Source organism: Andrographis paniculata, unplaced genomic scaffold (assembly GCF_009805555.1).
Source record: "Andrographis paniculata isolate CXL003 unplaced genomic scaffold, ASM980555v1 Contig59END, whole genome shotgun sequence".
NCBI lineage: Eukaryota > Viridiplantae > Streptophyta > Magnoliopsida > Lamiales > Acanthaceae > Andrographis > Andrographis paniculata.
In genome coordinates this window covers 3964391-4025338 of record NW_026137594.1, presented here as the reverse complement: position 1 = coordinate 4025338, position 60948 = coordinate 3964391, and the positions used below count along the sequence as shown (strand labels likewise).

General features: G+C 29.2%; 7 protein-coding genes and 1 long non-coding RNA gene across 12 annotated transcripts in view; 5 read left to right on the top strand and 3 right to left on the bottom strand.

Moving 5' to 3' along the window:
• The first annotated feature begins 3536 nt into the window (after positions 1 to 3536).
• LOC127258364 (alpha-dioxygenase PIOX) lies at positions 3537 to 6363 on the top strand. Its single transcript, XM_051285172.1, has 9 exons — positions 3537 to 3675; positions 3794 to 4000; positions 4155 to 4310; positions 4394 to 4542; positions 4675 to 4888; positions 5009 to 5154; positions 5238 to 5465; positions 5549 to 5751; positions 5842 to 6363. Exons 1-9 carry the CDS (start codon positions 3556 to 3558, stop codon positions 6309 to 6311), a joined length of 1893 nt encoding a protein of 630 aa, XP_051141129.1. The 5' UTR covers positions 3537 to 3555; the 3' UTR covers positions 6312 to 6363.
• A 5179-nt stretch (positions 6364 to 11542) lies between these two features.
• LOC127258080 (uncharacterized) lies at positions 11543 to 12460 on the top strand. Its single transcript, XM_051284721.1, has 2 exons — positions 11543 to 11647; positions 12056 to 12460. Exons 1-2 carry the CDS (start codon positions 11585 to 11587, stop codon positions 12458 to 12460), a joined length of 468 nt encoding a protein of 155 aa, XP_051140678.1. The 5' UTR covers positions 11543 to 11584.
• An 836-nt stretch (positions 12461 to 13296) lies between these two features.
• LOC127257822 (alpha-dioxygenase 1-like) lies at positions 13297 to 18285 on the bottom strand. Its single transcript, XM_051284302.1, has 9 exons — positions 18068 to 18285; positions 17773 to 17982; positions 15501 to 15656; positions 15235 to 15380; positions 14889 to 15102; positions 14642 to 14787; positions 14339 to 14566; positions 14052 to 14254; positions 13297 to 13951 (listed from the first exon to the last, which is right to left on the bottom strand). Exons 1-9 carry the CDS (start codon positions 18179 to 18181, stop codon positions 13482 to 13484), a joined length of 1887 nt encoding a protein of 628 aa, XP_051140259.1. The 5' UTR covers positions 18182 to 18285; the 3' UTR covers positions 13297 to 13481.
• Positions 18286 to 25229: 6944 nt separating this feature from the next.
• Positions 25230 to 28433, top strand: LOC127258387 (uncharacterized). Of its 4 annotated transcripts, XR_007840304.1 has the most exons (4): positions 25236 to 25524; positions 26253 to 26683; positions 26789 to 26883; positions 27571 to 28433. It is a non-coding gene; the product is annotated as an uncharacterized LOC127258387 (long non-coding RNA). The 4 variants fall into 4 exon arrangements; XR_007840302.1 differs by lacking the exon at positions 27571 to 28433 and having other exon boundaries at positions 25239 to 25524; positions 26789 to 27543; XR_007840301.1 differs by lacking the exons at positions 26789 to 26883; positions 27571 to 28433 and having other exon boundaries at positions 25230 to 25524; positions 26253 to 26740.
• Positions 28434 to 36582: 8149 nt separating this feature from the next.
• LOC127258386 (peroxidase 31) lies at positions 36583 to 37800 on the top strand. The gene has a single exon (XM_051285203.1). It carries the CDS (start codon positions 36689 to 36691, stop codon positions 37670 to 37672), a length of 984 nt encoding a protein of 327 aa, XP_051141160.1. The 5' UTR covers positions 36583 to 36688; the 3' UTR covers positions 37673 to 37800.
• Positions 37801 to 39502: 1702 nt separating this feature from the next.
• Positions 39503 to 41219, bottom strand: LOC127258635 (U-box domain-containing protein 40-like). The gene has a single exon (XM_051285569.1). It carries the CDS (start codon positions 41029 to 41031, stop codon positions 39649 to 39651), a length of 1383 nt encoding a protein of 460 aa, XP_051141526.1. The 5' UTR covers positions 41032 to 41219; the 3' UTR covers positions 39503 to 39648.
• Positions 41220 to 48768: 7549 nt separating this feature from the next.
• LOC127258602 (zinc finger AN1 domain-containing stress-associated protein 12) lies at positions 48769 to 50490 on the top strand. Of its 2 annotated transcripts, XM_051285512.1 has the most exons (3): positions 48770 to 49269; positions 49618 to 49770; positions 49914 to 50490. In XM_051285512.1, exons 2-3 carry the CDS (start codon positions 49666 to 49668, stop codon positions 50361 to 50363), a joined length of 555 nt encoding a protein of 184 aa, XP_051141469.1. In that variant the 5' UTR covers positions 48770 to 49269; positions 49618 to 49665; the 3' UTR covers positions 50364 to 50490. The 2 variants fall into 2 exon arrangements, with proteins under 2 accessions (XP_051141468.1, XP_051141469.1); XM_051285511.1 differs by having other exon boundaries at positions 48769 to 49770.
• Positions 50491 to 60092: 9602 nt separating this feature from the next.
• The window catches only part of LOC127258621 (uncharacterized), a 2322-nt gene continuing 1466 nt past the window's right edge, over positions 60093 to 60948 (bottom strand). Inside the window, exons 3-6 of the mRNA XM_051285545.1 lie at positions 60736 to 60937; positions 60571 to 60649; positions 60358 to 60475; positions 60093 to 60223 (exon numbers count right to left, since the gene is read on the bottom strand). Of these exons, the coding sequence (XP_051141502.1) occupies positions 60199 to 60223; positions 60358 to 60475; positions 60571 to 60649; positions 60736 to 60937 (424 nt within the window). The 3' untranslated portion in view covers positions 60093 to 60198. The remainder of the gene's footprint in view (positions 60224 to 60357; positions 60476 to 60570; positions 60650 to 60735; positions 60938 to 60948) is intronic.

Genomic DNA, 60948 nt, shown 5'->3' with positions numbered 1-60948 from the left:
AACCATTTTATTAGGATACGGTTTTTTAAATTATGTAGATTAGTAAGTTATTAATAATAAATTATGATATTAATTTATTATTCCCTTCGTCTCACATAATTTGTCCTTATTTTCTATTTACGTCCGTCCCACGTAATTTGTCATTTCCTTTTTTGGAAAATTAATTATACACTTTAATCATATTTTAAATTTTAAAATTTAAATTTTTTTAATCTTAATTAAACTATTTAGTTATCTTTATCTTAATCTATAATTATTTTTACTAAATAATAATTATTTTTATTAATACATTTCTTAATTACTTACTAATTATACTTTACCTAAATTCTCGTATCTACGGTAATACACCAATATTACATGGGACGAAGGGAGTATTTTTTATATGAATAATATTATTGGTATTTTAAAATTTTTTAAGATTATATCTCAAAAAATATATGCAATATGAATATCATTTTGTAGATAATAAAATTTTATATAATATTTTTATTTATTTATTATTAGCATAAATTAGTTTTATAAAAAAATGATGAGTTTTAAATATAGATAAAAAAAATTATGTTAATTGAAAAAAGAATAGAAATAAAAAATTTTGAATGAGTTCTAAGCGTAAGATTTTAAAAGTATAATTAAATTTATTTATATTTATTAAATATATTTAAAATTGATGCGCAACAGAAGGAGTAATAAAAAAAAAGACATGTCATTTTTTTTAATATTATTTAATAGATTTTTTTTTCTTTAAAAATATTATATTAATTTAAAATTTACATCTAATACCTATTTTATTTGAAAAAAATAAGCAAACTGAAAAAAAGACAAAAAATAAATAAATAAATAAATAAAAGAGACACGCAAGTAAACAAAGAATCCTCAGATATATTTTCTACTTGCTTCGTCTCACTTATCATATTTATCTTTTCATTTTCGTCCGTCTCATTTGTTTTGTCATTTTTTATTTTTGGAATATAATTATACACTTTAATCTTATTTTAAAATTTTTATTTATAATTTTTAAAATTTTAATTAGATTAATTAGTTATCTTAATTTTAATATATAATTATTTGTATTATATGATAATTACTTTTACTAATATATTCTTAATTATTTACCAGTTATTCTCCTCATAAATTTCTGTATCTACAGTAAAATTGACATGATATTCAGGATGAGGCAGTATTACGATTGTTGGAAAATATGACTATATGTTTGTGTTTTGTTTTACATTTAACTATGTAGTATTGAAATAGGGTTGTGACATTAATATGATATGTATTAGGCGTGGGAACGGTTTGGGTATTTGCAATTACATATATATTTGATATCCGAATCGAATAAATATCCGAAATCGCGAATCGTATTCAAATTGAAAATTCGATTGATCGGCTAACCGAACATATTTGCAATATTTGTAAATAATTCGAATCGAATCGAATCGAAATTAAAAAATATATATTAAAAAATAATTTAAATTCTAATTAAATAAATATATTTGTAAATATTTCAAATATCCGAACCGAAAATAATTATTAATATAAATTTTAAAATATAATAATAATAATATATATAAATATATCCGGTTCGGTTAACAGAACCGAACAAATATAAAATATGCAGTATTTGTATTCAAACTGAATTTGCTCGGTTAACTGAAAATTCGGTTCGATTCAATTCAGTTCGGTGGTTCGGTTCTGTTCCGTTTTCTTGCCCACCCCTAATATACATTTATATATATTTTTTTCAAATACATACACGCAACACGTATATACACATATTCACATACATAGATACATCCTTATATATTGATTTATGTATCTATATTATATAATTAGTTGTCTACCTATTTATCTATATATTATATTATTGTGTTATATTACATAAGAAATAGGACACTAATATACCGTTATTAGAGTTATAATTTTTTTTTTTTTTTATTATTTTTGAAAAATATACTTTTTAAATGTACGAATGCAATGCATAAAAAGTAAATTCTAAATATATGATTTTTTATTTTTATTTTTAATAATCTTTTATGTAATAAATAAAAAGTAAATTCTCGTGCTAAATGATAGAAATAATGATTCGAGGCAAAATCTTATTTTCAAAAACTTTAAAAATTAAAATTTCTTATGAAATTTAAAATTGCAATTTGATCAAATATATATATATATATATATTAATGAGATGCCGATTTGATATGAAAATGTTCGGTATGTCATATTGAACCATCCTTAGGTATAAGAGTCTGTCTTCGACAAGAATGGTAAGAATATCCGTTCGGGACGTATATATGTTTATAATTTTATTTTTACAACTATTTAAAAAATAAAAAATAATTATTGGAGTAAAATAAATAAATTATATATTAATTATATGTTTTTATATTAGTTTATTATTATTTGTTTTGAAATCCTTTTTCACAAATAATTTTATTAGTGATATATTTATTTATTTCTTATTTTTTTAATATTCAAATTATTATTTTTTCGAAAATAACATGAAAAAATATTCAAAATATTATATCCAATAATTATATGACTCAAAAATATTAAAATAAATATATAAATACACACTACCAGAATTTATTAAAATAACGTCGGAAAAATTGTTTCGAAATTTAAATCGGTTTCGAAACAAATTAATTTTAGCCTCGAATTTTGTCTCGGAATCATACCAAGAGAAAAAAACTTGTACTAAGTAAATTTTTTAATAAAATAAATTAATATTAAATACATTTTAATATATATGATAGTCTATTAAAAGATTGAATATTTAATGATATTAACATCATTATTATTAAATATAAAATTATAAAAATATTTAGGGAGGAGATGAAAGTCAACATCATATAAGGTTATTGTGGGCAATTCTTCTATTTTTTGTATTTTGGCTTGAAAATTCCAAAATTTCTAGAAAATTTCAAAATTTTTGAAAATATGATTTTATACTGGAAATTGGTCACGTGGCGAACATGTTTCTGATTGGTGACAAGTCATTAACAATAGGTCACATCAGCTCACATTCCATGTCACGTTAAATTTTCCGACGTCGGACGATAAAAATAGTGATTTGTTTGAAGATAAAATCATATTTTCAAAAAATTGAAAAATTAATGTTCTGAAATTATAATGAATACAAAAATGACTATTTTTCCCCCAATTATATTATTATTATTATTACATTATGGTAAGCTAATTCGACATTTGATAATACTGAAATAATATTAAATTTATTTGTTTTTTTTTTAATTTTAATTTTAATCTTTTGTTTAAATTGTAATTTATATATGACGAGTATGCCTATTTAATAAGTATATTATTTTTATACAATTATTAAAAATATGAATTTAATTTTTTTTATTAGTTATTAAAAACTATAAAATGTAATTAAAATATTTATTTTTATGAGCAAAACTGTGTAGATTAGAATGATATTAATTAATAGAAAGTAAAGGACAGTTCGACGGGGAGCCTATATATATAAATTTAGTAATTGAATTTGCATTGCACTTTATTACTATTCCAACAAAATTAAATCATAACTAATTAGCCGCCATGACCATGTTGTCCAAACTCAATTACATATTTTTCATCAAACCCTTTCACCTCTTCGTCCTCAAAGACTTCTATCCAATCCTCCCAACCTTGTCTTTTCTCGATCGATTTCGCTTCCTCGTAAGAAACTTCAATAGTAATTAATTTCTATATCATCAATTATTTGATTTATTTGAGAATTTCATGTGTAATTGTAATAAACATTGATGATCTATGTTTAATTTAACAATTGATGCAGATAGTTCATTTGATCGATAGGTTGGGGATATGGCACAGGCTCCCGGTGTTCTTGGGCTTGCTGTACCTGGTGCTCCGCCGTGGCCTCCACAGCCGCTACAACCTCTTCAACGTCGGAGACCGACCGCCGGTAAGAGAGCCCGGCGGCGACGGCGGCGCCAGCGCCTTCTTTGGGAGGAACCTCCTTCCTGTTGATCAGAAAGCCACTGTACGATATGTTATTAATTTTTCTATGCATTTATTAATTGTGTGTTTCATTTGTTTAGCTAATTAAAGGAGCTGTTATAGAACGATAATGACCTAAACGATCAATTTAAAGAAATTTATCCAAAATTAATTTTTGTGTTTTGGTGTGGTGTTAGCTAACAAGGCCAGATCCAATGGTGGTGGCATCAAAGCTTCTGTCGAGAAGGAAGTTCATCGACACAGGGAAGCAGTTTAACCTAATAGCAGCCTCCTGGATTCAGTTCATGGTCCACGATTGGATCGACCATTTGGAGGACACTGATCACCCCCAGGTCAATACTAAATCTGCCTGTGATGATGATGATCGATGGGGAATAACTGTCGTGTTGTTGTTAATGGCGAATTGAATGTACAGATCGAACTGAAGGCACCTGAAGAAGTTGCCAGCCAGTGCCCTTTGAAGTCCTTTAAGTTCTACAGTTCGAAAGAGATTCAAATTGATAACAGCCATGGCGGCGAGAGAGCTATCAAAACTGGGTTTCTGAACCGCCGGACGCCCTGGTGGTAAGATTGATGGATAGATTAATGTCAAATTTGATTAATTTGGTGGTGGAGGAGCAAAAATCTGAAACCCTAATTAAAATTGAGAAAAGTCAGAAAACTGTGTAAAACGACGTCGTTTCCTGGTGGGTTTAGGGATGGGAGTGCAATTTACGGCAGCGACGCAGCGACGACGGAGAAAGTTAGAACTTTTAAAGACGGAAAACTGAAAATCTCCGACGACGGGCTGATCACCGTCGATCAGAATGGAATTCCGATCTCCGGCGACGTCCGTAACACATGGGCAGGCCTCTTGGCTTTGCATTCTCTCTTTGTTCAGGAGCACAACACTGTCTGCGATGCACTCAAAGTATATATACATACATACATATATATATATATATGTAATTGGCTGGGGAATTTCCGAATTTGAAGTTTAGGGTTTCCAATTTGACGAAGAAAGAACAAATTTATGGTCTGAATGTTGCAGAAGGAGTACCCAGACCTGAACGACGAGCAGCTGTACCGCCACGCACGGCGGGTGACGGCGGCGGTGATAGCCAAAATCCACACCATCGATTGGACGGTGGAGCTTCTCAAAACCGACATGCTGCGCGCCGGAATGCGCGCCGATTGGTAATTAATTACCACAATTTGTCGATTCGATTCTTTCATGTTAATTGATTAATGAATTAAGATTTCGAAACTCATGTAATTAGGTATGGATTGCTGGGGAAGAAGTTTAAGGACAGATTCGGACATCTTGGATCGTACATTCTGAGCGGCAACGTGGGTTTACGCAAGCCCAACGACCATGGAGTTCCATACTCGTTGACTGAGGATTTCGTCACTGTTTATCGCCTACACTCGCTCTTACCCGACACCTTCCTCCTCAGGAGTACCGACGCTGCTCCGGGACCAAACAAATCCCCTGCCATGGCGGAAGAGTGCGTACTCTATAATACAAATTTGGGCAATTTTTTAAATAGTGATAATCTGGTTCAGAATATGGTAACAAATAAATTTGCAGAATTGGTATGGAGGAGATGATCGGAAGGGAAGGAACAGATAAGTTGACGAAAATTGGGTTAACGAAGCAGATAGTGTCGATGGGTCACCAATCTTGCGGCGCACTCGAGCTCTGGAATTACCCCGTCTCGCTCAGGCGTCTGATTCCCCAAAACGCCGACGGCTCCGACCGCCCGGCGCCGGTGGACCTCGCCGCCCTGGAAGGTAAATTAGGGTTTGGAATTCGATTTGAGTACGTGATTGTATTAATTAATTGAAATTGATGGAGGAATTGGGGGGTGCTGGCGCGTGCAGTTTACAGGGACAGGGAAAGGAGCGTTGCGAGGTACAACGAGTTCCGACGATCTCTGATGCTGATTCCGATCAGGAAGTGGGAGGATCTGACAGACGACGCGGAGGCGGTGGAGAGTCTCCGGCAGGTGTACGGCGAGGAGGTGGAGGAGCTGGACGCTCTGGTGGGGATGATGGCGGAGAAGAAGATCAAGGGGTTCGCGATCAGCGAGACGGCGTTCATCATCTTCCTGCTGATGGCTCCTCGGCGGCTGGAGTCGGATCCGTACTTCACCGGCGAGTTCAACGAGGCGACGTACACGAAGAAAGGGCTGGAATGGGTTAACACGACGGAGAGCCTCAAGGATGTGCTGGACCGCCACTTCCCGGAGATGGCGGCCAAGTGGATGAACTCCGGCAGCGCATTCTCCGTCTGGGACGCGCCGCCGGAGCCGTACAACCCCGTCCCGCTCTACCTTCGCCTTCCCAAATAATTCTGATTGATTGTTTTTTTAAGTTCGTATGCATTTTGTTCTTTGTGTGAATAATAATTAATTAATGCATCGTATCGTATTTATGTGAATGTATGGATGTCAGGATGTATAGTAACAAATTGTTGTTATTCTGAAAATTTAATTTGGACTCGAAAAATTTCAAAGAAATAGGTGTTTCACTTTTGATTTTCGTTTTTACTATATTAATTAATTAATTAATTTAATTTTAATTTAAAATTATTTTTATTAAATTATAATTATTTTTACAATGCATTATTAATTATACACTTATTATTATATTACTAAATTTTTGTATCTACATTTAAAAATAAATAAATAAATGAGATACCTATAGATACCCAAGTAGGCACTGGCACTAGCACCAGCATTATTTAATCAGATGGACCGGGTGCACCGTTGATAAATAAAAATAAATTATGTATAATTATATTAATTATCCTATATTTTGAGGGTAAAATGATTCTGTTTTAGTTAAGCGTCTCATTTTTTGTTAATGTAATTTAATAGGTTAAATTATAATAATTATAATATTATTTTGTTATTTTTTATAAAAATGATTTTATTTTTTTTATTTTTTTAAAAATTAATATATATGACTAAAAAATTTAAAATAGATATTTATATATTTAAAACTCTATATAAATAAAATATACTTCTCGGTCCACTTAATAAGTTTACATTTGTTTTTAGCTGCATTATGCTTAACATTAAAAATATCATTATATTCGTATATATTTTTATGCAAATATTATTATATTTGTATTATAAGATACTAATAAAAATATTTTTATTTTTTTCTATGACTTGTATACATTTATGATATAATAATTAATATTTAAGAATTAACACGCAAAAAGTAAATAAAAATTTATATAAAATAAATAAATAAAATTATTTATTTATCTATAATTAACATCAACTAATTTTTTAAACATAAAATTTTCTAAATATAAATAAAAATATTTATTTATTGAAGAGAAATAAAAATAAATAAATTTTGAATGGGTTCATGAGTAAAATATTTAAAATTTAATTAAATTGATTTATATTTATTAAATATATGTAAATTGTTAAATTTACCAAAAAAAAATAAAAAAAAAATCATTTTACATTGGACCAACTAAAAAGAAAAATAGGTGGAGAGACGAAAAGATTATTATTTAATTATAATAATTAGAATAATTATTTTTACCTTTCCTTCAGTTGGGATGGTAAATTAGTTAAATAGTTTTTGTCCGATTTGATATTCGATTTTAAATTTTAATATTCGTTTTCAAAATTTTATGATTAGAATTCGAATAAAGATATTTGATTCAATTCGATTTGAATATTACTCAAAATATATAACTTTAGTATTCGTTTCGATAATAAAAAATATATACATAGTATAAAATATAGTATCTATAAATATATATGTATTTTCCAAAATAAATAAATCAAACTAAATTTAAAAATAATACTAATATTTTTAAAATTTTATAGAAGTAAATATATAATATAATTAAAAGTAAAATCATACAATGATGTTTCTATTTATGTTAAAAGAAAAAAATTCTTTTTAATGTCAAACTTTTTTTTTTTTAAAATGATAAATAATAATTATATGCATTTTAAATCAAGTTATTTTAATACTATTGTTAAAATTTGTAATTAATTTTTTTTTTTTTTTTTTGAATTTAGTAACTTTTAATCAATAAGTAAAAAATCAATCAAATATTTGAATAATATTATTATCGAAAATTGAATATTTTGAAAATTATTTGAAATTGAATAAAAAATATTATTTTAAAATTCAAAACCAATTGAATATTGAATCAAATAATCAAATATTTTCAAATCGAATAATGCAATATTCAATTTAATTTCATTCCATTACAATTCTATCTTTACAAGTGGTGAAATAATTAATTCAGCGCCTCATCTACTCTCTTATTTAATAATTCCAATACAATAGTTCTTTTTATCATTTTTGTCCATTTTAAAATAATAGTTTCATTTTCATAAATAATGATACAACTATAAAATTACTCTAACTTTTTTATTATTATTATACAATTACCACTACTTTTTACATTGATACACTCATAAGGGCAAAAAAAATTTTATCCGTACATTTTACTCACTACCAATATAATATTAATATTTTTTAAATCTCGTGTCAAAGACAACCAGACTATTATTTTAGAACGGGGGAGTAATATACTCTCTCCGTCCAGTTAGAAAGTATATATATTTCTATTTTGGGACGTTCAATTACAAAGTAATCATTTCATTAAATATTCTATTTTTTCCACAAATAATCTTACTTTACATCACATTATTAATTTTATACAAAAAAAAATGGCAAAAATGTCATTACATTACTTTTATCTATCTATTATAATTAAAATACTATTATTTTTTAAATTTTGTGTTAAAAGTAAATGTATATTTTTTGCTTTCACGGAGGAGTATAATTAAAGAGGAATGACATTGACATTGCTGGCGTACGAATAAGACTATGCAATAATGATCAATGAATATAGACAAAGACTAGTCCTGTTTTGATATAAAATTCCAACTGGAGATTATAGTGTGTAGAAGCTGCCTTTTGTTACGTAGGTAAATATAATAGTAGTAAAAAAAGCGCTAAAGTAATTACCGCGCCTCAATAGCTTATCATTATTTCTAATATCGGACGGTGCCGTCATCCAGTGGATTTACCTCTAAGGTCAAATAAATAGCATGCCTACTATTCTATTTTTACTATTCACCTTATAATTTTACTTGATATTCATCTTTAAATTTTACTTAGAAACTAAGGTTGCGTTTGGGTGGAAGTTTTTGAAATATTTCTATCATTTATCTAAGTATTTTTTATTTTTTTTAAAAAAATATCGAATTAAATATTTATTTTTATATTTTTATTATATTAAAAATAAATTATATTCAAAACTTATAAATTTATAATCTTTATTGTTCGATTGAGTTGAGTATGAAGTTTTTTGAGCTTTTAATTTGCTGGGATTGGAATTATAAAGGGTTTGTTTGTTTAATGTTTAGTTTGATGTATATATATATTTTTTTATTTGAGATATAAGAAATTACGTTGATAATATAGAAATGATATTTTAAGTTAAATATTGATTTTTCTGAAATGATAATATATAATATTATATATATTGATAATTATGTTGAAAGAATAAAATTAAAATATAAAAGAGATTTTTATGTTTTGATCACTTTCAATTAGGGAATTGGTAAAAAATATTGTTTAATACTCCCTCCGTCCCACATAGTTTGTCCCTATTTTTTATTTTCGTTCCTCCCATATAACTTGTCCTTTCTATTTTTGGAAATATAATTATGCACTTTAATCGCATTTTAAATTTTAAATTTTATAATTTTCTTAATTTTAATTAAACTATTTACTTATCTTAATCTTAATCTATAATTATTTTTACTAAATAATAATTATTTTTAATAATACACTTCTTAATTACTTACTAATTATACTTTATATAAATTCTCGTGTCTACATTAATACATTCATATTACGTGGGACGGAGGGAGGGATTAATATTATAAAGACTATATTCAATACATGTATATATATATATTATAAAAATATAAGAATAAATATAATATAATACATATTAAAATTCTTAAAATTTACTCTGGTCGTCCAAGTAAAATAAATATACTTGGATCTAGTAAGAAAATAAAAAAATAAATATTCTATTAAAAAATGATAAAAATAACATTATAATTAGGAGTATTATTTTATTTAAAAATTAAATAAAATAAAAAGATAATATAATAAAGATAATACTACCCCACTTTCAAAAGAAGAATACTATTGGTTTTTTGCGCGTAAATATTTTAATATTAATTATTATATTAACATGCAGTTTAAATCAAAAGAAAATGATAAAAAAATTTCTATTATTATTTATAATATAATATTGTTGTGACCGATTATGATTAGTTATTAAAGAAAATACGTGATTCATCAACAACGTGTTGACTACACGCACGATTGGAAATGAAGAACAAATTTATTGAGGACGACTGCGCTACAAATTACCGTCTATTCAAATAAACTAAGAGAATACATAGACAAGTTTAGTCTAATACCAACTCCAAAGTCTAATACTGCATACTAGCGAGACCCCATGAAAACTCAAAGAAGTGGCAAATTAGATTCAAGCGTATGTCAACAAATGCAAATACAATAACATTTGTAAAATAAATTATAAAAAATATAAAAATAATTTTAATATTAAATATAATAATGACAAATATAAACTATATTTTTCTTATGGGGCATTAATAGTAGTATTTGTTATAAATAAAAATAATAATTAAATATTGATTTGAAGACTTTTTGCAAAATTAGTGGTGAGTAAATTTAACAGATAGAACTAAAAAAGACATAAAAATAAAATTGGTGGACGAATAAATAACATTTATGATCTATCTTTATCAATTACCATTATTATAATAACCTAAATTAAAATAATTTTTTATCATTAAATATAATATTTAGAAATAAAAAATAAAATTCACGTACTCGCTCGGGTTTCATAAATTCATATGCGAAACCTAACCGATTTTTTGATTGGAAACCCAAAATCTATTTTTTTTTTATAATATAATAATCATATGTTATTTAATTCTTTTTTTATTTTTTTTTTATTGTCATCAAAATTTATTTTTATTTTTTTAAAGTAAAAAAATACAATTTTTTTAAAACAAATTATATTTTTACCTATTTTTTTAAAAAATATATCTCCGATCAAATGATCACATAAACGATCAAAGAGTATATTTCTACAAAGAGAAACAAAATAATGATTAACCCGAAGCGGATTGGGTCGGTTCGACCCGAACTACTAGATCTGAACACCCACCAGTAATTGGGGCATAACTTATTTCATAGATGGGCTGGAACTGGTCCTATTACTTTGTACAGTACATATATAGAAACGACGTCGTCTTCCCGTCCACATACATGCACTATCTTTTGCGGACAAAATTAATTAAAACGGCGGAACAACGTTTGTCGTCTTCCCTAACCGCAACCGTACGTGGCAGTGAATAGTAATAATTATTATTACTGTGAGTGAGGTAACATTCTTCTGCATATATTATTATTCATGTCTCCCTCTATATATATTTGATTATTTAGGCATAGAAAAGATAGCAGTAACAACAATACATCAGAGTAAAAAATTTAGGAGAGTAACAAAAGATAATAATAATATATCAACATGGCTCTCAAACCTCTGCTCTTTCTCGTCTTACCATTCACAACTCTCTTGCTTACACAACTTGTAAGTTCATTTCATTTATATATCTCTCTATTTTTATGCATTTACGCTTTTTTTTTTTTTTTTTTAATTATGATACTTCCTCGGTCCCATATCTATCTATCAGTTTGTTATTTGTACGGAGTTTTAGGAATATTAGTATTATATTGGGATATAATAGAAATAAAAGTAAAAGAACTAGAATAACCTTATTAGTATTGTATGTTATAAAAGTAATGATATTTGTGTAATATATTGTATATTGAAAAGGTATTTGTAAGGTTAGATTACTAAAAAAATAAAAAAAAATATTTTGTTATGGGACGGATCGAAATGAAAAAATGAATAGATTGTTAAGGGACGAAGGGAGTATTATCTATTAGCAGTACTCTTTTTTTACTGAGCCTAATGTGTTGCATAATTGATACCTAGAACGCCGATGCCGATGGGGATAGTAGCATGCCGACTAGTAATGTGGAAGGATCTTCTAGCGCGACAACAAATGGCATTTATGTCCCACGACGTCCGCCAAGGATGCCGATTAATATTCTCAAAGAATCTTCTAATTTTGTCCCGTGTTTTCCAGGGAAGATGTCTGGTAGTTTCAAGGGATATTCTAACCCGTGCTCGCCAACTAATAGTTATTTTAAGGGACATTTTAGCGTTCCCATCATTCCGGTCCCGAATACGCAAATGATGTCGTCTAGTAGTTTTAAGGGATATTCTTCGACTTTATTTCCGGCCCCCACCATCAGGAGTTCGCCGATCATTCCGTCTGATAGCTTCAAGGGATATTCGAGCATTCCGGCCCCCCGGAAAGTACTTACTTGTCCATAATTGTAGGAGTTTTTATTCACTAGTGACTAATTCCAATATATGCATCCATGTTATGTTATGCATTGCTTATTAATGAATTAAATCAAACAATGCCTATTTGTTAAGAATTTATTATGTTGGTATGGTAAAAATCAATGTTTTCACTTTATTATTTTTGTCTCTCAATGTGTTAAATTATATTTAGTAAAAAAATATATAATTATTTTAGACTTAATATTTTCGTATTTAGTTATACAAATATCTAAATAATGTCATATCTTTTATATATTCATTCTACTCTAATCCAAATATCACATTACCATATTCTTGTGAAAAGTATAAAAATAATGTTAAAATATTTCTTTTAATCTTAATGTCCAAGAGTTTTAAATTTACATTTATAGAATAAAGGGAAGGGTTAATAGATTTGTAAATTTCTTATTACATGGGCCAAACTAATACTTCATCCGGTGTTTATTCATTTATTTATTTTCTATTCCATATAATTTATTTTTTTATTTTTTATAAATACTATTATATATTTTAAATTTTATAATTTATAATTTTTTAATTAAATGATTTACTTATTTTAATTTATTTTATAATTATTTTTATTAATACATTTATCAATTACCTATTAAGGGTGTGTTTGTTTGGGGGTTTGGATTTTGAGTTGGGATTTGAATAGTAAAAATTTTGAATTTGAATAGTTGTATGATGTGATATAAATAGGGTTTGATGTGATGTTTTGAATGTAAAATTGATTTTTAGTATAATATAAAAAATGAAAAATAGGTGTTTGATTTGATATTTTTGGGGGGAAAAAATTGGATGAATAGTGAAAATCTACCAAAATCCTTCAAACAAACACACCCTAATTATATTTTATCTCAATTATAATTTTAGTGAGATTGAAAGAGTAATAGACACGTCTTACAACAATACATGTAAATTATGTAATTAATTCTATAGAAAAGATTAACAAACAACATAAATTAATTATGTATAAATACAAATTAAATAATATTGAGACTTTAGAGTTTCATTTGGGAAGGCGAAGGTAGAGCGGGACGGGGTTGTACGGCTCCGGCGGCGCGTCCCAGACGGAGAATGCGCTGCCGGAGTTCATCCACTTGGCCGCCATCTCCGGGAAGTGGCGGTCCAGCACATCCTTGAGGCTCTCCGTCGTGTTCACCCATTCCAGCCCTTTCTTCGTGTACGTCGCCTCGTTGAATTCGCCGGTGAAGTACGGATCCGACTCCAGCCGCCGGGGAGCCATCAGCAGGAAGATGATGAACGCCGTCTCGCTGATCGCGAACCCCTTGATCTTCTTCTCCGCCATCATCCCCACCAGAGCGTCCAGCTCCTCCACCTCCTCGCCGTACACCTGCCGGAGAGTCTCCACCGCCTCCGCGTCGTCCGTCAGATCCTCCCACTTCCTGATCGGAATCAGCATCAGAGATCGCCGGAACTCGTTGTACCTCGCAACGCTCCTCTCCCTGTCCCTGTAAACTGCACGCGCCACCGCCACCACCCCCACCCCCAATTCCTCCATTAATTTCAATTAATTAATACAATCACTCAAATCAAATTATTCCAAACCCTAATTTACCTTCCAGGGCGGCGAGGTCCACCGGCGCCGGGCGGTCTGAGCCGTCGGTGTTTTGGGGAATCAGACGCCTGAGCCAGACGGGGTAGTTCCAGAGCTCGAGTGCGCCGCAAGATTGGTGACCCATCGACACTATCTGCTTCGTTAACCCAATTCTCGACAAGTTATCTGTTCCTTCCCTTCCGATCATCTCCTCCATACCAATTCTGCAAATTTATTTATTACAATATTCTTAACCAGATTCATTATTAAAAAAAATTGCCCAAATACGAATCATATAGAGTCTGTACTCTTTCGCCATGGCAAGGGATTTGTTTGGTCCCGGAGCAGCGTCGGTATTTCTGAGCTGGAAGGTGTCGGGTAAGAGCGAGTGTAGGCGATAAACAGTGACGAATTCCTCAGTCAACGAGTATGGAACTCCATGGTCGTTCGTCTGACCTATACCTACGTATCCACTTAGGAAGAACGATCCGAGATGTCCGAATCTGTCCTTGATCGTCTTCCCCAGCAATCCATACCTGTTTAGGAAATCCATATTGATTTAATCAATTAGTACGAAGGAATCAAATCGACAAATTGTGGTAAGTAATTACCAATTGGCTCGCATTCCGGCGCGCAGCATGTCGGTTTTGAGAAGCTCCACCGTCCAATCGATAGTGTGGATTTTGGCTATCACCGCCGCCGTCACCCGCCGTGCGTGGCGGTAGAGCTGCTCGTCTTTCAGGTCTGGGTACTCCTTCTGCAACATTCAGGCCACAATTTTGTTCTTATTTCATCAAATTGGAAGCCCCAAATTACATCAACAATCACACACACACACACACACATATATATATATACCTTGAGTGCATCGCAGACTGCGTTGTGTTCCTGGACAAAGAGGGAGTGCAGCGCCGAGAGGCCGGCCCATATGTTGCGAACATCGCCGGAGATCGGAATCCCATTCTGATCGAGAGGGATCAGACCGTCGCCGGAGAGCTTCAGTTTTCCGTCTTTGAAAGTTCTAACTCTCTGCATCGTCGTTGTGTCGTTGCCGTATATTGCACTCCCATCCCTAAATCCAACAGGAGACGACGTCGTTTTACGCATATTTCTCAATTTTAATCAGCTAGCTAGGGTTTCCAATTTCTGTTCCTCCATCCCCAAATTAATTAAATTCGACACTAGGCTATCAATCTTATCTTACCACCAGGGCGTCCGGCGGTTCAGAAACCCAGAGCTGATTGCATCGTCGTCGCCATGGGTATTGATTTGAATTTCTTTCGACTTGTAGAAGTTGAAGGACTTTACAGGGCACTGGCTGGCAACTTCTTCAGGTGCCTTCAGTTCGATCTGTACATTCAATTCGCCATTAACAAGCATATTATTCATCGTCCTCGATTTGCCAAATCTCATAACAAGAGAGTCAATGTCAGTCATCATCATCATTAGCAGCAGCAATTAAGTAGAGACCTGGGGGTGATCAGTGTCCTCCAAATGGTCGATCCAATCGTGGACCATGAACTGAATCCAGGAGGCTGCTATTAGGTTAAATTGCTTCCCTGTGTCGATGAACTTCCTTCTCGACAGGAGCTTTGATGCCACCACCATTGGGTCTGGCCTTGTTAGCTGCACAGTTAAGTATTTTATTATAACGGTACTTGAAGGTTTATTATTATCATTATTATTATCTCTTATAAAAATTAATATTAAATATTATTTAAATAATATTTTAAAATAAAGTTCAAATAATATTATTCAATATGTTATAGTAGTATTTATTTTATAACAATTTCATTTAACTTTTTCTTTTTAAAAAAAAAAAAAAAGCAACACAAAATATATGTTTTTAATTTATAATATTTCTTTAGCGTTTTAATATAAAATATTATATATTATATAAAAAATTATTTCGATAAATAAAAATAATATTATATTAAATATAAATTTTTAATACTACATCCGTTTGGTTCTAAAATCTTATTTACAAATATATTAATTTTTTAATATTAATTATTTTATAAAAATATAATACAAATTAAAGGAGAATAACAAAAAGGCAAAGAAAAAAAAAATTTATACAAATATAATGATATTTTAATTGTTAATATTATATGTTTTCAATATACAAGATTAGGATTTATTTCATTGTACTATTTAATTTTTATATTTAAAAATATTCTATTTAGCTCTTTTTATTTTAAAAATTATTTTATTCTAAAAATATCAAAATAAAAATATATAAAATTGAAGTAAAACAATAAAATTGAAAATTGGTTCCATATTGCCGAAGGGCAGCACTTCTATACGTTATTAAAAAAATTTAAAATAAATAACTTGTTCTTTGCACTTTAAATATATATATATTTTTTTACTATTTGAATTTATAGTCTTAAAAAAATATATCACAATATATTGAAAATATATTATTTAATATCAAACTCAAATAAAAAAATTTTAAATTTAAAAAATAAAAAATAAAAATCACCCATGGTAAGGACAATGAAATTTAAATAGGAGTAGTAATTTGGTTGTATTATTTTCTCTTTTTTACATTAATTAATTAATTAATATAGCTATACTAATAGTAGGGTAGGACTCAGTTACATCGATTTAATCCATTCTGTACGTCCAAAACACCCACGAAAGGACAATGAGCTGTATATATCAATCATTACATTAAATAAATCTATTTAAAAAAAAACCATGTAAAAAAATATATATAATTAATAAATAGTGACAACAATTTATTAGTACATTCTTATTTTTATTATTGAACTTTTTATTTTCTTTCAAACATATAATATTCAATGTTTTTTTTTTTTTTTTATATTAAAACCATCATGTTTAATCAGTCTATTATTTATATCCTATAAAAGACATACAAAGATCTAATAAACTCTATAAAATTTATTGAAACTATACTTTCTAAAAGTTAAATAAATATTTTTTTAAGAATAAACATATCATATGATCTACCAATAATTCATTTGATTATAATCCAAACTTATTAGTACTCCTTAAACTTTGTCCACTCTTTCTATTTCAATTAGTTCAACATAATTTGTTATTTTTTTTTTAAAATATAATTATATATATTTTAAATTTTAAAATTTATAAATTTTTTTATTTTAATTAAATTATTTAGTCATTTTAATCTTAATCTATAACTATTTTTACTAATACATTTCTTAATTATTTACTAAGGATTAGAGGCGTTAACGAGTTGAGCCGAGCCGAATTTTAAGTGTTTGTGTTCGTTCGTTAACATTCGCGAACAAAGCTCGTGTTCGTACGTTAAGCTTTCGAGCTCGTTCGTAGCATTCAAGCTCAGCTCGTTAAGATTTTGATTGTTTGAGCTCATATTCATGTTTGGCTCAATTAAATTTGTTCGAGCTCGTTTGTCTCACTTTTTTTAATTTATATATAAATTAAAAAAAATTATTTAAATTAATATTTAATTTATTTATAAATTATAATTTTATATGTATATATAATATTTAAAATAAATATATTATTTTAACTAACGTTAGACTCGTTCGCTAACCAAACGAGTCCGTTTATATTATTCGGCTCGGCTCGTTTCATGAACGAATTTTATCCGAGTCGAGCTCACGAACGGCTCGGTTCGTTTAATAACTCTAACGAAGCTAATAATAAATAATCAGTACAGCAATAATGGAAATTAAATTGAGTAGAGCCAATTGAGGCAGGCCGTACATGCAAATATTCAGATTATACGTACAGTAGTTTTCTGAGAAACCGGCATGAGGTTCCTCCCAAAGAAGGCCCCAGCGCCGCCGTCTCCGGCGGCGCCGTCTCTTAGCGGCGGCTTGTCTCCGACGTTGAGGAGGTTGTAGCGGCGGTGAAGGCTCTGCCGGAGAACCAGGTATATCAAACCCAAGAACACCGGGAGCCTGTGCCATAACCCCACCCTATCGATTAAATGAACAATCTGCGACCAACATAATAAATTAAATTAATTTATAAACACAAATATTTAAATAAATAAATATATATATATATATGTATGTGCTCACGAGGAAGGTAAATCGATCGAGGAGGGGCATTTTGGGGAGAAGATCATGGAAGTCGTGGAGAATGAAGAACTTAAAGGGCTTTACGAGAAAAATGTAATTGAGAGAGGATGACATGATTATGCACTTTACTGTAACGATGGAAATAATTGTGAATTGAATGATCAATTTATATAATTGAATAATATATATATGTGTGAAATTTGAATTATGTATGTATTGTTATTTATAGACGACTTGAGGCGGCAATAAGAAGAAGTTAGTTGAATAGTATGTATGTATGTATGTATTCTAAGTTTGTACAAATTTGATTCAGCAAGTAATTACCCGTTGAGGGTAAGAGCATGTGCGGTCGCTATTTACGTCAATTTAAACAACAAACTTATGACGTTTTTGTTACAATCATTTTATTTTATTTTTGGGTAAACTGTTTTTTTTTTTAGTTTCGTAACTGAACTTCCTTGTTATTTTAGTCTCATAAGTAGAGTTTGTTGCAAACTATTCTCATAAGTGGAAAATTTTCATTGTTTTAGTCCTTCGACGCCGGAGACGTCCGCGTGACTTGCCAGAATCCACATGTCCGTTGGGTCAGCGACACCTGACGGACACGTGAATTTAATTTTTTTTTAAAAAATTATTTTTTCAATTAGACTCTATAAAAAACTTAAAATAAACAAATAAAATTGAAAATAAATTTTAAAAAAAATAAAAAATAATAATAAAATTCACGTGTCCGCGTGTCAGCATTATAAGTATTATAAGTAGTACTATAATTGAAGTACAAGAAACATATTTTTAATATTTTAATCGAGAAAGAGGATTTTTCAACAAGGTGGCCTTGAATTGAACGGATGATGGACCATCAAAAAGTTTGAAACTTTTTAACTTTTATTTAGGCACGTGTTCTGGAAATTTATTTATTTGTTTGATTATTATTTAATTTGTCTTATATGTTTTGTATATTAATTTTCTAGCCGTATTTGAAAAAAATTTTGATTTTAATAGTAAAATTTTAAGTTAGAAATAGCTGTTTGATATGATATAAATATATATTAATGTGATATTTTGAATGTAAAATTAGATTTTAATGTAATAAAATAAATAAAAATCGAGTACTTGATTTGATATTTTTGAAAAAAAAAATTAAGTTAAAATAATAAAATAATGGATAAAATCTTACAAATAAAGAGAGCCAAAACTATTTCTTGATGCCGGGCATGGGTGTAGGTCTCTTTGCATGTCCTTTTATTTATTTGTTACCTCCGTTTCCGGTGCAAGGTTGTCGTTTACTTTTTACACGTAGATTTTTTAATATTAATATTATAATAGATTGTAGTGGAAAAGACGAAAATACCCCTATTAGTATTGTGCAATATAAAAGTAATAACATTTGTGTAATATAGTGTAAGTTGAAAAGATATTTATTATGTTAAGTAGGTAGTACAATTACTAAATTAGGAAATAGTAACATTGTTTTGGGGCGGACGAAAATGGAAAATAGCAACCTTTCAATGGGATGGAGGGAAATTTTTTTTTTTTTTTTTATGATGTGGGAACTCGCAGCCGCTACCCGAAAGTACGCACCGATGTAATTTTAACATACTCCCTCCGTCCTATTGGAAGGGTGACATTTGTTTTTTGTACGTAGATTTTTAAATATTAGTATTATATTGGATTGTAATGAAAAGATAAAAATACTCATATTAGTATGATATAATATAAAAGTAATGACATTTGTGTAATATATTGTAAGTTGAGAGGATATTTATTATGTTAGGTATGTAGTTACAATTACTAAATTAGGAAATTGTAACGTTATTTTGGGACGGACGAAAATAGAAAATGATAACCTTTCAATGGGACGGAGGGAGTATTTTTTTGTTTTGACAATTTTACTTTTATTTTTTATAAATTATACTTATTTTTTTATAAATTATACTTAAAAGGGTAAAAATTTAAATAAAAAACTAAAGAATTGTGTGTAGATACAACGTTAGTAAAACAATACTACTTCCTTCGTCCCACAATTAAATATCTATTTGTTTTTTGCACGTAATTTTAGAAATATTAGTATTATATTGGGATATAGTAGGAATAAAGTAGAAATGATTAAAATAACCTTATTAGTATGTGTGATATAAATGTAATGGCATTTGTGTAATATATTGTAAGTTGTAAGGGTATTTGTAATGTTAGGTAAATAGTACAGTTATTAAAAAATAAAATAAATATTTTATTATAGAAAAGACTAAAATAAAAAAATAGATAATTTATTATGAAACGAAGGGAAGAAGGGAGTATAAGATTTTACTTTTAAAAATATTTTGAATTCGCGTTCTAAATATTTTTAATTTAATATTTTTTTCCATAAAACAGCGTTGAAATTTAAATTGAAGATTGAATATGAAATAAATAAATAAATAAAAAGTAAAGAAGCTGTTGAGATAGTTGTAATTGTCACGCCTAGAGAGGCTGCTAAGCCTATGACATACATGAAGAAAGTTGGCTAATATCATCAATTACCTATTGAATATTGAATTTCATCTATAATACTCTTCGCCTCAATTAAATTGTCTCATTTTAACTTAGATACGGAGATTTAGATATTGTATAATTAACAAGTAATTTAAAAGTGTATTTAGTATAAATAATTATGATTTGATAAAAATAATTATAAATTAAAAGTAAGATGACTAAATAGTTTAATTAAAATTAAAATTATAAATTACGAATTTTAAAATATGATTAAAGTGTATAATTATATTTTTTTTTAAAAAAAAAGAACAAATTATATGAGATTAGCGAAAAAAAAATAAAATAGACAAATTAAATGAGACGAATAAAGTATATAAATGATATAAATACTCCTTTCGTCCAAGCAATAAGTATATATTTATTTTTGGCGCGGAGTTTAAAAAATAATAGTATTTTAATTATAGTGGGTATGTAAAAGTAGTGTAATGACATTTTTGTTCTTACTTTTTGGTATAAAAGTAATGATGTGATGTAAAGTAAGAGTATTTGTGGAAAAAAGTGAGGTATTTAATGAAATGGTTACTTTGTAATTGAACGTTCCAAAATAAAAAAATATATGCTTTGTAGCTGGACGGAGAAAGTATAACTTTAAAGTTTACAGTTTAAGTTCGATTTATTGTTACTCCCTCTGTCCCATAACTAGATATCCATTTTCTTTTTGCACGTAGTTTTAAAAATATTAGTATTATATTGAGATATAGTAGGAATTAAGTAGAAATAACTAAACTAACATTATTAGTATGTGTGATATAAAAGTAATGATATTTGTGTAATATATTGTAAGTCGTAAGCGTATTTGTAATGTCAGGTAGATAGTACAGTTATTTAAAAAAAAAATTGATATTTTTTCTTATGAAAAAATGAATACTTTGTTATGAGATTATTGTCCTGTATATACACTAAGATAATCCACAAAAATAGTCATTTACAACTACCTTAAAGTTGACAGTAAAATATACAGTAAAACTAGCGGTTAAATCTGTGCTATACACATAATTATTATAATTTAATTTAATTTTTATATTATTTTTATTTAATGTTAGGAATATTTTGAAATAAATAAAATATATATATCTTTAATTAAAAATACATAAAAATAAATTATTTTATAATTTTAATTTTATTGTTAATAATTTATCAAAGAAAACTTGCAAAAGAAAAATTGATCATATTAATTATAAAAATACATAGTAAATTATCTTTACATAGTAGATACAAAAAAAAAAGTTATAAGATTAAAGTAAATTTTTATTATATTTTTTAAAATTTACTGTACCAATTATAATATTTTACCTAGGAGGGAAAAAATTGAGTAAAAAAATATGAAATGTTAATTTTAAGTTTTATTTTTTTACAAATTTTAAATTTTAATTAAGACCTTGAACGGTGAAAGTATATTTTAATTATATAAAAAAAATGCTCAAATAAAAAAATTAATTTATTGTTTCAAGTTCAATAAACATTAGAATCAATCATATATAAATCCTAATATATAATAAATAAATTGAATATAAACTCAAATACAACATAATTACTATATTTACTATTAAATATATGAAGCATTATTTATTATTATTATTTAAATAAAAAATTATAATTTGATTAGTACGTAAATATTGTATAGGGTTCATATAATTATATAAAATAATATTTTCTTGTGGTAAACTTTTCTTTGATTTTTATACAAGAATTAAAGTAAATTAGTATTTTATAGATATATAATGTAATAAAATGAGATAATATTTATTTTACTCTTAGGGTATGTTTGTTTGGAGGTTTGGATTTTGAGTTGGGATTTGAATAGTAAATTTTTTTAATTTGAATAGTTGTATGATGTGATATAAATATGTATTGATGTGATGTTTTGATGTAAAATTATTTTTAATATAATATGAAAAATGAAAAATAGGTGTCTGATTTGATGTTTTTTAGGGGAGAAAAAATGAAATGAATAATGGATTAAAAATCCAATCCTTCAAACAAACACACCTTTAGTAACTTAAAAAATAAAAATATGAATGTTTTAGTATTTAGTTGAGAGTTACTTTTTTAAATAAAAAATCTTGATTTAAATAGACTAAAATAGAAAATAAAAAATAAAAAATTTAGTAGTAAAAATATAAAAAAATTAATAAATTTATTACTATATAAAAACTTGTTAGTTGTAATTCTATATATAATTTTCGAAGTGATAATTTCCATTTCAATTTGATAGTTTTATTTTATCTTTACCTTCTTTTAGAAAAATGGAAATTATAAAGCACATTTAGAAAGATGAAAAAGAATTGGAAAAATTCGAAAAAGTTTTGGAGGAAATAATAGGAATGATTTGACGAGTATATCGGTTTCATAAATCCATTTAATTAAAATTTTAATTTATTACGCGTAAATTCATTTAAAAATTTTTAAATTTTATTTCTCTATTTTATAAACAAATATTTATATTTATATTTAAAATCCTCAATTCTTAATAAGTTAGTTTTGAATTAATTCGTATTATATATAGTTTATTAAGATGTTGAAAATATAAAAACTTCAACAACATTATTTATATATAAAAACATAAATAATACCATTATTTTTTATTAAAAATTTATTAATCTACAGTATTTTAAATATTGTATTTCTAGAGCTCGTTGAGCAGAGGGAGTAGTTAGGGTCGTTTGCATGGAGAATGGAATTGGAGAGAAATGAGAGTAGAGAATAGAGAATAGAATTGGAGAGAAATTGAATTGAATAGAGAATGAGAATTTCTTGTTTGATAAAACAGAGATTTGAAAATTTTAAAAAAAAAATGCAGATATATGAATGATCAGACAAAAATAAATGATTAAGACGATAAAAAGAGAGTTTTTCTTAAAAAAAATTATAAATTATATACAATGTTTTTTAAGATTATATTTTAGTACAATTTTTTAAAATATCGTAAAAATTAAATTAAAATATATATATATACTGCAACATTATTTCTCTTCATTTCTCTTCGTATGGGAGAGAAATGAAAACAGATAAATTGAAATGATTTATTTCTCAAGTTCTATTTCTCTGACTCAAACAAATAAGAAAAATGATACTATTTATATTTCTCTGACTTCATTTCTTTAAATTTGTGTTTGGTACAAAGAAATGAAGTTGTGTTTGGTACAGAAAAATGAGGCCAGATAAATAAAAATGATATCATTTCTCTTATTTGTTTGAATAAGAGAAGTGGTGTGCTTGTTGGGGAATTTTCCCTTAAATCCACTTTTTATCCATTTTTTTTCTTTAAAATAATATTAAATTAAATACTTTTTATTTTTTATATTATACTAAAATTAATTTTAGATTTAAAATATAATATCAATACCTATTTATATTATATTATACGAGTATTATAATTCAAAATTTTTACTATTCAAATTCAAATTTAAAATCCAAATCCCTAAACAAACACACCCTAATAATAAAACGTATTTCGTCAGTCCGTCTCTAAGGTCACATTTTGCGTCATTTTACTTAATATTTAAAATATTATTATATTTGTATATTTTTTTTCTACAAATATCATTTTGTTAGTATTATAAAATATTAATAGAAGTATTTTTGAAATTTTTTCTTAATTTGTACTACATTTTGATATACTCCCTCCGTCCCTTATTAGTATTGTATAATATAAATGTTGTGACATTTGTGTAATATATTGTAAGTAAAAAGGATAGTTATTACGATAGGTAGGTAATACAATTACTAAATTAGAGAATTGTACTTAGAGCAGTAAACGAGCCGAACAGAGCCGAGCTTGTCATGTTTGAGCTCGCTTCGTATTCGTTCGTTAAGATATACGAGCTAATTTTTTTTTTAGCTCGGCTCGTTTAATATTTTTTTTGTTCGTGTTCGGCTCCACTCGACTCGTTAAGAAAAATTTTATTTTATTTATTTAATTTTTTAAAATTTTTTTAAATTTAGTTAATAATAATTATAATTTTTATTAATAAATTTAAATAAAAAAGAATGAAATATAATATTTATAAAGATATATACTTATTAAATATAAAATTATAAATTTAAATTTTTTTTTAATAAATACTATCGAATGTTCGCGAACAAGTTCGAGCTCGTTCGTGAACGTAACGAGCTAAAATTTATTTTTGTGTTCGGTTCGTTTAGCTTAACAAACGAGCTATTAGCGAGCATAAACGAGTCGAACTGAGCCGAGCTCGCGAACTGTTCGTTTGTTTTACAGCTCTAATGATATCCTTGTTTTAAAACATACGGAAATAAAAAATGGAACTCTACTAGTAAGAAAGAGAGAGTAATAACTAATATTGGAAGATAACAAGATAAAAGGTGTGTTTGTTTGGGGGATTGGATTTTAATTCCATTATTCATCCAATTTTTTTTCCCAAAAAATATCAAATCAAACTCCTATTTTTCATTTTTATATTATACTAAAAATCAATTTTACATTCAAAACATCACATCAATACCTATTTATATCACATCAACAACTATTCAAATTCAAAATTTTTATTATTCAAATCCAACTCAAAATCCAAATCCCCAAACAAACACACCTTTAAATAAAAAGTTGATGTAATAAATTAATACAAAAAAAAAAAAAAAAAAAAGTAAATTTGGGTTGAGGATATGTGTGGGTGAAAACATGCCACTTATTAAGTTAAAAACCCAAACAGTTTGCAGTTCGTACATTGGTACCGTGAACCTCACGCTGCGCCCACCGCCGTCCCCACCCCCGTCGTATCGTCGCTGCGAGACGACACTGCACGTATTTTGAACCAGTCTTTGCAGACTCGTCGCCAGTTACTGCTTCGCAGCAGCTCGTATATGCACGAACGGACGGAGTTTTCAACAAGCCGACCCGCAGCACCGCCGCCGTTCCTCCAGCGCTCAACAATCGCCGTCGCAGGCAAGGGTCGAGATGTGAGGTTATAATTTCAGAACGTTTGGTGTTATTTCACAATTTCAGGTTTTACTTATATGCAATCTTCCCAAAGGATTTTAACCTAAACAAAGTGGTACTTACATATCTCAGAATGTCTCACAAATACAGAATTTGGTGTTTGTTTTTATTTATATTGGTATTTCAACTACCGTCACAATCTTCCGTCGTTGTTTTCTGATGATGTACCTTGTTATGGCCCTCGTGAAACTGGCCTCGAGATAAGAAGCACCTGGCGAACGTCACAATGATCTATCCCCTTGATATTTATTAATTATTTTGATAATATGTTGGTAGTCTCTGAATTATATAGTCTACTGGTAGTAGGATACCGTTGAATTAAGAAACGCTTCTTGTTGAATTTTGATTACTGTGGAAGAATCTTGGATTGATTATACATGTATTTGAATTAGAATTCTGTTGTGTCTTGATTAGCTTGCAGATGGCAGATATATATATATATATTTGAAGTTTGCTTTGAAGCTCCATTATAAGTAATACTTTCATTTGAAGTTCATTATATTACTGTTAAACTATAAAATTATTCAATCTGTACCCTCTGAACGATTGAAAATTGCTGTGTAAATGTTACTGTTCTTGTATTTTTGTCTTTTACTTTCATTCCAAAGGTCTCTTGATTTGGCAATCTTTCTCTGCTGTTTATGTCCCATTTTTGTCTGTCTACCTTACGCCCTTTCTCAGTAAATGTTGCAGTTCGGGAGAGTTCTGTTGAACAACAAAATGTTGAAATTCTCTGCAAGTCCCAATAATCTTTAGAGGTGATGTGGGGCAAAAACAGGTGTGGGTATTTAGCAATTTTTACTTTGTGATAGTCCATTTATGACTTATGCTTCATTTCTCATCAACTAATTCTTCTTTCCTTTATCTATCCTTTTTTTTTTTGGTTTCTATATATCTTAATTGAGGATTATTATTTTGCTTTGTAGTTGATGAAGTTCGTTTAGACATTTTGTCAATTTGTTAGGAACACACATAACCTACCTACATTTCCTCAAGATCTCTTGCACCATTCTTAGGCCCTAATGCTCCATTTAGGGCATACCGAGCATATGAGCAAGATGAAAAAAATGATAGTGACGATACAATCATTGAAGCCTCTACCAATTCCAATTTTTGCATATTAGGTTGAAACTTTATCATGTTTACGACATATTGTTGTTATCGACACGTGTTAACAATTTTGACTTTTACTACAGTGACGTTAGCCGCATTCACATATTTTTTTGTAGTGATTCACTTAAGCATATACATAGCGTGTGCTTGTGTTGGGACAATGGTAGCATGAACAAAGAAGATCTTGTCAGACCTAGTTGCAAGATATTAGGTTCGGCTCTGCTTCCACATCATAAAGAAAGAGAAAAAAAAAAATCCCATACAATGTTATAATTAGTTATTTTAATTTACAATTTTTTGTATTATTATAATTAATTTTATTAATATATTTTTAATTATTTATAAACTATACATCTCTTAAATTTTCGTATTTATAGTAAATGTGACCCACGACACTAGAGACGGAGGGAGTATTGAACTAGATTGAGACATATCAAATGTGACATGAAAAATGGACATATCAAATGCACTATCATCATCATATATATATATATATATAAAAGAGCTCAATGCAGATTCATTTTTTACAATATTTCTCAAATGCTGTAATCTCAGAATTTTGAGATTTTTTTGTTTTTTAATTTGATTTTTTCTTTTACAGTGTTTTGTATGACATACAGTTTGAAAGTTAATTTATAAGTGGATGAGTTTTTCAGAGAGTATTTTTATAGTGAAGTTATATATGAAATTTATCTCTTTGTATTAGAGAAAAAATTAGAGAAGAAGATCTTCAAGCAAGTTTCAGAGAGTGTTGTTCTTTTTCTAAAATTTAAATTATGGCATAACCAGGAACTTTCACTTCTTCCTCAAGTTCTTATATTCATTTTTATTAATTATATTTTTTTAAATTTTCATATACATTTTTAGCCCTGCTTTACTTGATCTCTTTGTATTACAGAAAAAGATTGTCACCAGATAAGAAGATTTTTCAGGCAAGTTTTACACGGTGTTGTTCTTTTTCTAAAATTTAATTTATAGCAGAAGACAAAAACTTTTACTTCTTTCTCAAGTTCTTATATTTTATAGTTATTTCATTATATTCATTTTTATTAATTATATTTTTGAATTTTTTTTTATAAATTTTTAGCCCTGTTTTTTTAATGGTAGAAGACAATTTTTCTACTGAAAAGATTGCCACCGGAATAGGAGCAGAAGTCCGTCTTCCTCTTGAAGTAAATTCTTATATTTTCCTGTTATTTTATTCATATTTATTTTTATTAATTACATTTTTTTTGAATTTTTGTATAATTTTTTAGCCCCGACTTTTTTACAAAAATTTTCTTCAAGAAAAACCAGGAGCAGCAGAAGTCTATTTTTTTAAAAGTAAATTTTTCAATGAATTTGAAGTTTTGAATAAATTTTCATTGATGAATTATCCAATATATATATTTTTTTTATAATTTAAATTTTTCAATAAATTTTCATTGATGAATTATCCAATAAATTTTTCTATAATTTAAGTTTTTTTATTTTGTTATTCTCTAAATTGTTTATTTTGTTATTCTCTAAATTGTTTATTTTGGTGTGGAGAGTAATAAAGTTATTTTCTAAATTGTTTGCCGGAGGATTCGCTAGCTTTTATTCCTAAATTTTGTTTAGTTTTGTTGATTTATTTTTATGGTTTCACGAGGTTATATTTACTGCAGCCAGACAATATTTTTTTTAGACATTTAAATTAAAAAATTTAATTTATTTATGGTTATTTTTTTTTTCATTTTGTATTTAATTTTTTCCCATAGCGATTTGCTTTCACTTATAGCATCAGGGTACAAAAAGAGAGAAATGTTAAAAGAAGAAAAAAAAATCAGAAAAAAAAAAGAAACGGGAACAAAGAAGAAAAGAAAAAAAAAAAACGGGAACAAAGAAGAAAAGAAAAAAAATAGATAAATAGAGGTGTTTAGTGATAGTGTTTGGTGGTGATTTAATTTTTAATATATAAAAATTATTTTATTATACATTTTAGTGTAATTTAAATTCTTATTCCAAATATATGTATAGCTTTTATTTATTTTTTTAATTGATTTTGTTTAGATTTGTTGATTTATTTCAACGATGTTATATTTACTGCAGTTAGACAATATTTTTTTTAGACATTTAAATTGAAATTTTGAATTTATTTATGATTATTTTTTTTCATTTTGTATTTAATTTCTTCCTATAGTGATCTGCTTTAAGTCGTAGCATCAGGTACAGAAAGATATGAATGTTAAAGAAAAAAAAAATCATAAAAAAAAAAGGGAACAAAGAAGAAAAGACAAAAAAAAAAAAAGATAAATGGAGGTGTTTAGTGATAGTGCTGGTTTTTAAATTTGTAATATATAAAAATTATTTTATTATACATTTAAGTGTAATTTAAATTCTCATTCCAAATATATGTATAGTTTTTATATATTTTTTAATTGATTTTGTTCATAATAAATTAAATTGTTATTTTAACATTAAATTATTTTAGTTATATTACATATTTCTTGGAAAAGTTTGTGCTCGAACAGTGGACTGATGTCGACTCTATTTGGTGCGTGTGTTTGGCCGATAATTAGTGGATAATGGTAGATGATGATGATGTTTTTAGTTCGAGCTTGCGCGACGCTCAGATCAGAAGATGCGTTAAAATTGTTGTTATAGGTGTAGTGAAGATTTTATTTGTTTAAAATTGTTGTTATAGGTGTAGTGAAGATTTTATTTGTTTTTCCTTTGTTTTTTAAACAGTAGAATAAGAAATTTGTTTTGTAGAGTATTGTTGGATTATATATTTTTATTTTTTAATTTATTGTATGATATTTATCGGAAAGATTGTGTAGATTCTGGATATATTTTTTATTATAAATTTAAAATAAATGCATAGTACTATCCAAAGGTAAATGCAGATATTTTACTAATTTTAAAAATAATTATGTAAACACATATATATGTTTAAAAAAAAAGCTATGTATATATATTTTTTCTTTTGTTTTTATATATGAATTTTAATAATGATAGATTTAGGTTTTAAATTTATTCTAGAATTACAAAGTATATATTGATAAATAATTTTTATTTGTAATTACGTTTATAAAGAAGATATAAAAATAATTATATTAAATTTTTAAAATGTAATTTATTTTGTATTCAAAATTATTTTAATTAATATTATTATATTATAATCTTATATTCAATAAAAGTAAATTGCTACAAAATTAAATATTTACTTTATAGACGAAGATACTATAATTCATTGACATTATTTTATATTTTTTTATATTGATTAAAAATATATATAATATATAAAAAAATTACTATTAAATAAAAAATATATAATTATAATTTTTTTTGTTGATTTCCGACGCATGGGTATTCCGCTCGTATAAATATATAACAGCTCCATGTGGTGTTGATTGTCTTGTACCTAAGCCTAACAAGCAATGGAAAGGGTATGTTTCTTTGATGGGTTTAAAAAAAAAAAAAAAAAAAAAAAAAAAAAAAAAAATTGGTTTGAGTTTTGTATTAAAATAATATACCATAGAATGTTTTGTCTCTTGATGGACTATCATAAATATATATATGTTATAAAGTTAGGAAAAGCCATAATCTCATAGCCAACACACAATTTATAGCTCCATTTAGATAGGGGTGTTAACAGAGCCTTTTAGAATTTGAAAAAATATAAAATTAATATTTGATTTGATATTTTATAAAAATAAATATTTAAAATAATATTTTTTAAAAAATAAATAGTGTCAAATAAACATCAGATCCTTAACATTAAAATTGCCCAACATCACCCAACCCCACTTAATACATGTGTATATTATATTATTATAATATATAAATGGAAGTTTTGTACCTTTGCCACTTGAATTGACAATGTTACCCTTCAACCTATAAAAAAATAACATATAAATTGAAGTTTTGCCGTGATCGCCTCGTCGCCGTTCATCCATCCTTTAACTTTTCACCTTATATAAAATTTTTTATTTTATAATTTAATTACGTTATAAAATTTAAAAATATTATAACTAATTATTAATTATAAAATACGTCCCACCATAATTGACACTATTTTCATTTTTGTCTGTTCCGTAATAATTGACACATTTCTATTTTTGGTAAAAATTATTAAATAAAAAATATATTTAACAAATATAAATCAACTTAATTAATTACATAACATATAATATCATAAATGACGTATGACCCACTCAAAACCCCTTTATTTCTATTTTTCTTTAAAAAATAAATATTTTTATCTATATTTAAAACTACACATCTTTTATAAAATTGATTTATGTTAATTATAAATAGAAAAATATTTTTGTATTTACGTATATTATAGAAAATTTTATTCTTTACAAAATGATATTTATATTACATATATTTTTTAATTGCTATATAGTTTTTAAATATTTAAACATATATTTTGATTTTTTTAATCATATATATTAAATTTACTTTAAAACTATAAATATTATTAATTATATAAAAAATAATATCATAACTAATTATTATTAACTAATTAAAAATCCTTATCTTAAATAACATGTCCATAATCAAAGGATTCAATTTCGATGGGACGGACGGAGTATAATTTTTGTATAATTAAATATAGATAAAGTAATACTCTCGCCGTTCAGCTAGAAAGTATACATATTTCTATTTTTGGACGTCCAATTACAAAATAAATATTTTATTAAATACTTCACTTTTTTCCACAAATATCCTTACTTTACATCACATCATTACTTTTACACAAAAAAATAAGGGCAAAAATGTCATTTTACTACTTTTAACTACCCACTATAATTAAAATACTACTATTATTTCTTAAACACAGCGCCAAAAGTAAATGTTTACTTTGCGTGTGGACGGAGGAAGTATATAATATTAGAAATATAATAGTAATTTTATAAATTAAAAACATAAACATATTTCATTTCCTTCAAAATTCCCCCAATTTTGACAGAAACAAGATAAAGTTCATTTTAATGAGCTTTGGTTGCGGATATGGATTCGTCAGCGTCCACTTTACTCGAACCTTTGTCGAAGTTCTGGCTTTTGGTTCACGCTCACAATCTGTTCGACAAAATGATTCTTCATCTAAGTTTTTCCTTTCAACCCCATTTTTCACCCCACTGTCCACTTGTAACGGGTGGGATGGTTCCTCATCGATCACCTTCCCGTCGGTCTAGCAATTCTTAGACTCCTTCGAGAACTCGCTAGTGCAGTCTCGTACACATCTCTAATGTACACTAAAGTAAGAACACTATAAATGCACCCGGCAAAATAGAATGTTTTATTAACTCTCAAAACTGAAATGAAGTACTATTTCTTATTTATAGCATGGCGTAGCCTTCACAATATATAAGACAGTAGTCGCCAAGAATCAGCTATTGCTTTCAGATCATTGGCGAAATTTCTCACCTCCAAGATTGGCCCATCCATCGCCTTCTCCCCCAAGGGAAACTTCAAGCCTTTATGTAGATTTCCGTTTCAATATTTTTTGTAGAATTTACTTACGGTTATTGCTTTTGGGAATGAACGATCGATTAGGCAGATGTGAGGAATAAGATAATCTAGAAGTGCAACGGATTGGCGATAGCTCAAATTTGGAATAATGGTTTTACTTTATTCTCAAATTTGATTACGCTAGCACTGGAGTGTGCTGTTGCTATTTTATTTTTAAATTCGATTACATTCAGGCCGGAGTTCAGATGGTATGCTTGTGATTTTAAACCATTTTTCAGAGTTTGAAGCATTTCGTTTTGCATTTTCATTGAACGTGTAATTTTGCACTTCATAACCTCACTAAGTATTACATTAAGAGCACACCATGTAATACTTACAAAATATATATATATATTCCTATGCAGATTTTCTTTAGAACTATGTTTACATGTTAGTCAAAATTGATTTTTAAAGTATATTTTTATAAATAGTAATTTGTACTATGAAGGTGAACCATAGAAGGATGCGAGAAGATGAAGCGGGAGTATTTTCATCAGCTTATTAATGCTGTTTCTATTGCCATAGCAGTCAACATGGGAGTCTTCTATAGATATATAAAGATAGTTCATGCGGCTGCTAACTTATTTCAGTAATACTTAAATTCATATGCTGAACCTTTTTAACGATTACCTTTGACGGTGCAGCCATAAAACTTTTCTTTTGGATGCTGTTGGAAACTTCAAAGTTTCCGATTTCTGATTAAGCGTTTTGTCCAAATAAGTCAGGTTATATATATATTTATATATCCAAATCTAAAAATTAGTTGAGTTTTGTTTCACATATATTATGTCCCAAAAAGTTTCTTGGGTTGAATTTTATATTTTTGCCTAAGCAAACACACATATTTGTTATCGAACATTTACAATTTGTTTCATTTTTTCCTATGTATACACACATTTAGGGGAAATGACTTTTTTACCCTCAATACAATATCATACATCATAATGCAATAATATGCGAGTAATGGTGATTTTTCATCCATTGCATATATTGGTTATATTGCTTAATATTGAGAACAATACTAATTGCTAACATTGTTCTAAAGTTATGTTTTTCAATATTTGAATTCACTTTCTAATGTTTCTCATATTGGTTACATCTCTTAAAATCTCAAGTTAAGGTTCTAGCTTTTCAAGTTCCAATCAAAGCGTATAGATTCCTATAGGAACAAGGCTACCTACCGCTTTTAACCTCGAAAGGGACACTAATCATTTACGAGTGAGGATGACACCAACAGAAAAAAGCGATTCAAGAAAGAACTGATACCTTGACTTTATGAATAATACTTCTTTTAAGGTTGTATGTGTTTGTTAGTAATTTAGATTTACTATGGTATTTTAACTGAGAAATGATTTTAAGTGGTTAGGTAAAATTGGTCTTATGCATTTTTGCCTTTTTTTACTTACATGGTTAGTAACTAATTAATTTAAACCATAATATTTTTTTATTACATGTAGTTGGTTTACATAGAATATATTATGACTTTACTGATGCTTGTAGATGTTTCATTACTTACATTTGTGTTTGTCTGGGAGGTTTGAATTTCGAGTTGGAATTTGAATAGTAAAAATTTTGAATTTTAATAGTTGTATGACGTGATATAAATAGGTGTTGATTTGATGTTTTAAATGTAAAATTAATTTTTAGTATACTATAAAAAATAAAAAATAGGTGTTTAATTTGATATTTTTTTTTTTGGAAATGGGATGAACAGTGGATTTAAAATCCAATCCCCCAAACAAACGCACCTTAAAGAAGATTGGTAATAATCATATAACATATCTTTTTTTTGTGGAATTTACTAAAAGATCATTTCGTTGTCATCCGCATGTTTTAAATTTTTTGGAATAGAAGATGTCTGTCTTCCTATTTTACTTAGGGTGCGTTTAGCAATTAGCAGATAGATTTTAGCTGCTTATTCAATTAGCTCTTAGCAGTTAGTTGATTCAATTAGCTGGTTTGACTAGCTGATTCAATTAGTGGTTTGTATTAAAGTGTTTGATAAAATAACTGTTTGACATTAGCTGTTCATATATAAAATGACTATTAAGGACATTGATATGTTATTTTTTAAAATATTTAATTTTGTTCATTTTGGTTTAAAATTTACGAAAATTTTTGTTATTAATTATTGAAAATTATAAATATATTATAAAATATTTATTTTTATTTTTGTTATTTAGATTTGAGAAAATTATTTTTACTAAAAAATAATAATTTTTTATTGAAATTATGTAAAATATAAAATAATAAATCTTTCATATATATATATTTTATTATGTTAAATTATTGTTTTAATATATATAAATAAATTAATAACCTTTATTTTTTTAATTTAATTTAGTTTTAAAAATTTATATATTTTACAAATAAAATAATTTATGTGTAATAATTAATAATAGTAATTATTTTAAATTTACAAAAATAAAGATATAATTTAATATTAAATATATTAAAAATAATTAATAAATACAACTATAAATATATATTTATATGTATAAAAAAATTAATTAAGTTTTAAAGGTAAATAAGGAATAACCAAAATTAAAATGAAAAATTCTTTCAAAAAGCTGGGTGAATGAGTTTTTCACCCACGAGCTTTTTGGATCCAAAAAGCTCTTTAAAAAAGTTAAATTACCAAACACCTAAATTAGCTTTTTAACTGATCAAACAGCTAAAAGCTGTTAATAAGCTAAAAGCTCTAGCTGAAATCATTTTTTGGAAATGGGCGTCTATGGTTTAGGCTTAGCTTTCTTTACTTTCAATTTCACTTCCAGCCACTGGCATTCCTGATCTCTCCAAGTACAGTAAGCGACCTAAAATTTGCATCACGTTTTAAGTTAAATGTTGAGGTTGTTTTACTTTGATTTTGTTACAATCATATCGAACTTGTTTACTTGTTTTACATGTGTATGTATATATTTTATACGAAATTATTTTTATTGTACACACCGGCGCGGCATCGCGCGCGCCGGGTTCTAGTATATATATATGTAGATTATATATATTTATATATTGTATATATCACTTTGAATGCCTAATTCATATATGTAGGAATTCGCAGTCGCTATCCGAAAGTGCACACTAGGTAAACCCTCGGCCGAATCTAACATCCTGCAAACCTGGTGGTGTAGGGGTTGGACTTGTGACCGTGAGGTCATGGGTTCAAACCCCCGACGCTTCAGGTCACCTGCCACACATGATTCGCCTAGTGTGACTTTCATGCGCACTTTTGGGTAGCGATTGCGGGTTCTCACATCATCCAAAAAAAAAAAAAAATTGCAATAGCACATTTTTACTTAATACTTAATAAGAACATATATTGTATGTTCGTCTTTGAAACATATATTATATATTTTTTATAGGAATATATTACATACTATAAATCTTATATTGTATTTGTATAGAATGAGGCGTAAATTCAACATCATATTGGTACCTTTTTTTTTCCTACGAAATAAAAATACAATTTAAAATAAAATAAGAATTTGAAATAATGTTTTTTTTTTAATAAAAATAATAATGAAAAAATAAATCCAAACAATTATTGGTGCCATACTACTGCTAGCACTTCATCAATAGAGATGAATGAGCATTAGTCAATCTATTTGTATGGGATAGACGGAAAAATCCGCCTTCGATATGTGTGAATTATTTGACCCTTGTAATAAATAAATATAAATAACAATAATAATAATATATAAGTGTGCTGTAGGAATAAGACATGGGCATGTGATCTGGCGGAAACATCGTTCACTTTAATTAGGGCATCTCTCGACTTCCTCAAAACAATAATATTTATAATAATTAAATGACGTGATAGTGTGTTAGATAGTGTTCGATCATTGTTTCAAATTCAGATGCCTTTCAGATTTAAATGTTACATACAGTTCTACTAGGGCGTGATTGAGGGATTGGATTGAATTTATATTATTTATTTAATTTTTTTTAAAAAATATTAAATCAAATACTTATTTTTCATTTTTTATATTATACTAAAAATTAATTTTACATTCAAAACATCGCATCAACACCTATTTATATCACATTATATAACTATTAAGATTTTTACTATTCAAATCCCAACTCGAAATCCAAACCTCAAACAAACACACCCTTAGTGTAACTTGTCGGATCTAGTTTACGGAATAGTAAGTTGGATCGGAGTTTATCATGTTCTAAAAGAATAAATAAATAATAATAATAATAATTAAGTATAAAATATAGAACTTCATTAATTATGGATAGTTTTGTAAATTCAGGTCATTTTAAAGCCGGGGCAGAAGTATCTGGGCAGGGCAGGGCAGTCACCACAAAACGCATAAAACCACCGACTCGCCACGTAGCCACGTGGGCCCTACGTACAGCTCAAGCGCACAAGCACAGGCATAAACCCAAAACGGCCCATGACCACATTAACAAACACAGGCGCGTTATGCACACCGCCCCTAAAACTTTTAACTTACGCTCTTCTTCCATCTCCACTGAAGCTGCAGAGTTGAGCAGAGCGGAGCTGAGCACAGTCGGAAACTGCCATGTCTCCGCCGTTGATTTTGCTTCTGACGCTCCTCATACTCCCCGCCGCCCACGCCCAGCGCCGCCCGCTCCTCACCACAGGCTACTACCGCAGATCCTGCCCCCGATTCGAGCAGATCGTGCAGGACACCACCACCAACAAGCAGATCTCATCGCCGACGACCGCCGCCGCCGCTCTCCGCCTCTTCTTCCACGATTGCTTCGTCCTAGGCTGCGACGCGTCGGTACTCATCTCCTCAACGCGATTCAGCAAAGCCGAACGCGACGCCGAAATTAACCTCTCTCTCCCCGGCGACGGCTTCGACGTCGTCGTGCGCGCAAAAACCGCTCTCGAACTCACCTGCCCCGGCGTGGTCTCCTGCGCCGACATCCTCGCCGTCGCGACGCGCAATCTGGTGGTGATGATGGGCGGACCGTTCTACACCGTCCGATTAGGTCGCAAGGACTCGCTCACCTCCCGAGCTTCCGATGTCGAAGGCAACATCCCGAGGCCAGCAATGTCGATGGATCAGATGGTTCGGATATTCCAAACCAAAGGATTCTCCGTACAGGAAATGGTTGCTCTCTCCGGCGCTCACACCATCGGATTCTCGCACTGCAAGGAGTTCAGCTCCATCCTCTACAACTACAGCCGCACATCGCAGTCCGATCCGGCGTATTATAGCGAATTCGCCAAGTCCCTGCGGAGTGCGTGCGCAGATTACCGGAGGAATCCGACGCTATCGGTGTTCAACGACGTTATCACTCCCAACAAATTCGACAACATGTACTACAGCAATGTGCAGAAAGGATTGGGCCTGCTGTCGTCGGATCACGCGTTGAGCATGGATTGGAGAACCAGAAGGTATGTGGATTTGTATTCCAGAAATCAGACTGCATTTTTTGAGGCATTTGCGAGAGCCATGGAGAAGCTCAGTGCGTACGGCGTCAAGACCGGAAGAAGGGGCGAGGTTCGGCGCAGGTGCGACGCCTTTAATAATTGAGATTAATTTCATTTTTAATTAATTAATTAATTATTTGATACATTATATGTGGATTGTATATTGGTGAATGGTCGAAGATGGTGGTGGTATTGAGGCGTTACTTTTCTATCTATTTATTTTTCATGTGATTATGGTAATTGACATCAACATCGACATTTATTTGTAGGTCCGGTCCCTTAATTAATTAATAATTTGTTTATACTGTCTGCAACAGTTGCACCCTTTTGTGTGTAAAATTTAATGTCCTTGTTAGGTTTTGTTAGAAAGCATTGAAAGAAAGAACTTCAATAATACATACATACATACATACAGCTACAGCTGCTGCTTGTGCTGCCAATTTCAATGCCACTAATTGGAATCCTATGCCTCTCTCAATTAGAATGAAAGATGATTTGATGGGATTTTTTTATTTTTATTTTTATTAAAAAATAATAAAAGTTTGATGGGATATAATATCAAGAATTTAAAGCCTAAATGTAATTAAAAACATTTAAAAGCAAATAAAATGACAAAAACGCCTTAAAGTTGATCGTGTTTGTTGTGTTTTTATTCTAATTTGTCAAACAACAATACCGGAGCTAAGTGCCCAAAACAAAGAAAACTAAGATTGAAAGCAAAAAATCACTTTCCTGTTTGTGTGTTTGTTTGGCCGAGATCCAATTCCAAAATTAGGACATCACTTCAATCGACAATGTCAACACAGTGGCAGCCGGCAGTTCTTCCTCCTCCGGCAGCAGCGATGTCCTCCTCCAGCAAAGAGCAGCTCGATAGCTCTTCTGGAAACCTCCTCCGGCGATTCCCAAAACAATTCAATAAGTACGATTGGGGAAATTATTTTGACGGTTCAATCTACAACCTAATGAATCACTTAGGGATTAATTCAGCCGCCTTCAAACAAAACCCCAAACCTACGGACTCAATCTAGAGTCCTGACCGATTTCGCCAAGAACTCACAAAGAATATGAAAAGGAACAACTTACCGGAATGAATCGAACTAGAATGATTGCGAAGAAAAAAAATCCTTAAAACTCACCGAGAATAATCGCGAAGATGAAAAACCAGAGAGTGAGAAGAGGAAAAGGGGATATAAGAGCGCCGGATCGGATCATGACTTTAGAATCGGGCCGGATTAAAAAGTTTGGATTGCGGGTCGAGTTCTCCAACCTATTAAATCAAAATCATGCATAATGTCTCATAGATGAACTCTATTATTGTGTTTGATTGTGAATTTTAGTTTTTGAGTTTGAATTTTTTAATAGTAAAAAATTGAATTTGAATAGTTATTTCATATAATATAAATAAAGGTTGATATGATATTTTGAATATAAAATAAATTTGTAATATAATATATAAAAAATAATAATGATTTGATTTAATATTTTTGAAAGAAAAAAAAAATTTCAATAGGAAAAACATAAGATTCATAACAGAACACAACAACCTGAATATACAAGAAGTCTTTTGGTGGGAGGCCATCCAAGTTAGATTCATTGTTGTTTGCTCTTAGGCCTTCTTCTAGGTAACGCTAATTATGGCGTTGCAGCTTCATATTTGGAAATATGCTTCTCCAACGTAACTTTATTCTCATTCCTATTTTTGGTGTTGCACTGTAGCAATATCATTTATGGTGTTTTTTAATTTTTACAAATTGTAAATTGGTCTCTATAAAGACCAATCCGTTATTTTTTATATTTTAATTATATATATTTATATTTTTTTAATATAAAAAGTTATTTAAAATAATATACTATAAAATAAAATATTTAGAGAATATTCTTTTTGGAGTTATAGAATCGTGGATTAGAGTTAAATTACTGTAACAATTATATTATAATTATAACTGTATAAATGAAATTGTCCGATCGAGATAGGCTTAACCATAAAACATTCCGAAACAACAATTTCAAGTTAACATATCAACTGTGGTGTGACAATTACAGTGATAGTGATGTAATAATGAAATTGCAGTTTTCAAATTAAACACCATCCTCCTCCAAACCAAGCAACTCTACCCAATTCACTTCTTCTTCATCCTTTTCATCAAATTCTACTTTTTCTCTCAATGCCTCCAGAATTCTTCCGGCGACCTTGCTCCCTGTTTTCTCCAGCTTCATCAGAACCTCCTCTGCCGCCGCCTCTTTCGCCAGCGCCTTAAACCTCAATCCGCCGCGGCTCAGCCAGTAAACCGCCGCCAAACACCTATCTCGCCCCGCCGGCGACTCCAGCTTTCCGTCACTCAGTAAGGCGACGAAGCACTTCACGGCGCCGCCTTCGAGCATCGCCGTCCTTCCTTCTGCATTGGCAGCCAAATTCCGTAAGATTAGCATTGCGCGGCTCAACATATGACCGGATTTCACCATGTTTAACAGATTCCGAACTGCTCCGAGCTTAATCAATTTCGCCTGGTTGATCTGCACCGAAGAGAGATGGTATAGAGCCAGAGCGGCGTCGTTTCGAGTGCGTACGGACTCGGAACGGAGTGAGTGGAGGAGCGGTTGCAGAGCGCCTAGCACGCCGATTGCGGTTTTGTTCTCGTCGGCGAGGGATAGACTGAAGAGCGCGCCGGCGGCGTGGTCCTTTGATTCGAGGAATTCGCCGTGGAGAACGTCGATCAGCGGTGGAATGATTCCGGATCGGACGATTTTCACCTTGTTTTGTTTCTCCAAGGAGAGGTTCACCACCGCCGCGGCGGCGTTCGCCTGAAGAGACGGATGATTCGAAGCGATTAGCGATTTCAGCGACGAGAGCAGCCGCGGCGTGCAGAGACGGAGGCGCGTCTCCTCCCGAGTTCGTGTCAGTCGCCGGAGTGTATTCAGCGCCTCCTCTTGCTCGTGAATTTGGGGATTTTCCAATTTCACGACGATTTCTTCCTCTTCTGATAAATTAGGGCTGGAAATTTCTGTTTCACACGACGAACAGGAGGAATAACACGAAGGTCGAATCGTTGGTGGCGTACAGGAACTCCGATCAGCCGGAGGCTTCACAGTTCGTTCTAACTCGGTCGCCGGAAATCGGTGAATCAGATTCCGCACAATTTTTTCAGCTGAGTGAAATTCGATCGATTTCGGAGGCTCAACGTGCTGGAGACGACACCAGTTGAGAATTGCAGACTTGAGAGCGATGTTGGGGATGACGGCGGAGAAATCCGCTGCGGCGCCGGCGGGGAGAATGGGGACGAAGGAGAGGGAAACGCAGGCAAGGACGCAATTGCGTTCGAAAGTGTGGCCAGAGGCGACAATAACAGGATCCGCCATGATTGTACCTGACAGTGGGCACAGAAATTCCGCCGGAATTGGAGACGACGGCGGCGGCGGTGATGACTTGTGGAAGAGAATCTTCCATCTGTGCTTCTTCACCATTGACAATCTTCCTCTGCAGAAGAAAAAAGAGATCACATGTAGAGGATGAAGAACACTGATCAAAGGATACGGATGCAACAGAATTTAAGGTACGTATTTGGTGCAAGAATTGGTCATAGTTCTTCGGAAAGCTAATAGGAAGTTGGTAAGAAATATGGGCCAAAAAGGGTCTCTGCATATGCATGAAATCAGGCAATATATATATATATATATATGATCACATTTTATAATGATTGTGTTTCTTCAACTTAGTTGCTAAGTTTCTGTGTGCTAAGCTGGATGTCACTCCTCATAATTATTAGCTACAAATTAGTCGTGATTAAGTCAAAATCCCAATTGACATTTGGATTGTTTGGTTTTGTTGATGATGATAATAATCACTACCACTAAAAGAGGATTATTCCTCCATGCACGCACCTTTAGTCTTTACAAACGAGCAGGTTCATAGTTTATCAAATAATAGGTTGTTGCTGCAATAAATAATGCCTTCATTGTCGTGATGTCTTGTGCATGTCACGTGGATCGTATGTATATAGAGAAATTAGGTCTATGGTATAAAATGGAATTGTAATAATAAAATGAAAAAAAGTAGAAAACAAGAATTTGTTCATTCAATTAAATTTTATTTTATTTTTTTATATGATTATCAATATATGTAAAGTTTATAGTAGATTTTATTTTTTAACAAAAATTAATAATTTAAGATAAAGTATTATTTATTTTATATTACTATCACAAAAGAAATTTAAATTAAAATATTAAACAAACAGAATTGATTAAAAGGAGATGATGGATTGGATTGGATTGGATGAGAGAAATGTAGAAAAATACTATTAGGTCATTTCCAACGGGCAATGGGGTTGAAATTTTGATGACTGCGGCCCCATAAATTGGGTTTTCACTCTCCAACCTGCACACCAATTTTGATATAAAAAATGATGATTGCTATAGTGCAAACGATTCTATTTTATTGGATTGGTGTGTGTATATATATATTTAAAATTTTTGTATAATAATTCTTTTTATTTATTTTTTAAAGAAAATATTAATTATAAATATAAAAAATTATTTAAAATAATATATAAAATAAAATATTTAAATAATACTTTTTAAAAGTAAAAATAACATGCAAACTATATTTTTTAAGTTAAACTGCATAAATAAAATTGGTCGGTTGGAGATAATTATGTATTTAGTTGGTCCAAAAAATTAATTTGAATAAAATCAAATTAATATTAAATCGAATCGAAATTAACAACAAATCAATTTGATGTGTGGAAGTAGACTCGTCATCGTGAGGTCATAAGTTTAAACTTCCACGGTTGTGTTTGTTTGGGGGTTTTGAATAGTAAAAATTTTGAATTTGAATAGTTTTATGATGTCATATAAATAAGTATTGATGTGATATTTTGAATGTAAAATTGATTTTTAGTATAATATAAAAACTAAAAAATAAGTATTTAATTTAATGTTTCAGGAGAAAATTGGATGAACAGTGGATTTAGGGACAAATCCCCCAAACAAACACACCCCACGTGTCCACCTGCCACATGATTCGTCTTATCAATGGACTCTTAACGTATACGAAAAAGTGCAGTTCGTTCGAGAAATTCCTACATCTCTCTCGTACCTCTCTATCGATCTATGTTTGAATTTTTTAAAACTCTATAGACATATAAAAGAGAAATGCTATCCTCACTCGAACCAGAATCAAGACAGAACTTTTACTTGTTCAAATAACAATTAAGGTGAAGCAGGGTCAGGAACAATGAATTTCGAGTCTACTTTGCAGGGTATTATATTCAATCGAAGGTTTACCTATGCACACTTTCGAGTGAGGGCGGCAAGTTTTCAAGTCAAAAAAAATAAAAAAATAAAAAATAAAAAAGCGCCTTAAATTATGCAAAGAAATTGTGAACTGGGAATGGAATTGCAAGAAGGGAAAACATTAATCCATCCTTGCTTTGCGATAGATTCGGCTGAGACACAACTCAGCATCTTCGATTGCACAGCCCGGACTTCTTGTTAATTCAACACCGACGACGACTTCACCGGCGGACCAACGACGGACGACGTAGGCAGCGGTTGGCGGCTTCTTCCCCGGACAGTGCCTGCTCAACTCCGAACAGCACCAGCGGCAGCAGCTCTCGCCGGACTTCCTCCAACTTATTATATGTAGATTTCAAACGACAAATTATTATTTTTTTTGATTTTTCACGCGTACGAAGGTAATTGGTATTTTATAAAAAATATTTAATATAATAAAGTAATATAATATTTATGTTACTTTCAAAAAATAATATAAAAAAAATAAAAAAATATATAGATATTTTGGTATTTATTTAAGAGTTACTTTTCCAAAAAATAAAAAATAAATTTTTTTGATTTTTAACATACTTAAATAGTAAATAAGACATTTACTGGTGGACGGAGGAAGTATTAAAAAACACTCCATCGGTCCTATCTATGCTGCAATATTTTTTATTTTGATTTGTTACATATATCTTTGTAATATTTTCAAAATAAAAAACAATTAATTAAATTTTATTTTATCACATCGTTCAAAATATATATATTCATTTAGGCAGAGAAGAATGGGTACAAAGAATGGATTCCGAATCTCACCAGAATATCTCTCAATCTTACCCGAAGGTGCTCCAAAGGTTATTTTCTCTTCACTCTTCTTTCCGCTGTTTTTTCTCATTTTCTATATTCGTTTTACACTCACATAAACAATTTCACCTAAAAACTCCAAACTCCAAACTCCTCTCTATATCTATCTCTAAGACTTCTCTAAAACTAATATAACAAATTAATTGGCTAAGGATTGTTATATAATAAAAATAATAATATATTAAATAGGTAAGTATATAAATATATATACGTCTATATGTATATGTATTATGCAATAATATTAGTATATGTATGTGTAAGTATATATAAGAGAGGAGAAAGAGATTTTTTAGAGAATAAAGTGGATGATTTTTTATTCATACAAGCCATACATATATATATATAGGTAAAGGGAGAAGTGATTGTGAGGCTAAGAGATTAACCAAGAAGACAGCCACAAATTATCAACGTCATTGCATTGTGTACAGTTCGTATACAACAAGGATATAATATATGGGTTTGGGTTTAAAATTTTGGGCTGAATGGTGGGCTAAGCTAAGAAGTGAGATAATTTATTACTCTATCCGTCCCCTCTATATTTTAAGGGTCACATTTATCTTTTGTGTTATTATACTTAACATTAAAAATATTTTTATATTTGTATAATTTTTTGTACAAATATTCTATAATTAGTATTAGAAGACATTAATAGAAATAAATTTTTTAATTTTTTCTTAATTTGTATTACGTTTTGATATCATAATTAATATTCAAATATCAACACACAAAAAGTAAATGAGACCCTTAGAGACGAACGAAAATATTACTACCTCCGTCCCACATTGGGTGTCTTGATCACTGTAGACACGAGAATTTAGGATAAATATAATTAGTAGATAATTAAGAATGTATTAGTAAAAATAATTAACCTATAATATAAATCATTATAGATTAAGATTAAGATAACTAATTAGTTTAATTAAAATTTAAAAAAAATTAAATTAGAAATTTTAAAATAAGATTAAGATGGTTAATCATTTTCCAAAAAATAAAAGTAACATGAGATGTGAGACGGATAGAAACAACAACATAGACATGGTAAGTGGGACGGAGAGAGTATATTTTTTAGGAACTTGTTGAATTAGACCTTGAACGTCCAAAATTTTGAACATACTCCGTGTATTTTGGTTGTAATTTAACCAAATCATATATACATATTTACATAGATTAGACTTAACTGCAACCAATGGGTTTTAGCATTGCCATTTGTCCCTCGTTGCATTATGAACAAATTTTATACATGCAAAACATATCACACATATAAGTCTTAACATGCACCTATAATGATCATACCACAACTTAGCACATAGTACACACAAATACTACGAAAACAAACATACAAGTAAATTTTATACGGATTCAATATAATGTACCTACATATTCTAAATGAGTACACAAACTACTACACAAATTAGCAACACATTTGCATATTCACAAAGGAAAGCAATATCGTGGATACAAAACAGGAATATTATCTTATTTTACGTCAACTAGAGAACACTCAAATATAAACACAAATAATATCTTAGACACTAAATTGTACCGCTCCAACACATACCTCTACAGGCTAAGTACAAAGTTCTACGGTCTAAGCATCTGAATCAATCTTTGCTTTACGATTGATTCGGAGGAGACACAACTCAGCACTGTGTTTATTTTCCTTCTTCAATTGCACAACCTAGAGTTGTTAATTCAACACCGACAAAGACTTCACCAGCAGACCAATGACGGATAGCGTAGGCGGCGGTCAGCGGCTTCTTCCCTTGGCAATGCATGCTCGACTCTGAACAACACCAACGACAACAGCTCTCATCGAACTTACTCCAGCGACAATTCTAGCTGTTACAGTACCGATCATTCTCCAATCTTTCTCGATCTTTCACCGAGACTAAGGGATTTTGATTTTTGCCTCAGCCCAAAGTACATAATCACCTGAGGTAACCACGCCGTAAGATGGAGGTCGGCTTCTCAACTTTGACATCCTCCATAAGTGACACAAAGAAAACATTTCAAACATCTCCAAAATATCTCTCAACCTCACCAAAAGGTGCTCGAAAGGTTGCTTTCTCTTCATTTCTTCTCTTTATTTTCCCCTCACTATCTATGTAGGTTTTACACTAATAGAAACTAACTCACCCAAAACCCCCAAACTTCTTCTCTATATTTATTTCTAAAACTTCTCCAAATCTAATCTAACAAACTAACGGGCTAAGAATATGATATATGGGTATGGGTCAGGTTAAGGAGTAGGTCAACTTATTATATTTTTGAGGGACTTGTTGAATTAGATTTCAAACGACCAAAATTCCTAACAAATATAGTATTATATTCTCTCCGTCAATTAGTAAATTTTTTATTTGATTTTTACATGCGGATTATGGTAAATTAATGTTTTATAGATATATCGTGTAATAAAGTAATATAATATCAATTTTACCCTTGAAAGATATAATGTGAAAAGTAAAAAGTATATATTTTGGTATTTAGTTGAGAGTTAATTTTCTCAGAGAAAAATGAGAAGTTTTGATTTTGGACAAACTAAAATAACAAATGAGATGTTTATTAGTGGACAAACATATCCTACAATATTTTTCATTTTGATTTGTTATACATATTCTGCAATATTTCAAAATAAAAAATAATTAACGAAACTTTATCCTATCACATCGTTCAAATAAGAAAAAAATTAAATATACATTTGTCTCTTATCAAATCACATATTTTACAATTTATTACTCATTTCGTCTCATATCTATCTATCCATTTACTTTTAGCACAGAATTTTAGAAATATTAGTATTACAGCGAAATGTTGTAGAAATAAATGTAAAAAGACTAAACTACCCTTACTAGTATTGTATGATATAAAAGTAATGACATTTTTGTAATATATTGTAAATTGAAAGGGTATTTGTAATGTTAGGTAGATAGTACAGTTATTAAAAAATAAAATAGATACTTTGTTATGAGACAGACTAAAATGAAAAAAATGTATAGATTATTAAGGGACGGATGAAGTATATTTAATATTATTCATCTAAATTTACGTGTCGAAAACCAAATATTGCATCATATGTAGGACGAAGAGAGTAATGAAGATTAATGAAAAGAATTACTCTTTCTTATCATCCAAATTTATTCTTATTTTTCTTTTTTTTTTTTGTTATCCAAAATTATTCTCATTTCTGTTTTTAGTAAAAAGTACCACTTTTTCTATTTTTTTTACAATAAAAATAAAAAATTTCTATTTTTACCCACTTTTCTTAATAGAAATAAGTCAATGATATCCTATTGAACAAAAAGGGTTTTCCCCCGTTGATCAAGAATTTCGATTTTTTAGGAGTATCATGATCATCCTCGGTTAGAGCTGTAAACGAGCCAAATAGAGTCGAGCTCAAATATTAAGGATTCGAGTTAGGCTCGTGTTCGTTCGTTAAGAGATACGAGTAGAAATTTTTGTTTGAGCTCGGCTCGTTTAGCAATTCTTTTTGTTCATGTTCGACGCGTTAAGAGAAATTTTATTTTATTTATTTATTTATGTTTTTAAAAAATTAAATTTAGTTAATAATAATTATAATTTTTATTAATAAATTTAAATAAAAAAATAGAATGCAATATAATATTTATAAAGATATATACTTATGAAATATAAAATTATCAATTTAATTTTTTTAATAAATACTATCGAACGTTCGCTTACAAGCTCGAGCTCGTTCGTGAACATAACGAGCCAAAATTTATGTTCGTATTCGGCTCGTTTAGCTTAACGAACAAGCTCTTAATCAGTTCAAACGAGCCGAACCAAGTCAAGCTTGTGAACTGTTTGTTTGTTTTACAACTCTACCCCGGTGTATCCCATATGTACTCCAGTTTATTTGAAGTATCCCAACGGTGTGAGGCCGTCGACTGATCTGTTAATAAATGTAGCTAAGTCGGATTCTTCATGGACATCCCCATGTGGATGAGGTTCTCACGACTAATACCTCGTATTTTAACGATGTGAATATGATCCGTACCGGGTCAAATAGACACAAGTTTATCCGATGAGGGAGTGTTAAATAAACATACTTTGCATTGTTTCATTTTTATTTCCCTTTATTGGATAAAAATAAATAATAAGATATAATTTATTTTCAATTTTGATTTCCCTTATTAAAACAGCCTAATAAGATAAATATATTTTTATTTATCTTTCTTTATTCTTTTTTTTTTTCGATAAAATAGCATAAAATTTCCTGTGGTTTTTCGAATGTATTGAAAACCTCCTTTGGTTTTAAAATTTCATAAAACCTATTTGTGGTTTTCAAAATATTGTACACTCATCCCTCCCTTCAAAATTAAACTAACAATGTCAATATTTTATATGTTTGGACCGTTATACCCCTCATATGCATGCAGGAATTTGACCAATCTTTTTTCACCTCTATTACTTCTTTTCTTTACATATATATATATATATATTCTTTCTCTATTTCTTCTTTTGCCGCTTGTCTCAATTTCTTTTTTGTTCTTTTTTTTTTATTATTATTATTTTTAATCTATGTTTCTTGAATCTAATTGTTTTTTTTTTTTTTGTATTCATTCAAATTATTAATATTCTTACCAATTTAAATTTGGAGATTTTGGAATTTGACCTAAATTTAAGAAAAGTATGTCTAATTTGGGCGATTTCACTCAAATTCGATTATTCAATTGCGATAGCTTAATTAGCATATTCCCCTAACTATTTTTATTAATGGTGTGTTCGGTCGTAGGATTTTACTATTCATCCAATTTTTTTTTCCTTAAAAACATCAAATCAAATACTTATTTTTTATTTTTTATATTATACTAAAAATCAATTTTACATTCAAAACATCACGTCAACACCTATTTCGCATCATACAACTATTCAAATTCAAAATTTTTATTATTCAAATCCTACCTCAAAATCCAAACCCCAAACAAACACACCCTAAGAAAGTAATTTTATTTTATAAGAAAAAAGAAAAAAAAAATGAAATTGATATATCCGGTCAGCAATCCACCGTTCTTTATCTGTCTGTCAGCCATTAACAACATCACCTTCTTTAATATTTCAGACTTATTTTTTTCGCTACTTTCCTCACGTCAAATTATAATCTCAATTCCCAGGATTACATATTAGATTGATTTTCTTTTTATTTTTCTCCAAGCTCACCCCAATCCACTATTGATTGCAAAGATTCAGGAATTGTCGACCGCCATTATTGTAGATTGCAAAGATTCAGGAATGGTCGACCGCCATTATTGTAGAGATGCATATTGCCCGAGTGTTGCCTTGTTTTCAAGAAATCTGAGTTTGTCGTTGTTTTCTTTTCTGCCGGTGCATCTATTTCGTTTTATTTGTTTGTTCATTTTTTCAGTATGCTATTGAGATCGTGCTTGGATCTGCTGAACCTCGATGACTATTCGAGCAATCGGAAACCGCCGCGTCTAATTTTTGTACCAAGCTTTTATCCAAGAAAAAAAATGGCTGAGAGGACCATAAAGCAGGAGACAACAACAATGGGGGAAAGGTGGAGAAAGATGAAACGGAGAAAGAAGGGTAATTTTGTAATTTTCTTTTTCTGATAGGTGAATTTTCAATAACACACGCAGTCAGTGCGCGTGTAATACAATTGCCATTAAATATTAACGATAGTGGTATTTTTTTCAATATTTTCGAAACTAAAAATAAGTAATACAAAATAGGCTAAAATGGGCCTTCGAAATAGCCCAAACTCATAATTTAGGCCCATCATCCGGCTAGTACTTTCCGGAAGCTTCGAGTATATATATAAGAAGCCGGTTACTGTTTATCTTTCGACTTTCTTCCCGCGCAAGAATTCTCAACGGGTATGAACATGGATTTGACTTGGCTTCTTCTCCAAGCTACCTTTCTATATATTTGCAGAGGCTTTTACCTGATTCTCAACGTAGCAAACACTGCAATTTCGATTCAATGGAAAGAGGAACGGAGGCTTTTCCAGACCTAGGCAGCCATTGTCAGCACCTCGACTGCCGTCAGCTCGATTTTCTACCTTTCACCTGCAACGCTTGTCGCAAGGTACGCTCGTATCGTAGCTAGCAGTGTAAATCATGATCGATCAATCGATCGATATGTTTGAGTTAGAAAGTTAGAATCGATTAGATGTTATTCCGACTGGTTTCGTCGATTCTGAATCGATTAATTTATATGTGCATAAGCAGGTGTTCTGTTTAGAGCACAGATCGTACAAGGCGCATGAGTGCCCTAATTCCGAAATCGGTAGCCGCAAAGTATTGGTCTGCGAGATCTGCTCGTATGCGATCGAAACGACCGGTCAGGACGAGGAGGAGGAGAAGAAGATTCTAGAGAAGCACTCGGAATCAGGAGACTGCGATCCTAAGAACAACAAAAAACCGAAATGTCCGGTGCGGCGGTGCAAGGAGGTTCTGACGTTCTCGAACGTCGCCACGTGTAAGAGCTGCCGCGTCAGAATCTGCCTCAAACACAGGTTTCCGGCGGATCATTCGTGCGCGCAGCTCAGGCTCAGGTCGGCGACGAATCCAGGTAAACTAAGTAACAACAACCTTTTAGCTTTGAGAACTGCGAAGGATTGTGGAGACAAAATCATCACCGGCGGATCTAATCCGCCGCCATCTGTAAAAGCTTGGTGATGAATTAAAATACCAAATTCCATTCCCACCATTTCTGCTCTGTATTGTAGCTGTACGGTCGATCTGCCGTGACGTGTGAATTTGAAGAAGATCAATTCAATGCATAGAAATCCAATGGCCTAATTAAGGCCCAAATAGATAAAGGAAATGGGCTGGCCCATTGTAAATTGATTAGTATATCAGTATTTAATTAATTTTGGGGCAGAAAAAAAATATAAAATGGAAATGGAATGTGGAGCAAATAGCAATATGGTTAAGTTGGGTGGTATGAAATGATTATTAGTTGCAGAGGAGTAATGAGAAATTGTCTTGGTTCTATGACCAAATAAGGAAATATACTCCATCATAATGAGACTAGTCAAATATGTCTGACAGCCTGAATTTTCCATACATACGCATATACATCCCAATGTCCCATTTTTTGTAAGGCATCCGCATCATTAAAATTATCTTTTAAATTATTTGCACGTATTTTAATTTTTCTTTCCATCGTATTATTAAATTATTTATTTTTAAAATAATTTTAATAATAATAATTTTTTATCTAATATATATTTATTTATTTAATAATTTAATTTATAAACAATAACAAATATTTATTATTATTATTTGATTCGAAAATTAATATGATATAAAAGTTCAATTTTATAGTACAATTAATCAATATATTAATAAAATTGTACTACAAAATTAAATTTTCACTTTACATTAATTTTATTGAATTTATTTTTTTAATTATATTTAATTAAATAAAAATACTCTCAATATTAATATTATTTTATAAAAATATTAATATACACAAATACAATTCAAATAAAATACATTAAAATCTTTTGACATGTCCCATGGGATACATGGCCAAAATAAAGAAAGCAACGGAGAAGTGCTGGGCAGAACAACCGCACAGCAGCGCTACTTCCATGCTGTAATTTCTTTATCATTATTTTGATTTTATTTTTTAAATAGAAAACTGACGTGAAAATTTATCCGCACCGAAGAAAATCCGGATGCGGATGCGGATGGCCTAAGTTGTAAAACTATTTATTTATAATGATTGATTTCAATTCAAATTAATTTTTAATTTAGTTGTTGCACTTATACTAGGAACTACAACTGTGCCTAGTGTACGTGTATGTATATAAATATAGGCACAAAATTAAGGCGACAGAGATATATATATATATATGAAATGATATGATATCATGGTGGATGGAGAGAGAGAGAGAGAGAGAGAGAGAGAGAGAGAGAGAGAGAGAGAGAGGGGTAGGTAGGCATGCAGGAAGGACAATGATGGTGTTTAGGGAGTTAGGGAGCTAAGTATAGGGGATCCAAATAAGCATATGCAATTATTACATCTGGAATATGTGTTTCTTTTTGTTGAATTTTGGAAATTTTGGTAAAAAAAAAAATAGTATTATAATAATATTTGATGTAATATTTTTTTAATAAAATGTAGAGTTTAAATAATAATATTTAATGTGATATTTTGTAAAATAATTTTATTTTTTTAAAAAAAATACAAAGTTTAAATAATAAATTTTGAAAAAATTGCTCTAAAAATACAGACAATTTGGCTTGGCTTGGCTTGGTTTGGCTGCTTCTCTCATTCATCTTAATTATATATATATATATATGTATATATTCAATAATTCATCAAATATACCAAACACAAAGTGTGTTTATTTATGCCATTTTGGATTTGATTTTTAGTTTTGAATAATAAACTTTTGGTTTATAATAATTATTTAAAATGATATAAATATGTATTTATACAATTAAATTTGAGTATAGTATATAATAAATGAAAAATAAGTGTTCAATTTGATATTTTATTTTTTTAAAAAAAATTGAAACAATAAAATCGAAATCGCACAATTAAATACACTCATGTAAAATTATACTCCTTTAATCTGACATGAATTTTTTTTAAAAATGAATAAAAATAAGATCTCTTTATGATAAAAAAGAGAGAAAAATATTATTTTTTTAACTAAAAAACGAAAATAAATTTAAATAACAGGTTTTTTTTTTATATCTTAAAAACTACACCTAAATATCACATAACATTTTTAAATTATTATTATTACTCTCTTCGTCCTAAAATAATATAATAATATTATATTAATAGTCGGTATAAAAGTATTTTTAAAAGATCAAAATATTATTACTTTATGTAATAATTATGAAAAAAATGTTGATATTTTTGTAAAAAAATTGAGAGTTAGTTATAAAAATAAAAATTGAACTATTATTTTGAAATGAACGAAAATAGTAAAATAAAACTATTGCTTTAGTACGAAAAAAGTATTTTAATGAAAGCATTTTTTTATTCATTGCCTAAACTTATATACTTCATCCGCCCACTTCTAGGGTGTATTCATTTGAAAGAATTTTCTTAATTTTTACTAATCACCAAAAGTTTTTTTCTAAAAAATATCAAATTTTTTATTTTTATATTGTACTATAAATTAATTTTACCTGTAAAATATTACATCAATATTTGTTTATATCACATTGTATTATTATTCTAATATAAATTTGTTACTATTCAAATTTCAATTTAATATGTATTTATTTCATTTTTTTTTTACTAATTGTGCTTTTCAATTAAGTACAAAATATCCCCACGCCTTCACATAATATTACAGACAATATTATTGAAAAATAAATTGAGTTTAGGGGTAAAAAAGATTATTTTATTCTTCTATTTTCTTGTACTATTATCAATAAATAATATTATTATTATAAAATTTATGTATAGAAAATAAGTAATTCCATTGACGTAGATGGCGAGAGTATAATTCATTTACATTTTAAAAAAGTTATCCTATCACAATTTTATTAATTTTATTTTAATAAATAATAATTAGTTTGCTCTTTTATATATATAGATATATATATATATATTTTATCTCATTACCTTTTATTAACATTTTAAAACATTTACCATAGTAGTCCATCATTTTAAGTATTCTATTTTTATATATTAAATTACTAGTATTATTTTTTAATTTTTATATCGAATTAAAGTGAAATAAATATCTCAGACAATAAAGTATTTTTTCCGTTCCACCGATATTGAACTTTTTGATTATGAACACTGTATTTGAGAATGTTTAATTAGTTAATAATAATTAGTTATGATATTATTATATTATGTTTATGTATAATTAATAATATTTATATTTTAATAATAAATTTAATATATATGATTAAAAAAATTAAAATATATGTTTAAATATTTAAAAATTATATAGTAATTAAAAAATATATGCAATATGTATATCATTTTTGTAGAGAATAAAATTTTCTAAATAAAAAATATTTTTGTTTATTTATAATTAATATAAATCAATTTTATAAAAGATGTCTAATTTTAAATATAGATAAAAATATTTATTTTTTTAAGAGAGAGATGTAGAAATAAAAGGATTTTGAACGGTCATTCGTCATTTACAATGTTATATGTTATGTAGTTAATCAAGTTGATTTATATTTATTAAATATGTTTTGGTTTAATAATTTTTACCAAAAATAGAAAGGTGTCCGTTGTGATGGGACAGAAGGTGTATTTATTTATACTATCTGGTACATTTATATTCTATTTAACTTTTTTACTATTTTGAAACTAATTATGAGTGTGTTCGTTTGTAGAATTTTAACAAAATTCTACTATTCATCCAATTTTTTTCCCCAAAAATATCAAATCAAACACCTATTTTTCATTTTTTATATTATACTAAAATCAATTTTACATTCAAAACATCACATCAAACCCTATTTATATCACATCATACAACTATTCAAATTCAAAATTTTTACTATTCAAATCCCAACTCAAAATCCAAACCCCCAAACAAACACACCCTATATGTACGTGAGGAAAGAAATAAATAATTGGCATAATTTATTCAAATTCAACCAAAAATGAATGAATTCATTCCATCCGTTGACAATATCTACAACACATTCAGAAACCTAACAACATTTATCTCTATCTATATTATACTTTATTTCATTGAATTCATCTTGTAATGGAAACTACTTTAACTAATTTCTTGACTAATAGTATAAAATAGTTAGAGCAAAGATCATTTTCGAGTAATCACTTTCAACTTAATAATGATGACAAATATATATATATATATGTGTGTGTTTGTAAAATATATATACCTAATCAATATTTATAAAACTTTGGCTATTTAATTACCTTATCAATTTATATTTAACTTTGTTAACTATATATATATATATATGCGCCGTAGCGCTTACCGTGCTGAATTTAAAATTCAATCCTATATTAAAAAACACATCAGACAATATAAAATATTACTCCCTCCGTCCCAAATACCATATTCACGTTGCCGTTTTTGTCCGTCCCACATACCATGTCACTTTCTTTTTGAAAAATGATTACACACTCTAATCTCATTTTAAATTTTTAAAGTTTATTTTTTAAAATTTTAATTAGACTAATTAGTTATCTTAATCTTAATTTATAATTATTTATATTATAAAATAATTATTTTCATTAATACATTTTAAATTATCTACTAATTACACTTCTCCTAAAATACAGTATGGGACGGAGGGAGTATTACAGACATCATATTATATAAGTTAAGATAATCAGCACCGTAACTATTCTCTGTATGTATGTGTATATATATATATATATATGACTTAAACACTTTGATTTATGAATTTGTTAATATATATAGTAGTATTAAAATCCTCTGGCATATAGTCTTACTAAACATCCATCCTCTTAATTATTCTAAACCCGATAAGACTAATTAAATGATATTGTAAAATCTAATAAAAATACTGTATTAAATAATATCCGAAAATAAACTAGCTAGTCCTCCTTAGCATAGCATATTACAGAGAAGAATATAGATCATTATATATATATATATATATATATGCAGACCAACTGCGAAAACATGTGGAATCTGCAAATTAAAGGCAAATCGTATATGAGGGAGATCCATTTCATGATTTACAGCACAACCTTATCGTTCCAAATCGACCAAACCCTAATTATATATAATTAAGCAGATCCATGGCTGAATGAATGATTCCAGTTCCCAAACCCTATTAATTGATGATGAACAATCAATACACAGTGCACACAAACAACTTTGAAGAACATATAAATATATACTCCATATCCATCAAGTCTTTGCCATTTCATCACACAGGAAGCTAATTGAGAAGAAATGAAGAAGAACATATATAGATCACATATATATATATATGTATGAGTATATATTTATCGATTCGTACAATATGCAGCCACGAAGACGACGACGCAGATACATCACCAAAGCACACACCAAACCCTAAATCGGACTGACAAATTCGAAAAATTATATCAAACCACCACCATATCGAGATCTTTATTTGGATATCGTTCCAAACTCGCAGAGCACACAGATTCAAGATCACGAAATCGACAACTAACCTAGAAAAGTGCTGGTAAATACTATTTTACTAATATATATATATAGAGAGAGAGAGAGAGAGAGAGAGAGAGAGAGAGAGATCGGACCATGATGCTTGATTCCCCGACGAACAGAATTAAGGACGAATCGAAAGAAGGATAAGATCAGTAGTAGGTATTTTGGATGATTGATGATGAGTAAATTAGGTTACCTCAATTAATCCAATCCCTCAGCCTTTCCGTTGCCAAACTGCTCCAATCCAAAATCATATATTCGTCTTCTTCGATTCGATTCGTCGCAGTCTGTATATATATATATAGAGAGAGAGAGAGAAACACAGCAGACAAAACGACGCCGTATCGATCCACACCATCATCACCTCTTTTAATTCGATCCTCCTTTTTCTTACCCAATAATCATCACCACCACGAAGAAGACGACGATGATAATGATGATGGTGATGATGAAAGGCCGCCGTGAATGTTGGCATAATAATGATGGCGGTTTTCGCAAGAGAGAAGAGGAATTGCACCTGCACCTGCACTGGTAAACGCATCAAATCATGACTTCTGCGCAGCGCTGAATCACACACACACACACAAAACCTATATATATACATACACGTTTTTCTGTATGTATAAAGTTGGAGAAGTGTGTTTGTTTGAAAGATTCTTCAATATTTACTCTTTATCAAATTTTTTTATCTTAAATATCAAATTAAATATTTATCTTTTATTTTTTACATTATATTAAAAATTAATTTTATATTCAAAATATTACATCAATAACTATTTATATTTACAATTATTTTAATTCAAAATTTTTAATTATTCAAATTTAACTCAAAATCCAAATGCCAAACTAAACACACCTCAATAAACAAAAAATAAAATAAAAAACCCTAACAATGGTTTTTCGTGCAGTCTCTTTCTCTTTTTCATTACAACACTACACAACACAGCCCCAGCTTTAGGTTAAACCATCATTGCGTTGCTCAGCTGCACTGTCTTAGGACAAAAAGCATTTTCAATCAAGCGACTCCCAGGAGCTCAGATCCTGATGCATCTGCACCGTCCATGTTGTGGACCTTTTCTGGATGTAGGGGCGATGATCGTCTGGGAGTCAGCTCCTTCACACTGCCGACCGGAATTATCACGAAAAGCTCCTTTTAGTGCAACTTCGGTTTTTTTCCCTTTTCTAATTATAAGCTGAATTTAATTTGTCGAGTACGAAATATTCAGTCGCATTCTTTGATTGGGAGAATTAGTGTATATCTTTATCGTTGAAATTTTTAATAATTACGATTGTCTGAATATATTTGTGAAATTTAGTATTATTCGTACAATAAATTTATTTAAAGAAAAAAAAAAAAAAGAAACAATTATTTCAAATACAATTTGTTTTTAGATTTACTTTTTTGTTTTCAAAAAGGATAATCTTGAAAGAAGATATGTTTGAGAATTGGGAAATTAAGACAAATTTGTGGAATTACTTTCTGACAAATACATACATTGCCCCTTTGACTCTTATCAAATAATGCGTTCATGTCCTATACGTGTAATATGAACAAAAGAAACCCTACATAAATATATGAATTTGTTTCTTTAATCCAAAATCTTATTCTTTATTATTTAGACTCTACATTTTTTCGAAAAAAAATATATATTTTAAATTAAATTTAAACAATTTTTTTTTTTTTAAACTACATCAAAAGAAATATAGTCTTACTTTGATGTTTTTTTTCTTCTTTTTTTTTTCCTATTTTTAAAAATATGAAATTGAATATTAAATAAAAATAAAAAGATCTAAAGTAAAATAAACAGTATGATATGGCCTTATTGATAGAGTATCTTCAATGCATTCCTCTGCTATCACTCTTAGATAGACAATTATCATAACTAGATTCAATATTGCATGTTATGTTATCTACACAATCTACAAATGTCTCTCTTTTGATTTAGTTTTTGAAATTTTGGATTGAATTTGATATTAAAACAATGTATAATAAGATATTTTGTAAAAAAAAAAAAATATATATATATATATATAGGTATTTTTGGGATTTAAATTTTGGTGGCAAAAAGAAACACAAATTTGCATGATAAATTAAATAATATTATTTATTCAATTTAGTACTTACTATGGATTTATTATAATTAAAAATAAAATAAAATAAAATGCAACATATTGATAACATAATTTAAAAGTATTAATCAGGATTAAATATGATTTATATTAGCAACTTTTTTTATCTTTTCAGCAATAATGGGTGATAGTTAGGAATCGTATGCGTTTTATGTTCATATCATATGCCATATTTGAGTGATTTTGATTAGATTCTACCTAATTTATATGCGTATTTTTTATTTGTTGTGTACAAGAGGGTAAATATTAAATTTGGTGTAATTGATAGAAAAAGTAAAAAAAAAAATCAAATTTGTACCGCCTAGTTAGTCATGGCTATGACCAACTACACTCTCCTCCTGACAATTTAATTAAAGGTTCAAAAATCCAACTACAAAATAATTCTGGCAAAAATTGAATAAAATGAGGAGAGGCACACGCAGACAAAAGAGGAGAACAACCAGATCAGTAGACTGACAGACTCATAGATCGCGCATGAGCAAATCGACAGAGAAGATTTCCCCCCACTATGATTTTATCTTTCTCGTGCTTTGTTATTTAATTATGTAGTAAATATTTTTCTGATTTAAGGGATGATAATGTTTTAGTTATTGTGTTTTTGGTGATTCTTGATTTTCTTTATAAAAATTCTTTTTAATTATTAATATTTGACTAATAGATATTTTGATACGATATTTAAATTAATCTGATAATCTAAGTCAATTCAGGTAGGATATCCGTAATTGTATTCGCACTTGAATAGGTGACAACCGGGTTGAATAGTTCTTTTCCGAGGGTTAGACAATCGGATCTAATTGCTTCTCTTAGGTAGTAATTGTTTTGAATTGGGTTTTTCTAGGTTAGAACACAATTAGACAATATTTGTTATGGGCGCACCTAAGTTTATTAGCTTAATTAGAAGTAGTTAACTGTCGTACCTTAATTACCTACACCGTAAGGAAACATTGGTTGTTAGTTGATAATTATAACCAATTTATTGATACTTTAATAAGAACTAACTTTATTGAGTTAATGATAAAACATATGTGCCATAACTCCATTATCTCTTGAGCCAGACATCCAGCTAGTTCTCCCTTAATTTAATTGCTTTGTTATTTTATTTTTATTAGATAATAAAAAAAAATTCCCCCTAATTATTTAATGCATTAGAACACAAAAGAGTGAATCACACCATCCATGTGGAGACGATTTATTCCCTTGTACTACATTAAATTGTGATCACGGAATAAGTGAAATATTTGATTGACCGCATGACCCGTTAGTGGGTATGTTTGTTTGGAGTTTGAATTTTGAGTTAAAATTTGAATAATATGATTTTTTTGAATGTAAAATTAATTTTAATATAATATAAAAATAAATATTTAATTTGATATTTTTTAAGAAAAAAAAATGATGAATCGTAAAAATATAACAAAATCTTTGAAAAAAAAACACCATTAATTCATAGAATTAATTTAATGAAATACATTAATAATCATATATCATACTCATTCGGTGCCACTTAATTTCTTCACTATTTTTATTTTCATCTGTCCATATAATTTGTCATTTTTTAAAAATATAATTATACACTTATCACATTTTTAAATTCATTACTTATATTTTTTAAAATTTTAATTAGACTATTTAGTCATTTAATCTTTATCTATAATTATTTTTATCAAATTATAATTATTCTTATTAAATCATAATTATCTTCACTAATAGATTTTTTAATTACTTATTAGGTAAACAATAATCATTGAATTATTTAGCTTATGTGCAATAAAATAATATATATATAGATTTGAGAAGTTTGGAGTAAATAAAAAAATTACTAGCAAATTGATTATAATTTGTTAAAATATGATATAATAAAATTGTAAATAGAAAAAATATATTCTATAAATAAATTATACAATACTTTAATGGACAACTAAATAAAATATGATATATTTATCCCGAAAAACAAACCCAAACTTTCATAATAAATAATAAATTATTTCAGGTCACATAGCATAGGCGTGCACATTTCTTACCTTTTTTGTCTGGCTACACAATACTGTGAAGATTCGGATTGTTTTACACTTTTATTACTGGATTCTCATCATTCTTAAATTGCATTTTAGTCCCCATATTTAGCACAAACCTCTGCAAATGCCCTATTCGTTTTAACATCAACATATCTTCATATAAATATAACACAACATTCATTACAATATTCATTTCAACAAAATCCAACAACTTCCACAAGAGCATTATGATCAGAAAGTTATGTCCTCTGCACTCCTGGAGGAAACAAAGAGTGATGAGTTCATATTTGAGAAAAAAAAAAAACAAATAATCTATTCTGGCACCAGATTAGCATTATTTCATAAACACGAGCCATTTTTATTACATAATCTGTTCAGCAGGCAACTCACACTTTGGCCTGGAGGTATTGCTCCACCGTGAGAGGCTTCGGCCCGCCAAACCAGTTGATCATAAATATTTTTTCGATGTTCAGCTTGTAGACCTCGAAATTGTGCCCTGGAGGCCAGCCTGTACGTGTTCCCATTCAAACTACAATTTAGACTACCGACATGTTTGTGTCATAAGGATGGAGAAAAAAAAAAAGCTGGGAAGCATTCGCTTACTTTTCATCTCGGGGTGCTTGGCAAACAATGCAGATCTACCGAATTCTGCATCTTTGGACTTCCCATCGAGTAATTTTAACTGAAACGACAACCATAGAATGCAAGTTACATATAGGCTTATGTGATATCTTATAAAGAGAGACAAAAGTATGTAATGGCGAATACCTTTCCTATGAGAGTAATTTTTGCACAGCTGGGATTCTCGGGGTCGGTCTTGTCACAAGTTCCGAGTGAATATTCGCTTATTGTTAAGGAAGATCTTGGATCCTTCAAAGCATTACTTGCAGTTGGATCAAGGGTTGTCAGGTAAAAGTATGGGATGCCTTTGCCTTTGTCGGGTTCGCCATCACTGAATGAAACCACATTTCTGCGCAGAAT

Excerpts from the sequence above, each read along its gene's own strand:
- LOC127258364 (XM_051285172.1), top strand. The coding sequence starts at position 3,556 with ATGACCATGTTGTCCAAACTCAATTACATATTTTTCATCAAACCCTTT. Across the intron at positions 5,466-5,548 it reads TCCCCTGCCATGGCGGAAGA|AATTGGTATGGAGGAGATGA; the intron begins GTGCGTACTCTA and ends ATAAATTTGCAG. Across the intron at positions 5,752-5,841 it reads GGACCTCGCCGCCCTGGAAG|TTTACAGGGACAGGGAAAGG; the intron begins GTAAATTAGGGT and ends TGGCGCGTGCAG.
- LOC127258080 (XM_051284721.1), top strand. The coding sequence starts at position 11,585 with ATGGCTCTCAAACCTCTGCTCTTTCTCGTCTTACCATTCACAACTCTC. Across the intron at positions 11,648-12,055 it reads CTCTCTTGCTTACACAACTT|AACGCCGATGCCGATGGGGA; the intron begins GTAAGTTCATTT and ends ATTGATACCTAG.
- LOC127257822 (XM_051284302.1), bottom strand. The coding sequence starts at position 18,181 with ATGTCATCCTCTCTCAATTACATTTTTCTCGTAAAGCCCTTTAAGTTC. Across the intron at positions 17,983-18,067 it reads TCGATCGATTTACCTTCCTC|ATTGTTCATTTAATCGATAG; the intron begins GTGAGCACATAC and ends TGTTGGTCGCAG. Across the intron at positions 14,255-14,338 it reads TCCCTTGCCATGGCGAAAGA|AATTGGTATGGAGGAGATGA; the intron begins GTACAGACTCTA and ends ATAAATTTGCAG.
- LOC127258386 (XM_051285203.1), top strand. The coding sequence starts at position 36,689 with ATGTCTCCGCCGTTGATTTTGCTTCTGACGCTCCTCATACTCCCCGCC.
- LOC127258635 (XM_051285569.1), bottom strand. The coding sequence starts at position 41,031 with ATGGTGAAGAAGCACAGATGGAAGATTCTCTTCCACAAGTCATCACCG.
- LOC127258602 (XM_051285511.1), top strand. The coding sequence starts at position 49,666 with ATGGAAAGAGGAACGGAGGCTTTTCCAGACCTAGGCAGCCATTGTCAG. Across the intron at positions 49,771-49,913 it reads CCTGCAACGCTTGTCGCAAG|GTGTTCTGTTTAGAGCACAG; the intron begins GTACGCTCGTAT and ends GTGCATAAGCAG.